This window comes from Nicotiana tomentosiformis, chromosome 4, assembly GCF_000390325.3.
Source record: "Nicotiana tomentosiformis chromosome 4, ASM39032v3, whole genome shotgun sequence".
Classification (NCBI taxonomy): Eukaryota; Viridiplantae; Streptophyta; class Magnoliopsida; order Solanales; family Solanaceae; genus Nicotiana; species Nicotiana tomentosiformis.
Window position 1 is genome coordinate 72,347,285 of NC_090815.1, and position 72,089 is coordinate 72,419,373.

A 72,089-nucleotide genomic window follows, 5' to 3' on the forward strand; every position below is an offset into this window, starting at 1 on the left:
CTACAAAAATGTATCATAATCTTAAGGAAGTCTATTGGTGGAATAATTTGAAGAGTAATGTGGCGGACTTTGTGGCAAGATATCCGAATTGTCAGCAAGTGAAGGCCGAACACCAAAAGCCCGGTGGGTTGGCTCAGAACATAGATATTCCAATGTGGAAATGTGAAATGATTAATATGGACTTTGTGGTAGGATTACCGCGCACTCCGCGCAAGTTTGAATCAATTTGCGTGATTGTGGATCGACTCACGAAGTCATCACACTTTTTGCCGGTTAAGTCAACCAACACAGCGGAGCAGTATGCTCAGTTGTATATCAAAGAAATAGTCAGGTTGCATGGTACCCAGTTTCCATCATTTCTGATCGGGGATCACAATTCACTGCTAACTTTTGGAAGAAATTTCAGCAAGGTTTGGGTCAGGTGAATCTTAGTACAGCCTTTCACCCCGCAGACTGACGGGTAGGCAGAGAGGACTATTCAGATGCTTGAGGATATGTTGCGTGCTTGTGTTCTAGACTTCAAAGGTAGCTGGGATGATCATTTACCACTTATAGAATTTGCATACAATAATAGTTATCATGCTAGCATTCAGATGGCACCGTTCGAGGCTTTATATGGTAGGAGATATAGATCTCATATTGGGTGGTTTGAAATTGGGGAAGCAGATTTGATAGGGCCAGACCTTGTGCATCAGGCTATTGAAAAATTTAAAATCATTAAGGAGCGGTTGAAGACTGCTTAGAGTTGTCAGAAATCCTATTCGGATGTTCGTCGTAGAGATTTGGAATTCAAAGAAGATGATTGGATATTTTTGAAAGTTTCCCCCATGATGGGTGTAATGCGATTTGGTAAGAAAGGAAAATTGAGTCCGAGGTATGTCGGACCGTACAAAATTATTCAGAGGATCGGTGAGGTGGCGTACAAGCTTGAGCTACCACCTGAGATATCATTAGTACACCCGGTGTTTCATGTGTCTATGTTGAAGAAAGTAGTTGGAGATCCGACACTTATTGTTCCGGTTGAGACTATTGAGGTAAATGAGAAATTGACTTACGAAGAGATTCCGGTTTCTATTATTGATCGGCAAGTCCGAAAATTGAGGAATAAAGAAATTGCCACCGTGAAAGTGTTGTGGCGAAACCAACAGGTTGAAGAGGCTACTTGGGAGGCTGAGGAAGAAATGAAGAAAAATTATCCTTATTTGTTTGAATGACCATGTATATATAAAGTTGTGATCTAGGAAAATTATAAGACTTACTTTTTATGAATTTTGTATCATGTGAACAATTGGCATTAAGGGTGTTCCTTTCTGGATATATATTGCTTATGAGACCACATTTGGTGTTATTTTGTATTATGTTACGTCGTTGGAATACGTATATGTTGTTAGGATGTATTTCTGGGGCTCTCTGACAGGTGGATAGGCCTAGTTATAAGGGAATCTCTGGCGAAATATTTGGAAATTTTGGAAGTTAGTCAAATTTGAGGCTGCTTGAATGTGGTATGAAATAAACTGAGTTGCATAAGATGCTAATGACGAATTTTTACCCTCATTCGAGGACGAATGATCCTAAGCGGGGGAGAATGTAACACCCCGAAAAATTTCAAAGTACTTAAGTGTAAGGCCTGATAAAATTTGCAAAGAAAATAATGTTTCATGGTGCTCGAACTTTTTGGGTTGAATAATGCACCGGAAAGTAAAGGAAACTTTTTGGCGGAAACGTGCATTTCTGCTGTCTATTATGCGATCGCAGAACCACTCTGTGAACCGCATAATGGCCTCAGAGTGAGGCAGTTAATTGGGTCGGTTGGAAGCAACTATGCGGTCGACTATGCGATCGCATAACTATTATACGGTGCATTGTACGATCGCATAACAGTTATGCGGACCGCATAGTGACCGCATACACAGACAGTTCTTTTGGCTATTTTGTAACTAATTATGCGACCGATATGCGGTCCGTATATCAGTTATGCGATCGCATACCTTATTCCGGAGCTCCATTTTTGGGATTTTTAAAACCCGATCCTATTTCGTTAAATACACTCTTTGTGCCATTTTTGAGACATAATCTGATATTTTAGAGTGAGAGAGAGTGCCCTAGAGTGAGAAGGTATTTTTCAAATTTTTCTTCAATTCTTGCTCAAGTTTTGGAAGATTAAGAAGGGAAGTTCACTAATTCTTCATCCTAGAGGTAAGATTCTACACCCTAAACCCTAATTTTAAAATTTTCTGAAAATGGGTAACTAGCAAGATAATTTTGGACATGAGAGTTGTTTATTTTACATGCATGTGTTATCAAAGGGTGTAGGAAGATTGTTGAGCTAAAAATGATAAAGATTGGATTGTGGGATGATAGAATCCTTCATAAAAAGGACATTGAAACCTTATGTACACCTAGTGTTTGATAAAATGCTCAAGTGAGCTAGAACCATGATCATCTTCCAAATTTTGATTCAATTTATTATATTTCTACAATAGATTGAAGTTGCTAAAAATTCCGGGATGTTTTAGAGTGTAAGGAAGCTCAAGTGAGGTATGTTGACTAAACTCTTCTCTTAGAATTGAATCCCACGATATTCATGTAAATTATGTAAGTCCCGAGTGATTCATTATAAAACTGGCTATTCCAAGTAAGATTGGGTTGAAAGATATATGTTCAACAAGCATCCCAAATGCTTTATTCATGTTATATTATCAATTGAGGATGTGTTAAAATATGGGTTATGCATTAATAATGTTTCGACTTTAAGTTAAGTTCAAATGAAGGTTATTATGCCAAATTTTGTGAAATATCTCTATGTGCCTTAGACTCTAAATTGCTCACATGTGTATTACACACCTTGATTTGAATTGTATTTGTTGTTGATGATGATAATAATATTTGAAATTGATAAGGTGAGCATGAAATACTGAATATGGCCAACGTGCCAAGAATGATTTTATAATTATGGCCATTAGTGCCAATGAAATGAAAAGATGTGAAAGTAATACGAAATGCGATGATTGATATAAAAAAGTTGATGTCTCAAATAAGACAGCCTAGCCAGTCGGGTCGTGATCGGATACCATGCCGCACACATGGTGGTTATTGTGCTGAAAATTGTAATTGAAATTGTGATTGTGGTCGATGTCCCTAATGGATAGCCTAGCCGATCGGGTCGTGATCGAACTCCGTGCGGAGAGTACGGTGGTACTGATTTTGTGAATAATGGTATTGTGAATAATAGTATTGTGGACAATGGTATATCGATACTAAAAATCTCCCAATGTGATATATGGAAATTTCTTTGAACAATGTCTTGATCCTAAATTGAGGTTTGATGTTGATTAAGGCTTTCATTGATATTATGATGATCTTGTTTGTATTATTTGTCATTCTATTGAGAGGGTGTTTACTTATACATACTAGTGCTATTCGACGGTACTAACATCCCTTTTGCCGGGGGCGCTGCATCTTTAAATGGATGCAGGTGGTTCCACAGCATGAGATATTGATTAGTGATAGCAGTACACCTTCTTCCCAGCTGACTTGGTGAGCCCCACTTCATTCCAGGGTCATGTATCTTTTGTACTTTGTGTATTCGGTTTGAGGTATAGCCGGGGCCTTGTTGCCGGCATTATCATTGTACTCTTCTTTATCTATAGAGGCTCCGTAGACATAGTGTGGGTTGTGTATTGGTGCTGGGGAAAGACAAACTATGTTATGTTGTGATTGTATTACTTGTCCATTTGAGACTTTAAAAATGATGAAACTATTAAAAATGAATTGGTATTGTAGACATGAACATATTTTTGTCTAATTAATGAAAATATGTATTATCTCTATTCGTGGATGAGTTTGGGTAGAATAAAATCTAACAGGCTTGTTCGATCGGGTTCACTCGGTTGAGCGCCGGTCACGCTCCTCGGTTTTGGGGCGTGACAGTAATACCCCGTATTTATGGACTAGTAATATACCACATGACTATGATAGCAAGATGTATAAAGTGTGTTAAAAGTAAGTAGTATGATAAGTAATTTGAGATAATTCTTAATTATGTAGATAATTGGGTAATTACTGATTTTAGTGGGAGATTAACTAATTAATTAATATGTTTGGATAAGACCTTCAACGTGGCAGTAACATGTGATCCACTAAGTGACTATTAAATCACTTTGCAAGGTGGAAAAGTTACCTTTATCTCATTTTGATTGAGAAATGTTATAAAAAAAACGGCAAAGGGTCAAATATACCTCTTTACTTTCGAAAATGGTCTAAGAATACCCCTCGTTATACTATTGGATTATCTATACCCCTGCAGTCATACTTTGGGTTCAAATATACCTCTCATTTAAACGGAGGGACACCTGTCATCGTCCTGTTGGTCAATTCTAAATATCTCCTATTTAATTAAAAAGACACATTACCCATACCCGAAAAATAATTTTTTTTTGTAAAAACTGGAAAAAACTAGTTTTTTTTAAAAAAAAACTGAAAAAAACGAAAATATTTTTTTTCTAGTTTTTACAAAACAAGTGCAGTTTTTAAAAGCAGTTTTGTTTTTTTGTAAAAACTGAAAAAAAAAATATTTTCGTTTTTTTCAGTTTTTTGTAAAAATAAACTTAATTTTTACAAAATATATATATATATATATATATATATATATATATATATATATATATATATATATATATATATATATATATATATTTCAGGTATGGGTAATGGGTCTTTTTAATTAATTAGGAGATATTTAGAATTGACCAACAGGACGATGACATGTGTCCCTCCGTTTAAATGAGGGGTATATTTGAACCCAAAGTATGACTGCAGGGGTATAGATAACCCAATAGTATAACGAGGGATATTTTTAGACCATTTTCGAAAATAGAAGGGGTATATTTGGCCCTTTGCCGTATAAAAAAGGCAAAAAGAGATGTACAGCCTATTGATCTCTTTTCTTGTAGTAAGAAACATCTATTTCGTTAATTCGTTCTTCCTCCTAGATACTTTCACATACTTTTTGTTTTCTGCTTTGTTATATTTAGCTGATCGATTATTCACAAAAAAAGTATGCTTCTGTATGTTCTTCATTCTTCAAAGTTTCTTTATTACTTGTTGACATTCCAAGAGAATGGAATGATAGAGGACTAGGAATATGTGACACATAAAACAATAATAAGTTGGTGAAATGGCGGGGTGTTACAGGATTGATATAAGACCAGCATTCTTAGATTGGAGTAAATGTTGAGATTCTAAGATCCACAAGATTAGACTAGATTAGAACTGATCGCATTCTATTAAGAACTAAGAACCAAAGTACATTTCATTGTAAAGATAGCATTGTTGCTGGAGGGAACTCAAAACTGACGAGATTGAGAGTTCAAATTCTATCTACTTGGCAAGTTAGACACTTCCTAACTAGTCAGGATCAGGACATTGGATTGGGATTCAAGCAACTACACTCGAAGACCTTACCAAGTGTATTTTCTTTGGATAATATCGCAATAATGACCTTCAGAGATATTTGAGGTTCGAATGTGGACTGCTCCTTAATCTGTTTGATTGCTTTAAATGTTACGGCAACATCACCTTCTATCTCACTGGTTCATGCGGCTCAGGTCTCAATTGCTTAAGGGGTCCGGGTATATTAAGGCTATCCCTTCTTTTCTTTTAGCATGATCCAAGTAACGATACGTAAACGTAATGTTATTCCATAAATGGCTCTACTCTTAGTAGTTAAGGATGTCTACGTTATTCATTCCTATGTAAAATGATATTCAAAGCATGTCTAAGTATGTTACTAAGTTTCTATTGAGGTATTTGATAAAGGTGTTAATGTTCATAATATAGAAATACATGCATCTTCATTTACCACCGTGCTATAGCCGGTCGGGCAGTTACCACCAGTTGGGCAGTTATGTATCATTACGTACCACCGGAGTGGGTAGTCATGCATATTCATTTACCACCGAGCTACATATTTACCACCGAGCTACGGCCGGTTGGGCAGTTACATATTTACTACCGAGCTACGGCCGGTCGGGCAGTCATGCATTTACCACCGCGCTACGACTGGTCGGGCAGTTACCACTGAGCAGTTGGGCAGTCATGCATCATATGATATGGATAATAGTCTCAAAGAGAAGCATTGTATATATGTAAGTATAATAAGTATGCATATACGGTGGCACTTCAGAGATTCAGGTTGATTCTTATATGTCTTTAATTAATGTTGACTTACTGTTATATTTCAGTTCTACCTTACATACTCAGTACATTATTCGTACTGACGTCCTTTTGTTGGGAACGTTGCATTCATACCTGCAGGTATAGATAATCAGTTTGACGAGCCCTCATAGTAGACGAGATTGGCATTCAGCAAAGGATCGGTAAGACTCCACCTCATTCGGAGTGCAGCCGAGTCTATGAGTCATCGTATCAGAGTTTTTCTACAGACTTATGGGTAGGTTGGTACCCTATCCCATTTGATGTCAAATAATCTTAGAGACTTTGTAGACAGAGGTTCATTTTGTACAGTATGTCAGAGGCCTTGACGGCCTATATGTATTCATATTTTATGAAAGATGGTTCATTGATACAACGTTTGCCCACTTATAGTTATACATTATGAGTTGTGGCCATGTTGGCCCTTGATAGTTACAGGAGAAAAAAACAAATGAGTTACAAAGTAGTTCTCTCGGGCTAGTATGGCACCGGGTGCCAGCACGCCTCCCCATGTTGGGGCGTGATAATCGACTTTTCCCCGAAAAAGCTCTATCCTCTCAACCTTTTGCTGCAGCTGAGATAATGAAGTATTAGCCTCCATAGTGGGGTCGAGTCCGTACTTTATCAAAAGGATGCTCACCTACTTATCTAGCACGGCCTCTTCCTCATGAGCCTTGTCCAAATCCGCTTGAAGGACCTTTATAGTTTCATCTTTTTGGCCGCAAAGAAGCTTCAAAGCGTTCCTCTCCTTCGAGACCCTTTGGAGCTCGGTTTCACACTGCTAAGGTCAGCTCGAAACTTGGCGAAGGCCTATACAAAAAAAGGAAAACACAAGTCAGATTTAGAGAAAAAGAAAAAGAAGATAAAGAAAAGAAGTGCAGTAAACTGGTTCTTACCCGAGATAAGAGATGTTGGGCCTCTTCTAAAAGAATAAAAGTATCACCGATATCAGAGGCATCATCGACTCAAGTAAATCAATCCCGAAAGGGATCCCCTACACTAGAGCTTCCACCTATATTAGGAGTCTTCAACTCTCGAGCTTCCCTTAGTGCCTCCTCAGAAAAGGTCGGGAGAGAAGGCAAGTGACATGCTGTCGTGGTCCCGAATAAGTCGCTCAGGACGCTCTGATCGATCTTTGGGGTCTCAGAACCGGCCCCATCCGGTGTAGTTGCAGATGGCCGAGAAACGGTCTCGACCTCTGGTAATTCGGGATCCTCACCCGATTTCATTTGGGAAGCCTCCTCGACACGAGGCTTGATTTTAGCAGCTGCCATCGGCTCAAAAGGTTTGGTGACCTCGGCAGCTTTCCTAGGTCAGACCGTCAGTGCCGAGGCATTTTCCTCTTTCTCTTCTTCTTCTTCTTCTTCTTCTTCTTCTTCTTCTTCTTCTTCTTTGTCTCTCAGCTTTTAGACCGAGTCCATCATGAGAGCGATTACTTTCCTCCTCACCCTTCGAGGTTTGGTCTTGGGGTCCTCAGATTGCGAGACAGTTTTCCTCTTCTTGTCTTCCCCCGGCTTCGGAACCGGGGACTTGGTTTCTTCCTCGCCACTTGAAGGCCTCAAAATGGCATCCTTAGTCAGGCTTGCATGAAAGAAAATTAGTGATGAATGGAGTATAAAAAGTGTTTCAGAATATGAAAAAGGAACGGCATCTTCTCTTCCGAGATAATGTCGCAGGTCCTCACCCGTATAAAACGGCTCATCCAACCCCTATCCTTGTCCTCATCGATGCTCGATATCAAGGCCTTCGTTGCCCGTCGTTGGAGCCTGATTAGTCCTCGGTAGATTCGAGGCCGGTACAACCGCATGAGGTGATTTAGAGTGAACTCTAGCCCCTCGGCCTTGCTAGAGAAGAAGTGCAGCATGATTACTAAGCGCCATAGAGAGGGGTGGATTTGGCCAAGGGTGACCTGATATCTTTTACATATATCAATAATTACTGGGTCGAGGGGACCCAATGTGAAGGGGTAAGTATAAACACTTAAGAACCTCTCCACATAAGCGGTGATGCTCTCTTCGAGAGCAGGAATTTGCACCACGAACTCGGGACCCCAGTTACAGTCCCTCTTCATGGCCTCGAGGTGGCTCTTCGATATTGAGCATATGTACATCAACACATGCTCACATCTGGTCGGGATCGATGAAGGGTTTTCGACCTTGAAGTCAGATTTTAGAGTACACGGGTCGGGAACATATTCATGGGGAAGCGGCTCCTTCGGCGCCTTGCCGCCGGACGGCCGGGAAGAGGAGTAAGAAGCTTTCTCCTTCTGCGGTACAGTCTTTGAGGTTTTCTCCATTTGTATAATTAAAGAAGAGTGAAGAAAGATGAAAACTGGTGGTTTCAGTGCTAACGACGGTGACTCTACAGACGGCGAAAGGGAGGAGACGAAAAAAGTGAGAATACTTAGAGGATTGATTAGAGCAAAGTAAAGTTTGATTCAATGAAGGAGCGGGTATTTATAGGTTCACGGCGACGGTTCGGTGGCTTTAGTGGCCGGCCGCTAACTGACAAGCATTAATCAATTGGGGAACTGAACTGACGGGACGTTTCGATCACATCCATCACTTACGTCATAAGGACGACATCATGATCGAGGTTTCGGTAAATCAAGGCTCAAACCGTTTCTTATCATTTTATTCCAAGAAACGCAGGGACTATCTGTATACGGTCGAAATCAGGCATGTCAGATTTCATAGGCATGGGGAGATGCCTCGAGAGTAAGCTCATGATAGACCAGGATCGAGCTCAATGGCAGAATATGGAGTATGTAGATCGAAGTGCTCGCTGAAGATCAAGACCGAGCATGACCGGCTTCGAGTAAGGCATAATAACGAAATGGCAAAATATTAGCAACCGACAAAAGATCTCGGCGGAAATCCCGGAACAGATCGAATCAAGCGGTTATTGACGCCAATCATGGGATTTGTTTTCATTATAAAAATTGTATCTTATTTAGGATTCCTCTACTATATAAAGAGGGACCCCATTCATTTGTAGGGATTGGACTGAGAAACATATATAAAAAAATGCTGCTTTCTATTTCATTTACTATCTACTACTGTTCATCATTGTTTATTTTTCTGTTCTTTACTGTTCTCCTGATCCAACCTCGAGACCATCTCGAATCGAGGTCGAAAGCTCTGCTAGAACACTGGTTTGATTTATTTTATTATTCAGATTATCTGTTCAATTTCTTATTTTTCAATTGATATTGGATTAAATCACGTATTCTTAAAACCACAAAATAAGTTTAATTATTACTCGAATTTTAGGGTAAACACATGGCTCCCTTAAATGGCTGCTTAATTGTATTATCACTGATATTGTTATTCTGGGTTATCCATAAAACATGCATATCCTTGAGACCTTTGTTGGATGGGATTCCGAATCAGTGATTGCCTCACTGTTTGTGTTCTTATCGCTGCTTTAATTATAAAACTTCGATACAGAGATGTTTTTGACATTGTTCTACTCGATGCCTTTTGTTCATTTGGATTTCGCCAGTACTGACTTGGAACAAAATACTACACTGTTGGGTACAGGTCGATGAAAAAATAACCATCGTGTTATTGACGCCACGACCATCCGATTTGACCCTCTAGACCGGGCTCGAAATAAAGAGACGATGATTATAAACATCAAAAAAAAAGACGTGAACGCGACGAACCAACAACCTTTGGAAGGCGACACGGTTGGCCACCGTACTCACAACCAAAGCGGTTCCTGTTCTCATTTCTAGACGGAAATCAAAATACAATCTGAGCCTCCTATAATATTTTAAAAAGATTTTTCCAAAAAAATAATTTTCCAAAAATAATTTCAAATAAAAATCATTTTAAAATACGTCAATTTATTTCACTAATGATTTTACTTTCCTTATCTTACGAGGTTCCATCCTACGGAGTTGCTTTCGGAAGACGACACTCGAAGGAAAATCAAAGACGAATCCCCATCAAACTCCCCGCTTCGTACTTCCCGTTCTCGGATGTACCCAAAACCTAAAGTATAGTAAAATCATAGATAGATGTTGTGTTTGCTTGCTTACTTCGATGTTTACTTATTTGCCGAACATTTAGGGTGAATTGCATTTAGTTAATTATTTGGTTAACTTATAATGTTGTGCGTTAGATAATTCGTAAAATTAGTATGTACACTTAGGATGTCAAATATATTTTTTAACTTGGTTGATTAACTAGGATTGGCATGCACATAATCAATTAGGTTGGTTGTATGCCTAAAATAAAAACTGGTCATTTTCTTTTATAAACATAAAAATAAATTATTTTATCATATTTTCTTAAAGTTATACTAGCATGCTTTCAGAACCTCTCTATGTGTAAATTATTCTTTAATTAACGCACTTTGGATAGATATAATTTATAAAAATATTATAATTAAATTAGTGTGCTTTTCTTTGAGAGACTTATGTCTTGTAGTCATTTGGGCTTAGCTCACGTAATTTGTGTTTCAAGATCATGACTCTAAAGATGGTCTTTAGTTACTCGTTGAATGATAACTCATTTTTAGCGCAAATATTTCTTTGTATTGATACAATAATTTTCTATGTCATAAACGTTTTGACACATTTTTCTTATACCATACTCATTCTTTGTTCATCAAATTAATTCTTTTACTTTATTCGTTATATACGAAGGTCATTCAAAGATCATTCTTTTTCCACATTTTGCCAATCATTTAGAGTAAATTTCTATTTTTGACATTTAGGTTTTCACTTAAATAGTTAATCTTTGTACATAAATTAAATTCTTTCAAAGTGTATTCTTTAATTAATATTCTGTAACGACTCGACCGGTCATTTTGATTATTGTAGCCACATTCCCCCATTTATTACTTATTTTATGCTCGTTTGTTGTTATGTGGCTTGCCGGTGTGGTTGATTTGGTTCCAGAGATGTTTCGAAATCAATTGGGATACTTAGTCCCAAGGTTGGAAACCTAAGTTGAACGAGTTGACCGGATATTGACTTATGAGTAGACGACTCCAAAATGGAGTTTGGTTAGTTCCGATAGCTCTGTATGGTGATATTGGACTTAGGAGTGTGTCCGAATATTGATTTGGAGGTCTGTAGGTCGTTTTGGCTTGAATTGACAAAAGATGGAAAAATGAAGGTTTGGAGAGTTGAAAAGTTTGACCGAGAGTTGACTTTATTGATACCGGGCTCGGATATTGGTTCCGAAAGTTGGAATAGGTCTGTTGTATCATTTATGACTTGTGAGCAAAATTTTAGGTCAATCGGAGTTGGTTTGATATGTTTTAGCATCGATTGTAGAAGTTGAAAATCCATTAGTTTCAATAGGCTTGAATTGAGGTGCGATTCGTATTTTTGATGTTATTTGATGTGGTTTGAAGCCTTGACTAAGTTTGTATGACGTTTTAGGATGGGTTGGTATGTTTGGATGGGGTCCCGGTGGGCCTCGGGGGTGATTCGGATTGAATCGGATCTATGTTTGGGCTTGAGGAAATGCTGAAGAATTTGCAGGTATGGTGCGATCGCACCTACAAAGAATTGGTCGCAGGTGCGAGACCGCAGAAGCAGTCATGTCATCCCAGGTGCGGAATGTGCTGGGGGCTAGGGGATGCGCAGGTGCGAAGAGGTGTCCGCATCTGCGAGCTCGCAGATGCGGCAAGCGGAGTGCATAATGGATTGGTTTTCCGCAGAAGCAGGTGTTGTCGCACAAGTGTGTGTCTGCAGAAGCGCTTGTTTGACCACAGAAGCAAAAGTTGGATAGAAGGTCTCAGGCCGCAGATGCAGCCACCTTTTCGCAGAAGTGGGACCGCAGTAGCAATTAAGTGACTGCAGGTGCAGAATCACTAGCAGAAAGTTTAAATAGAAGGGTTTCGTGGAACAATGGGGGTACTACCAACCCAGTCGGTTGCAGCTGCTCAAGCCCAGGCGGGTCCACCTATAAGTGATGAGGAGCAAAAAAGGCTAGAGCAGTTTGAGAGGCTTAGGCCTCCAGCTTGCAGTAGGGCTGAGTCAGAGGATGCTCAAGATTTCTTAGACAGGTGCCAACGGATCCTTCGCACGACGGGTATTCTGGAGACTAGTGGAGTCTCATTTATTACTTTTCAGTTGTCGGGGGCAGCCTTCAGATGGTGGGAGGCCTATGAGTTGAGCAGGTCAGCCGGCACTGCACCACTTACGTGACATGAGTTCTCAATTATCTTCTTAAAGAAGTTTGTTCCACCTACCCGCAGGGAGAAGTTGCGTAGGCAGTTTGAGAAGCTACGCCGGGAGGGTATGTCAGTGATCCAGTATGAGATGAGTTTTCAAAGTTGGCTCGTCACACGATCTGGGTGGTTCCCATTGAGAGAAAGAGGATTAGGAGGTTCATTGATGGCCTCAACTATGGGCTACGTTTCATCATGACTCGGGAGATTATGCCAGGTGTTAGGTTCGACGAGGTGGTTGATACTGCTAGGCGTCTAGAGCAGGTTCGCAGCCAGGAGCGCGAGGAGAGGGAGGCCAAGAGGCCTCGTGGTTCAAGTGGTTCCAGCAGTGTTTCTTCTGGAGGACAGTCCCATCACATTAGGGGTTGTCCTTATAGGCCCGCTCAGATGGCTCGTCCGGTTTATCGTGGTGCATCAGTTAGCCCATGGTTCCTAGAGTGCTCGTTCGGGCCAGTCATAATTCACTGCGTTACTAACACAAAGTTCTTACCATGCTTCATCTCCCTAGGTTTCTATAGGCAGTTCCTTGGGTTATCAGGGTTAACAGCCCGTTAGTAGGGGTTGCTACAAGTGCGGGGATTTGAGTCTTCTCAAGAGAGATTGCCCCATATTATTGAGTAGGGCTCCACAGCAGAGATCCCAGGCTATGACTTCTAAACCAATTACTTCACCACCCGCTCAGCCATCTCGGAGTGGGGCTCAGGCAGCTAGAGGTCTCCCTAGAAGGGGAGGATGATTAGGTGGCGGTCAGGCTCGATGCTATGCTTTTCCCGCCATGCCAAAGGTCGTTGCTTCAGATGCAATGGTCACAAGTATTGTGTCAGTGTGCCACATGGATGTTTTCATATTTTTTGACCCTAGTTCCACTTATTCATATGTATCATCGTATTTTTCTTGTTATTTTGATATGCCCCGTGAGTCCTTAGTTTCGTTTGTTCATGTATCGATGTTGGTGGGCGATTCTATTATAATGGACCGTGTGTATCGGTCGTGTGTGGTGACCATTGGGGTATTGGAGATGAGAGTTGATCTCTTATTGCTTAGTATGGTTGATTTTGACGTGATTTTGGGCATAGATTGGTTGTCTCCATGTCATGCTATTTTGGATTGTCCCGCTAAGAACGTGACGTTGGTGATGCCGGGGTTACCTAGGATCGAGTAGAGAGGTTTTCTAGACTATGTTCCCAGTAGGGTGATTTTATATCTGAAGACCCAACGGATGGTTAGGAAGGGGTGTTTGTTATATTTGGCCTTTGTGAGGGATATTGTTGCTGATACTCCTACCCTTGATTTTGTTTTGGTAGTGCGAGACTTTCCTGATGTGTTTCCTGCAGACCTGTCTTGCATGCTACCCGATAGGGATATTGATTTTGGTATTGACTTAGTGCCGGGCACTCAGCCCATTTCTATTCCTCCGTATCGAATGGCACCAACAGAGTTGAAGGAATTGAAAGAGCAGCCTCAGGAGATTCTTGATAAGGGGCTCATTAGGCCTAGTGTGTTGCCTTGGGTGCACCGGTTCTGTTTGTGAAGAAGAAGAATGGTACTATGCGGATGTGCATTGACTATAGGCAGTTGAATAAAGTTACAATTAAGAACAAGTGTCCTTTGTCGCACATTAATGACTTATTTGACCAGCTTTAGGGAGTTAGGGTATTCTCTAAGATTGATTTGAGGTTTCAGTATCACCAGTTGAAGATTCGGGACTCTGATATTCTGAAGACGCCATTCAGGACCCGCTATGGTCACTACGAGTTCCTCATGATGTCTTTTGGGCTGACCAATTTCCCAGTAGCATTCATGCATCTAATGAACAACGTATTCCAGCCACATCTTGATTCGTTTGTTATAGTATTTATTGATAATATCCTAGTGTACTCACGTAGCCAGGAGGAACATGCACATCATCTGAGGATTGTACTACAGACATTGAGGGAGGAGAAGCTTTATGCTAAATTCTCCAAGTGTGAGTTTTGGCTCAGTTCGGTGGCATTCTTGGGGCATGTGGTGTCTAGCGAAGGGATCAAGGTGGATCCGAAGAAGATTAAGGTGGTTCAAAGTTGGCCCAAGTCGTCTTCAGCTACTGAGATTTGGAGTTTTCTTGGCTTGGCCGGATATTATCGCCGCTTAGTAGAGGGTTTCTCGTCCATTGCAGTGCCTTTGACCAGGTTGACCGAGAAGGGTTCCCCATTCAGGTGGCCTGATGAGTGTAAGGAGAGCTTTCAGAGGCTCAATACTGCTTTGACCACAACTCCAGTTCTAATTTTGCCTTCAACATCGAGTTCTTATACAGTGTATTGTGATGTTTCTCGGATTGGTATTGGGTGTGTCTTGATGCATGAGGGTAGAGTGATTGCTTATGCTTCACGCCAGTTGAAGCCACATGAGAAGAACTATCATGTTCATGATTTAGAGTTGGCAGCTATCGTCTATGCATTGAAGATTTGGAGGCATTATCTCTACGGGGTGTCTTGCGAGGTATTTACGAATCATCAGAGTCTGCAGCACTTGTGCAAAAAAAATGATCTAAATTTGAGGTTGCGGAGATGGTTGGAGCTGTTGAAAGACTATGATATTACCATTTTGTATCATCCCAGGAAGGCAAATGTGGTGACCGATGTCTTGAATAGAAAGGCGGTGAGTAGGGGTTGCCTTGCATGTATCTTTGTAGGTGAGAGACCGCTTGCATCAGATGTTCAGGCCTTGGCCAATCAGTTCGTGAGATAAGATATTTCAAAGCCTGGCCGGGTTCTAGGTTGTGTGGTTTCTCGGTCTTCTTTATATGATCGCATCAGATAGCGTCAATATGATGACCCCCATTTGCTTGTCCTTAAGGACACGGTTCAGCATGGTGATGCTAAGGAGGTTTCTATTGGAGATGATGGGGTGTTGCGGATGCAGGGTCGGATTTGTGTGCCCAATGTGGATGGGTTACGTGAGTTGATTCTTGAGGAGGCCCACAGTTCGTAGTATTCCATTCATCCGGGTGCCGCAAAGATGTATCAGGACTTGAGGCAGCACTATTTGTGGAGGATAATGAAGAAAGATATAGTGGAGTTTGTAGCTCGGTGCTTGAATTGTCAGCAAGTGAAGTACGAGCATCAGAGGCCGGGCGGTTTGCTTCAGAGGCTTGAGATTCCTGAGTGGAAATGGGAGCGTATCACCATGGACTTCGTAGTTGGGCTTCCACGGACTTTAAAGAAATTTGATGCTATTTGGGTGATTATGGACCAGCTGACTAAGTCTGTGCACTTCATTCCAGTTGGGACTACCTATTCTTCAGAACGTTTGGATGAGATCTATATCCGCGAGATTGTTCGCCTTCACGGGGTGCCAGTGTCCATTATTTCAGATTGGGGCACGCAGTTCACATCGCAATTTTGGAGAGCAGTGCCGCGAGAGTTAGGCACACGGGTTGAGTTGAGTACAGCATTTAGATATTGGAGGATATACTATGCGCTTGTGTCATGGATTTCAGGGGTTCTTGGGATCAGTTTCTACCGCTTGCAGAGTTTGCCTACAATAACAACTACCAATCGAGTATTCAAATCGCTCTGTATGAGGCCTTGTATGGGAGGCGGTGTCGGTCTCCGGATGGTTGGTTTGAGCAGGGTGAGGCTAGGCTATTGGGTACTGACTTGGTACAGGATGCTTTGGAAAAGGTCAAGCAAGTATATGAACTATTGTGCATGCGTCCACTGCTGGTATGTCAGATTTCGGGGGGGCGGATCCTGCCCAAGCGCTAATCATAATCATATAGCCCAATAGTGAGGCATGGTGCACGCGTCGCTCCAAACCAATAACACTTAGCCAAAAATGAGCCTGGCGTACGCGTCACCTCAATCAATACCAAATCGGCTCTATGGCCCAAACTCAGTCATTTACCGTTCAAGTCTCAAATGAACATATCTCACAATACTCAGTTTAACAATTTTACATATAGGAGTCATCAACAACATGTGAGGAATCAAATAAGAGGTACTGAGATGGGTATATTATACATGTATATAGCATCATGACTGAGAACATGTGTACAAATAAGGCAAATAGCTCAAAGACAGCAAGAATAGCCCTATCGAGTCTCAAACACATAGCACATATCCTAGACATGATTTGTAACATAAATCAGAACTCAAATAAACATACAGGTTTAGAAACACGGATATAACGAAGCATGATAGCTAACCAAACCCAAAATAGTCTAAAAGTCATCTCAAATCATGAACACACCGATGCACGTACACACGTCCATCACCTAGTGTGTACGTCACCCTAATACCTTTCATTTAACGTAGTTCCTAGGGTTATATACCCTCAAAACCTAGTTTAGATATGTTACTTACCTCAAAGCACGCGAATTAATACTCCAAACAGCCCTTGCCACACGAATCATCCTCCGAGCGACTCGAATCTAGCCAAAGTAACTCAATACCATCAATAATAGCTATAGAAAACAATTCCAAATAATAAAGCTAAAGTCTTGAATCAAACATACAAAGTCAATCTGGGCCCGCACCCCGGAACCCGACAAATCTACAAAAATCCAAACACCCATTCAATTACGAGTCCAACTAAACCAACTTCATCCAATTCTAACCACAAATCAACCTTCAAATCCTTAAATCTCACTCCCCAATAACATAGTCTATAATCCCCAAATTTCACCTCAAATTCATAAACTAGGTGAAATAATCAATGGGTAATCAATATCTATCATTAAAAGTGATCAAACTTTACTTATCTCCTTAATTGTAGCAAAAAGCCTCCCAAAATTTGACTCCAACCGAGCTCCAAAAATCCAAAATGAGAACAAAATGACCAAACTGTCGTTTATAAGCTCTGCCCAGCGATTCTCGCACCTGCGGCTAAGTTAGTCGCACCTGCGACTCCGCTCCTGCGATCTAAATTCTGCATCTGCGGAAACTCCGGCCTCCATCCATTCTTCGCTTCTGTGCTCCATTGCCCGCATCTGCGGGTTCGCAGATGCAGAATATGCCTTGCACCTGCACTTCTCCCAGCTCTAGCCAAACCCCGCTCCTGTGGACCCTCACTCGTAGAAGCGCATCCACTTCTGCGGAAACCCTTTCGTATCTGCGACCATCCCCCATCCAAGCCAAACTTGCATCTGCACACAAGGGGACGCACCTGCGGCCAAAGCCTCGCAGGTGCAATTGCACCAGCATCAGCAACATTAAGAAATTCTACTGAGTCCAAACATGATCCGCAACTCATTCGAATCACAACTGAGGCCCCCGGGACCCCATTAGAATATACCAACAAGTCCTAAAACACAATACAAACTTACACGAAGCCTCAAATCACATCAAACAACAGCAAAACCACGAATCACACATCAATTCAAGCCTAATAAACTAATGAGCTTCCAACTTCTAAAATTAATGTCGAACCATATCAAATCAACTCCGAATGACTTTAAATTTTGCACACTAGTCCCAAAATGACACAAAGAACCTATTCTAACTTACGAAACCAAAATCTGAATCTGATATCGACAGAGTCAACTCTCGGTCAAACCTCTCAACTTTCAAACCTCCAAGTTTTCAATTTTTGCCAAAAAGCACCAAACTAACCTACGGATCTCCAAATCCAAATCCGGACATACGCCTAAGTCCAAAATCACCATACGAAGCTATCAGAATCATCAACATTTTATTCCAAAATCGTTTACATAAAATTTAAACTCTGATCAACTTTTCCAACTTAAGCTTCCAACCTTGGGACTAAGTGTCCTAATTCGCTCCGAAAGCATCCCGAAGCCAAATCCAACCACCCCGACAAGTCATAAAACTACAAATGAACATATAAGAGGCAATAAATAGAGGAACTGGACTAAAATACATAAAATGACCGGCCGGGACGTTACACACTTCATGCTGAACAAATCTCCAAAAGTACGATGTAAATTGAGTGGCCCACTATGAGATGATAGAAATAGGCAAATCGCGCAAGCTGACAATCTCTTTGATGTAGATTTGAGCCAATTTCTCTGAAGTGTAAGAAGCCATAACCAGAATGATATACGCAGACTTGGTCAATCTGTCCATAATGACCCAAACAACGTCAAATCTCCTTAAAGTCCATGGCAGTCTTGCCACAAAGTCCATGTAGTGTGCTCCCACTTCTAATCCGGTATATATAATCTCTGAAGCAAACCACCTGGTCTTTAATGCTCATACTTGATGTGCTGATAATTCAAACACCGCAAAATATGCTCAACAATGTCTTTCTTCATCCTCCACCACTAATAGTGCTACTTCAAGTTACGATACATCTTTGTAGCACCTGGGTGAATAGATTACCGCGAACTATGAGCCTGCTCAAGAATCAACTTGCTCAAACCATCCACATTAGAAACACAAATCTGACCTAAAAGTCGCAATACCCCATCATCACCAATAGCCACCTACTTAGCACCAACTGACAACACCATGTCCTTAAGGACAAGCAAATGGGGATCATCATACTGACGAGCCTTGATGCGGTCAAACAAGGACGATTGTGCAACAACAAAAGCAAGGACTCTACTAGACTCGAAAATATCCAATCTTACAAATCTATTGGCCGAAACCTGAACATCCATAGCCAAGGTCTCTCCACAGCTGGAATAAATACCAAACTCCTCGTACTCTCTACCTCTCTACCCAAGGCATCCGCTACCATATTAGCCTTTTCCGGTGATACAAGATAGTGATATCATAATCCTTTAACAACTCTAACTATGTCCGTTGTCTCAAATTCAAATCCTTTTTCTTGAACAAATGCTGAAGTTTTCGATGATTACTGTAGACCTCAATACTCTATACAAGTAGTGCCTCAAAATCTTGAGCGCATGCACAATAGCTACCAAATCAAAATCATGTACCAAAGTTCTTCTCATGGGTTTTCAACTAGCGCGAAGGCAATCACCCTACAGTCTCGCATCAACACACAATAAAAGCCAACACGCGAAGTGTCACAATATACAATATACATCACCGATCTTGAGGTTATTACCAAAATCGAAATTGTAGTGAAAGCAGTCTTGAGTTTCTGAAAGCTCTCCTTATACTCGTCAAACCATCTGAACGGAGCGCCCTTCTGAGTCAACTTGGTCAATGGAGCTGCAATAGATGAGAACCCCTCCAAAAAGCGACAATAGTAACTAACCAAAACCAAGAAGCTCCTGATCTCTGTAGGAGTAGAAGGTCTGGACCAACTCTGAACTGCCTCAATCTTCTTCGAATGAAAATAGCTTATTAAAAATTATCATAGAAAAATAGATAAGTTTGAGATTAGTAAAAGATAAAATATGAATGAGCTAGTAATGGATCTTGTATTAGCATCCATCCCATTGGCTTCCATCAATTATCTGACTTCCATTTTTATTTTGTTTGATAGCCACAGAATTGTGGTATAAAGATAGCAAACACACAAAGCACAATATATGCCTATATGGAGGTGTACGAAAATGAGAGCACAGTCGTGCTGATAACATGTTAAGAAATTAAGCCCAAAGTAATAATATGAAACTAGAAAATAGACAAGAGAGGAAGAGAGACAACATTCTTATTTCTCCAGTGTTGTTCAAGTGTGTCAACATGATTCTCAATACCTCTAGTTATAGGGTTACAGAGGAACACCAAAAGGTGTAATGAACATGGTATTAATCATTGAGATCATGGACGAAGATAATGGGGTAGGTTATGGAGATGTGAGAGTTACAATCATAATTGTGAGTAGTGGGAGGTTAATTATATGGTGAAGAAGAGTAGTGAAAGTAACTTCTTTATAAGTTATAGACTCCACTACCATATTAGAATAAATTTATAACAATTTAATAATATTTTAACATATATACAAGGAGTGAGACGAAGCACTGATTTTGAATGAACCTATACCTTACATTTTACATCTGCCCCGGCCTTTCGAATGAACCTACACCTTACATTCTAACTTCAAGCTTACTCAAGAAAGTGCCGTGCCTAAAAACACTTATAAAATCTTTTCTGTACATTGGACTCAGACAAGGATCGAACTAAGACTAACATTAGCTAATTAGGCACCGAAATTTGAGTCCTAAAATTGGACAACACATCTTGTACCTGAATGTTAAAACTTGCCCTAGCCTATAAAACTGTTGAAGACATCTGTTATCGAATATTTTGACTTTTTACATTCAAAGTCAACTTACAATAACCTTCACGTCCTAACTGGAAAGTCTCCCCCTAAAAGATGCATTCCTATTGGACACCGTGGAAGAAATTGCGTGGCGCCAATCTAGTGCAACTACCCTTCAATACCCACGCGCGCTTTATCACACACCGCCGTCGTTCAAAGTAGCGCGTACATTACACGCTCACCAACGTATAGATTCTGAGCTACACCAAAACTCACATATAGCATTTCAAAAGTCTTCTCTCCCTCTGAAAATAAGAACAAATCTGAAATCTGAAAATCTCATCTCAGATTCCATTAGCAGAAACAAAATATGGACTTGACTGAATTTGTGGTGTTACTGTTGTTGACGACTGCGGCGGTGCTGGCGGTGGCGCCGACTGCCGAGGCGATATGGATGGAAGTGCCGAGCTCGGGGACTAAGTGTGTATCTGAGGAAATCCATTCAAACGTCGTCGTTTTGGCTGATTACAATGTAATCGGCGACGAAGAGCACGCGCAAGCTAATGTTGTCCCCACAATCTCCGTCAAGGTAAAGCACCGCAAAATTAATCATCAGTGCTCTAATTTTAACTGATTTATGCTAAGAAGATTTTGACGTAGAGATATTTCTGATACTATGATGTATATAGTAGCTGTAGGATGTAATTTGGATCCAATTGAGCAACTTTAAGTGTGCTAGTTGGATTTATAATCTCTTAATTTGAGTTTCCTGCAGCTACTTATTAAACTAGGATAGAAAATGCTAGTATCACATATTGAGCTTTGATTGCAAAAGACTAAGCACATGTTGGACTTTCAAATCTCGTAATTTTGATCTTCCATGTCAACTTGATACAGTTAATCTAAGATTATAGAAGAAATAAATGTTGTTAAATTTCACATTGGGAGCTATTTTTCTGTTCAAGCTATAGAAACATCAATGATGTCTTCATTTCTAAAACACTAGCTATTTCCGAACATATCCAATATTTTGTTTTTTTTGGTGAAATTTTTTTTTCATTAAATTTCGATTGAATTAACTCAAGTTAGAGAATGAGACTTGAATTATTGAAACCGGTCTCATGAATTATGTCTAATAGGGTAAATGTATCTTTAAAAGTTTAAATTTTTGCTGTTACATAATAAAATTCCATACTAAGAAGTCAAGAAGAGTTTGATCGCAAAAATGTCAATATGTATCACATAAATTGGAATAGAAGAATAGATATTAAACCACATCAATAAAGTAATGAAATTAGCGAGGTCTCAACTTCTAAGATAGACACTAACAAAGTAAGTTTATCCTTCGATTCTCCAATGCTTTGTTTAGTATTTATTATTGGCGAGAGCTTGTTGTGTTGTTAAACTATAGAGCATTGTATTGTGTCATTTTAGAGCATGGTCTTACGCATTCTATAGATCCTTATGGGTGGAAGGCACTTGGTTCTCTCATGGTCTATGTTGTTCAGATCCTTCAAAAATGCCGCCCTGGTGTGTGTTGGATCCTCCTGCATTTTTTGAGGATCCGACCAAAATAGCTCATGGTTGGGTGAAATCGTATACTAAGTTGTACTATTTCCTCAACTACGTATTATAGTGAAGACGGAGTCAAGTTTATTCTAGAAAAAAAGATCATCAGTATTTTCGCTTAGTATGTTCGCTTACTCCGATTACCCTCTCTAAAGACAAGGTTGCAAGTTGGTTTCCTTGGGGAAGATCATGCTTGTATGTTTTGAAATTCTGAAAATTTTCGATTACTTTTCTTGCATGATAGCTCTACTTTTAGCAGCCTCACCTATCCAACACCCTTCAGTCAAATAGTTTTGTACCTAGTGGCTAGTGCCTCTTTAAGCATAAATGCTTTCTCGTCAATCCTAAATCAAATTATCCGAGACATTTCATGGATTCAATAATAGAACTAAAGAAAGATTTTCCTTCAAAAGAAGATGTTATGAATTTGAGGAGCTAGTCAGAAAGAGAGGGATGGATTGCTTTGTGATTAACACTAGAGATCTATTACAAAATGAAAAATCACAGCTACTGTTTCATTGCTGAGCTACCTATGAGGTTTTGAAGCTATAAAGATGCGAAATAAAATAATCAAGTGGTCCAGTGCCTTAATTGATATTCTTTTGATGAACTTCATACTGTGACAAAAGATATTCACATGGTAATGGGCTTGTCAACCGATGGTGTGATAGATGGTTAGATATATTTAGTAGTGTTTAATGATGTCTGTATGACTTATATTCTTGTATCATAAAATGATCCTTGTATTAAAACTTTTTTTTATTTATCCATTTCTTATATGTCCAATTTATGTAAACTCTTTTTATTTTAATATTCCATAATTTCACACATTGCTCCAGTAGTAATAATTCTCTGTACAGTTTTCACATATTTCTGGAACTTAAAGTCATTTAGCTAGTCAAATGTAAATCTTAATGTGAACTTTTAACAGTCTATTCAAGCTACCAAACAGTCTTTTTAATAGCAGTTTCTTACACCACTACTCTATACAATAACCAGTGCCGACCCAAGGGTAAGGCTGGTAAAGCAGCTGCTTTGGGTCTCATAATTTTTGGGGGCCCAAATTTTTTTAATAGGTTATATATTAATTTATTTTTAGAAGAATATTTAGTGCTTTAAATGAGAAAGTACAAATTTTCATAGTAAAAAAGTAGGATTAAATTGTTAATCATAAATTGAGAAAAAATGTCTTTTGGGGAATCACTCTCTAGACCATAAATTGAGAAAGGATTCGATTATTAATTCATAACTCAAAAAAGGTTAAAACTTTAATACAGTCCCACAACGTGTATATCTCAAGAGAAATTAAATGGATTAGATAAAATTATTAATAACTTTGCATATGAAAAACTAGAAATACAGAATTTAAATGAAATTATATATGAATTTTTTCTTTTATATAAAAAAAGGGCCTCTCATTGAATTTTTGCTTTAGGCCTCCATATTTATTGAGCCGCCCCAACGTGAAATTATTTTCTTTATTTCCATGTAGCCAAGAGTGTCACATACAATAGGATGGAGGGATTTTTCAAAAAAAAAAATTGGTGTCTGGATGGTGATTAATAGCTGATATGTAAATTTTTATGCATATAAATGAACTTCAATGCATTCTATTGACATACAAACATATATAATTGTAGTATAAATACCAAAAAGTTACATGTCCAACATGTTAAAAATTGACCAGCATGCATGTGTATAACTTTAAAATTGTGTATGCATGTGTCTAAGATATAATCCAATTAAATGCATAAAGAAACATGTCCATGCCATGCACATCATACCTAGCTGGTGTATGTGTTGTGTGAAGTTAGTGCTTAATACTCCTTCTATCCCATAATGATTATCTTGGTCTAATACTCTCTCCGTTTCAATTTAGATGATATAGTTTGACTTGGTACAAAGTTTAAGAAAAAAGAAGAAGACTTATAAAACATGTAGTCCTAAATCTTAAGAGGCAAAAGCTTTGTGGGGCCATAATATTTGTGTGGCTATAAAAGCTTCTCATTAAGGGTAAATTGGGTAAAATGAAAAATTTGAAGTTAAATTATTTTTAATTGTGTGTGTCATTCTTTTTGGAACGGACTAATAAGGAAAGTGTGCCATTTAAATTGAAACGGATGGAGTAGTTTTTCATTTGTCTACTATTTTATTGACATACAACAACAACAATAACAAACCCAGTATAATCCCACATAGTGGGGTTTGGGGAGGGTAGTGTGTACGCAGCCTTACCCCTACCTTGTGGAGATAGAGAGGTTATTTTCAATAGACCCTCGGCTTAGAGAAGCATAAGCACCACTACTATTTTATAGACATATTTCAATATTTTTAATTATTAACTATTGTGTCTTATAGTACCTTTTAAACAGTTTTAAATCTATATATTTTATTTCAAAAAACTTGAAAAGGTTTTGTCCAAATTTACACCTAAAATTAGGGGCTTTGACCATTGTACTTTGAACCTCATACATTAAATGGGATGGAGGTAGTATTATTTGTTATATGTTAATTAGAATTACTGCAGATTTTAGAACTCTACCTAAAAGGAAAATTTCCGCCTTCTCTTGGGATATTGACTAAGCGGAGCATGATATCAGACAAAATCGGACGTCTGGAGTCATATATGCAATGTTATCCTCTGATAAAAAGCCTCAAGATGCATCCACTGGTGAAAAGGTTTTGTTATTTCGAGAAGAAAATGATATAAGCTATAGCCTCTTGACAAATGTTTATCAAATGCATGCTTGAGGAATTGTGACATTGCACACAATGTGCCGAAGAGTGTCAAATGTGTATCAAGCAAGAAAAAGATTTTTGGACTTGGTCAGATTGTGTCAAACATGAATCTCGCAGTGACTATCATTTTATAGTATTCCTTCGTTGATAAAGGAAAATTAACCCGAAGACAACGGCCATGACGTTTGTCCTTGTTGGATCCTTGTCCTCATAAGCAGGATGAAAGCAGAATGGACTCTTTTGGCAACACCTAACTTCTCAGATTTTTATGTTCTCAGAGACACAGCATACAAAAGAATGAAGTTTTGAGATTTAATTAATCAGTGAAAAGGCGAGCGTCTGAAATCTGAGTAGCATACCAACTTTTGGACGAGTTGTTCTCTTTAGGTTCTTAGTCATCTGCTAGTACTTCGATTACAGTTGTAGAAACTTATTGACCATGCATCATATAAGCTTTTAGTCAAGAAAAATAGACTGGAGAGGATCAATCTGGAGTCCAATGACAAATAGAATTCAACACATTAGTTTTTTTTCTTTTCCTGTTTGATAGGTGATGAACACTGATTTTTAACCACTTAATTCATTGTAATTGGAATTCTGTAATTGGCTTCTCGTGTTTCATCGAGTTATTGGATTCTAGAGCTGTGAAAAGGAGGATCAAAGAGCCCCTAGCCTGAGCTAGTAATGAACATGATTTCCTTATTGTGCTAAGGTGATAGCTTTAAGACACACTTTGTCTTCTCAAAGATTATAAATTTACATTATATGGAATAATTTGTGTTGCATCTCTCATTAAGTGATACATTTTTTCTATGTACAGTATGTGTAGACAAATTATCTCATCTTCGTTGAGGTCAATCTAGGGATGAAATGTTTCATGCTAACATTATAGCTCAACACTGATATATTTGAATTTTTTTTAGAGCTATACTACTGATTAAATCATACATAAACAAGGGTCAGATCTCTTATCCAAAATCAAGGGAGGGAGAGGGAGGAGAGTGTGTGTGTGTTGGGGGGGGGGGGGGGGGGGGTCTTTGATGAGGGTTAGGTGTTATGGCACTTCAAAATGTATTTTTCATGTAAAAGTGCTCCATATTGCACGAATCATTATCTCGAGTGACGGAGTCAGATGAGCTACATAACTTCTTGAAATGGTTAATCCAAAATTCAGATTAGCCTTGAGATAAGTAATTTTGTTTTGCACTTATTTGCACTTATGGTGCAGTTTTCATGAGCTAGATCATTGCAACATTCTTTTTAGGTCACATCACCATTTGGAAACAATCTTTACCATAAAGAGAATGTCACTCATGGTCAATTTGCCTTCACAACCACTGAGGCTGGTAACTACTTGGCATGCTTCTGGATGGACAACCATGCCCCTGGGGCTAAAGGAGTGACTATTGGTGTTGACTGGAAGACAGGAATCAGTGCAAAGGATTGGGAGTCAGTTGCAAGGAAGGAAAAGATAGAAGTAAGTTAAGTATATAATTGCCATCCACACTAACTCCCTCCATCGTCAAACTGGAAGGGACTAGTTATTGTGTTGCTCCTCTTTTTTAACTACTCATGTTTTATTCTTTCATCATATGTTTTGCCCTTGTAGGGTATCGAACTTGAGTTGGTGAAACTTGAAGGGATAGTGCACGCCATTCAGGAAAATTTAGAGTACCTGAAGCATAGGTAACCAGCTTTCTCAAATGTGCTCCAGACCCCAGATTATATATGTTTGCGGTTTTCTTTCATTGCTGTTGGAAGTCCTTTAACTTTTTTCGTTGTATACCTTTCCCTCTTGCTTTATAATCCATTCATACGTGTATGTACGTACCAATGCTGGTTTCTGAAGCCTCAAGTCTTTCATTTCATAAACTTATGACTAATATTTCCAGCAGGAGTCTGCATATTAATAGTGATGAGAAGCAGGTTTCTCGTGCAGTATCCAAAAGAAAACAAAGGAAATCTATCGTGGAGAGACTTTAGGATAGTGGATAACTTATAATTATATACTCAACTTTGCAATTCTCTGATACTTTACTTAATTCAGAGAGCAACAAGTAATGGCTGACCGTTTCAAAAATGTCGAGGGTAACTGATGTAGTGAACATAGTTGCTGCTGACTTTGTAGGGAGCATAGTTGCTGCTGTCATAGTTTTGATTTATGAAGACTTAATAGGGAAGTGTATTATAAATCATCAGTTCTGAGACAAAATAAATTATGGTAAAGCTAATTTATTTATTTTTTATACTTTTTCAATAACCCTTGGTGCAACCTATGCTTCTATCCTTCTTTTGGCTACTACCTCATAAGTAACATGGTTTTTCCTTGTATATCGCGCAGGGAAGCAGAAATGAGGGAAGATAATGAGGAAACTAATGCTAGAGTGGCATGGTTAAGCATAATGTCCCTTGGTATATGCTTAGCAGTTGCAGCTCTGCAACTATGCTATCTGAAGTCCTACTTTCGCAAGAAAAAGCTCATTTAGATTTGACAAATTTTTCCATCACACGATAATGTAGCTTATAGAATAGATCAACCACAACTTTTCATCTTATCTGCCATAAGATCTAAAATTCTTTCTTCTCTTTATGTTCAGGGAACAAGTGCAATCCAAATGTACGTCATTCTTCTACTTTTAGTTGAGCTAATAAATATTATTAATTGAGACCGCACCAGGGAGTCCAGTTACAAATGAGTCTCTATTACAAAATTTAGGAAGTTAACCATATCTATTAAGGCATCTTAAATTGTTTTAAGTTACACCAATAAACAAGGTTCTCCCTATCCTTTATCCCCACAATGTTTGCCGGGATTCTAAACCAAATCTTGCGCAAAGTCATTTGTGTCTTCTTACCCACCCCCTAAGGTAAGCTTTTGGGAAATTTACCTAGCTTAGATCCAAGGATATCTGCCAAAGATTGTACATTTGCCACCTCATTTACAGGGTATAACATCCTTTTACTCATATTTAGGTGCTAACGTGCGGGTGAATTTTAAGTAAAGGAATCCATAGTTATTGGAACTTTTGGAAATATCTTCCCTTTATAACTCATGCTTCAGAGTTTTCAGTACGATTTAGATATACCAAATCAGCTCATCTATTTCCCCGAAATTGTCAGACAAACTATGGATCCTATCTAGTGCAATATTTGTTCTGCCAAATTGACTTTTACAGGGAAAAAGAGGAAGAAGAAGACAGTTCTGCATAGTATCACCCTTGCGGTATGAGCATAGACTCGCTTCAAAATTCTTGTTGAGAGCTCATTCAGTAAATGCGGCTGCAATCTTCTTGTGGACAGCCTCAACGCCAAGACGAGGAGATAATCTAGGAAGTACCTCCTGCGGAATATATGCAACAATGAGAATTAACATCACATCTTGTAACTTTCCATAAACATCGTTATATGAATGAAAGAATAACTGCATGAAACAAACCAAAGGTTCACAGGCAGCTTCAATTCTCTATGGAGACTTACAGTTCGTACAAGGCTTTTTACAACTGTCTTATTCAAGGTTTTCCATAGTCTTGTTTTCTTTTCCGTATTCCCTAGCCTTACTAGACACAACAAGCCTTGACCACTGGAACCAAATACGCAAAAGACAAATCACCGGTTTAATGAAATTCTAACATGCCTTAACAATCAGAGGGGAAATATATGGCAAATAATGCATGATGCATCATCCAACAAATGTCTCAGGTTTTACAGCTTCATTATAACTACAATAATTATAACATAAGAAACAATCCCTTACCGTTATGATTCTATTAGTCTAACACAAGAAACCGTCATAGATTAGCCATGGCCCATGATAAGTAGAACCACAGTTATGAATATGGGGATAAAGCAAGATGGTTCCAGCAAGTAGATATAAGTTATTCCAATACTCAATGCTCATTTATATATGAAAATTAATCCATCAATTATGCCTCAATCCGAAACTATTTGGGGTTGGGTGCATGAATCCTCTATATCCATTCTACTCCCATTCATTCAATACTAAATAATTTGTCTTTTAATGCGAGTAAAGGTTTTTAATAAACGAGAAATTCTCTTTATCTTAGACTTATCTCTACGCCAACTTACAAGTCTCTAATCAGACTCCTAAAAGGCACTGGATTTCATGCAAGTGTAACAACAAAACTATGCATCAACCTCCACTAGTTGGGATTATCATATATTTGCCTTGATTCCAATAGAAATAGATCTCTTGAGACAACTATCATCCATATGATTTAAATTAATCTTGTCCTCTGTTAGATCCTTTTGATCATCACAATGCTGCATCTATTGACAGGTGCATTTGGAAAAAACGTAACAATACTAAATAATCTCTAGCAACCTTATCATGTTTTTTTACGGGTAAAGAAAAACCACTAGTAGCCCCCCCCCCCCCCAAAAACCCAAAACCCCCAAATTGGCATCTTCATTCACTTTTTCATTGTTATCCTTTAGACCTGTAACATCCACGCCATGATTTTTTTTTTAATTACATCGGAAAAGGGAAAGGGGATGCTACGGTATTGATGGGATTTGAACCCTCCATCTCAACTGTGGAAGGCGGGGAGCTCAACAAGTAAGCTAGCCCTCAAGATTACCTTACTTTTACTGTCATGAAAGCTCCGCAATCCCTACATTGGTGGCAAAATCATCCATCGAGCAATTAAAAATAATTGCATTAAAATCACACACACACACACACACACACACACATATATATATATATATATATATATATAAGGAACTCTATTGTTCAACACCTCATGGAAAGTGATGCACCAGATTTTGTTGGAATTGGATTCCAACATGTACTAAGCAATTGAACTTCCTTTCTAAGCTAATGAAATTTTAAAAAACAAAAGGGCAGCTCGGTGCACAAAGCATCTTACGTTCACGGAAAGTCCGGAAAAAGGTAACACCTCAAGGATGTGATGAAATAAATAACAAAATTAAAAGAATGGTTGTTGATATACTTCTTTAAATGTTAGAATAGTTAAGTGCTTGCACCTTTGGAACTCTTTCTTTACATCCCATCATGCGTCGGATGGGCATTTGATCTTATCTCTCCGGTCCATATTTTGGTTTTTTTTTTGGAGGGGGGGGGGGGGGGGGGGGGGGGAGTTATTTACTATATTTCACAGGAAGAGCAGTAAAGTCGTCATCACTTAATTTAAATGCACCATCAACTCATTTGCAGTCGTCTATCGGAAACAGCCTCTCTGCCTTTATAGGGTAGAGGTAAGGCTGCGTACACACTACCTTCCCCAAACCCCACGTATGGGATTAAGCTGGGTTTGTTGTTGTTATCAACTCATTTGCAGTATTCTTGTCCATCTCGTCCTCGCAAAAATCAATCACATCCAACTTTGGTTTTTCAAATGGAGTTGGGAAAATATTCCTCATCTACATTAATATAAAACAGATAATATATTTTTTTATTGAACTGATGAGTAATATAATTAGAGAACATAACAGATTTAATAAAATTATGATGCGTATATAAGGTTTAATAAGACTGTGATTAGATAAAATTTTGTGAAGATATATAAGAATTGTATCTGAGAAGTATTATAAAAAATATACAAACTTTGAGAACATAGTTGCGATACACACAAAATATTACCTTTTGGAAGAAAAGTATCTTTGACAACTCATTTGAATTGGGATAATTTATAACCTTCTAACTAAGAATCCGAGAAACTCTTTCCTCAACCAGCAAAGCAAACTCATAATTTGTTTGCGCACATCATAAAACCTGTTCAAAATGTTAGTGGGAATTCATATAGCCTGATATATTTCTTCCCACGCAAAGCTTTTTTAGAAAAGTGAACGTGTCATCAAATGTCAATTTCTCTAATGGATAAGTTTCATATTCCCCTATTTAAACCAGCTCAAAATGACCAATTGATACAGGCTTTACAGTAAGACATGTAAATAAGAATGTGCTAAAGAAGTAAAGGATAGCAATCTTTATCACGTCCTGATCAACTATCGTTTGACCATATCTGACCTTCAAAACACTTAATTATGGCTATAATATTAAGCTTGTCAATTCCAAAAAAAGCATCGATCAACCAAACTACTTCTACCCTTTGCATCGTAAAGTTTATGCGCCTTCCACGTACATTTTAATCTTGTAATGAGCGAAAACTTTTTGGTTCCAAACTGATCCTAAAACTGTTATATGGTAGCCACAGCTCATCATTCTAACGGTTTTAGGATCCGTCTTGGAATTGAAGAGTTTGCGCTCATTACAGGATTAAAATTTAAGGGAAAAGCACGTAAACGCTATGATGCCAAGGATAGACTAAGGTGGTTGATCGATGCTTTTCTAGAATGACAAGCTTAATCTTCGAGCCATAGTTGAGTGTTTTAGAGATCAAAGATGGACGTTTGACCAGGAAATGGTCAAGATTGTTGTTTTATACTTCATTAACACATTCTTGCTTTTCAGCCTTCCTGAACAGCCTATATCGATTGGTCATTGTTAAGCTGGTTGAATTCAGGGAGTATAAAACTTATCCATGGGGAAAATTGGCATTTGATAACACGTTCAGTTCTATGAAAAGTATTTTTGGGGGGGGGGGGAGAGAGAAAATACATCAGGCTATTTGGATTCCCACTAGCACCATGCAACTAGTCTTATGAACTATGTTCGATGAGTTTGCTTTGCTAGTTGAGGGAAGAGTGCAATTCTTAGTTGGGGGTTATAAATAATCCCAATTCAATGAGTTGTCAAAGACACTTACTCCACAACTCCAGCTCCACCACTTACAGCTCAAGTTCCAGCTCCACCACATATAGCTCCAGTTCCATCATCTAGTCCAATTCAACCTTCTACAGCTCCACCACTCTTGACTTATCATCATCGTCCGCGCCCAACATTAGGCCCAGCTGATTCACGTCCTGCACCCGACCTTGCTCCTACTGCGGACTTGTCTCCTACTAGTCCATTGATTGCACTTCAAAAGGTATACGGTCCACACTTAATCCTAATCTCCATTATGTCGACTTAGGTTATCATCGTCTGTCATCACCCCATTATGCGTTTGTATCATCTTTGTCCCTTGTTTCCATCCCTAAGTCTACAGGTTAAGCACTATCTTATCTAGGATGGCGACAAGCTATGATTGACAAGATTCTGCTTTACATACAAGTGGTACTTAGGAGCTTATTCCTCTTCCTTCAGGTAAATCTATTATTGGTTGTCATTGGATGTATGCGGTCAAAGTTGGTCCAGATGGCCAGGTTGATCGACTTAAGACTCATCTTGTTGCCAAAGGGTATACTCAGATATTTGGGCTTGATTACGGTGATACTTTATCTCCCGTATTTCTATCCATGGTTGTTGTTTGCCATTGGCCTCTCTATCAGTTCGACATTAAGAATGTTTTTCTTTATAATGACCTTGAGGATGAGGTTTATATGGAGCAACCACCTAGTTCTGGTTTTGTTGCTCAAGGGGAGTCTAGTGGCCTTGTATGTCGGTTGCTCCGGTCCCTCTATGGTCTAAAGCAGTCTCCTCCAGCCTAGTTTATTAGTTCAGCACAGTTATTCAGGAGTTTGGCATGACTCGTAGTGAAGCTGATCACTCTGTGTTTTATATCTCTGTATTTATCTGGTGGTTTATGTTGACGATATTGTTATTACCGACAATGATCAGGATGGTATTACTAAGTTGAAGAATCATCTCTTCCAGCACTTTCAGATTAAGGATCTGGGCAGATTAAAGTATTTTCTGGGTATTAGGTCGCTCAGTCTAGCTTAGGTATTGTAATCTCACAACGGAAGTATACCTTGGACATTCTTAAAGAGAAAAGAATGACAGGTTGTAGACCTGTTGACACTCCTATGAATCCGAATTCTAAACTCCCGCTAGTATAAGGAAAGCCGCTTAGCGATCCTACAAGATATAGATGGCTGGTTAGTAAATTAAATTATCTCACAGTGACTAGACCTGATATTTCCTTTCCTGTGAGTGTTGTGAGTCAATTTATGGATTCTCCATGTGATAGTCATTGGGATGCAGTTGTCCGCATTCTTCTGTATATAAAATCAGCTCCAAGCAAAGGATTATTGTTTGAGGATCGAGGCCATGAACAGATCGTTGGATAATGCTCATTGGGCAGGATCATCTTCTGATAGACGTTCTATGTCTGGATATTGTGTTTTAGTAGGAGGTAATTTGGTATCTTGGAATAGCAAGAAACAGAATGTGGTTCTTCGGTCTAGTGCAGAAGCAGAATATCGAGCAATAGCTCTGCAACATGGGAGCTAGTTTGGATTAGGGTTGTGCATGGATCGGATCGGATCGGATTTAACACATTTCGGATTGAAATTTCGGATTTCGGATTCTACAAAATGCAATCTGAATCCGATCCGAATTATTATCGGATCGGATTGGATTTTAAAGTTTGGATCGGATAAATATTTCGGATTTTCAGATCGGATTATACGTATTATTAAGGCTATTGCTAATCTAATCGGCTAATGCATCTGCCTTATCTGCTTTTTCTGTGTTCTATACTAATACAAACATCTCTTTGCTTTTCATCCCTTTTATCAGAATTGCATCTCTAAAAAAATATTTCTCTGGAGGTTCGAGTTGTTATGTCTCTAAGTTGCAAAACTCATACTTATATTTTCTTTGTAGAAGAGACAATACAACAAGAAAACTATATGTTTCTGCAATTATGAGGGTACTATGGTGCCAATGTAGCTAAATCTTGGAGGAAGATGTAAAGGAAGTACTGGCTATCCGAAATTAAAGTTTAGTATTTATACATGCCCTAATAATTTCGGATTTCGGATCGGATCGGATCGGATTAAAATTATGACAATCCGAATCCGATCCAGATATCCGAAATTTTAATAAACATAATCCGAAATCCGATCCAAATATCCGAAATCCGAAATTGAGCGGATCGATTCAGATTTCGGATATCCGATCCAAATGCATGGCCCTAGTTTGGATCAAGCAGTTGCTCAAGGAGTTGAAACTTGGTGAGATCAGCAAGATGGAACTTGTGTGTGATAATCAAGTTGCCCTTCATATTGCATCAAATCCGGTGTTCTATGAGAGAACTAAACATATTGAGATTGATTGTCACTTCGTCAGAGAAAAGACACTCTTAGGAGATATTATTACAAAGTTTGTGAAGTCGAATGATCATCTTGCAGACATTTTCACCAAGTCTCTCACTGGTTCTCGTATTAGTTACATATGTAACAAGCTCAGTATATGTGATTTGTATGTACCAGCTTAAGGGAGGGTGTTAAATAGTTATGTAAATAACATGAATTAGTCCTAGTACCACATAAAATATGAGTAGGATATGTATTGTATAAATAGGGCTCATTGTATTATAATTGAATAAAATTCAATAATATATTTTTCTCCCGTACTTTCTCACAATATCTTCACAAATTTCTAAGTTTATTTTATGTACTTACCGTTATATGTGCAGTATAATTGTGCTTTGTTATATTATCCAATTAATTACTAATCAGTTATGAGTTAACTAAAGAACACATTATTTTTGTTTTATATCAATGTACATTTTCTTAATGTAGTTAAAGTTGAGGAATATTTTTCCAACACTATTTAAAAATAAAGGTTAGATGTTAGTGATTTAGAGGGCGGGATGGACAAGAATGCAACATATGGAGTTGATGTTGTAATTCAATTAAGTGATGACAATTTTACTTCCCCTCCTCCTATCCCAAGTAAAAAGTATAGCATATCAAAATCTGACCCACCTGAGAAAAGTACGGACTAAAGAGATAAGATCAAATACCTATCCGACACACAACTAGTTAAAGTAAGAGTTTCAAACGGTATGGTCACTTAATTGATTTAATATTTAGAGTAGTATATCAACAATTTTTTTAATTTTATTGTTTATGCCAATAGCTTAAAAAGGAAGTTCAATTGCTCAAGGAGTACATGATGGAATCAATTCCATTATAATTAAATCTATTGAAGCACTTTCCAAGAATCAAGGAGGAACTAATGCTTCAGAGGTATTGAGTACAATAAGGTTCCTTTTAATTCTTAATGTTTTTACCTGTATAGTATGTTTTTGCATTTGTTTATATATTTGATTTTAATGCTAATCTCTTTAAAAACTTTGTGAATAGCCTGATGGAGGATTCAGCCACCAAGGCAAGGATGGTGATGGTGATGATGCCTCTGATGGCTTTCATGGCAATGAAGGACATGGTTATCTTGGTGACAATCATGGTGTGGATGTTACAAGTTTTAAGGACAACATTAGAAAAGTGAATGAAGATGCCAATGAGGCTTCCGCTACTAATTTATATCTAAGATTGTGCCGTTTGGGAATAAGGGCAATTTTAGCCTCTTTTTTTAAGAGCGATGGCATATTTGACCTCCACATTAATGAAGGGCAAATCCATACGATTTTGCATAATTCACGGGCAAATATGACATTTTTCCTATTTTCTATTGGCATAAAAATCTCATATAAGCTAAAATAATTCCTAGAAAGCACAAGACCTAAAGTAAATGTACTAACATGACTTAAATATATTCTCAACTAACTGATGTCACCTATATAGATCTTTTTCTTCCACTGTGCTCTATCTTTCGCTAAGTTTGCATGAATTCTATGAAATTATATGCCTTTCGTGATAACTTCTTCCATGTGATTTTAGGTCTACCTCGTCTTCTTTTTAATACCTTCACTCACCATAGTTTCATACCTATGAACAAATGCATCCGAAGGCCGATGCAGAACATGACTAAACCGTCTCAAGCAACCTTTACTTGCACCTTCTGACAAATGTAATCATTTTTAATCTTGTATAACTACACAGCCATCTTAGCATCCGCATCTCTGCGATACTCATCTTGTGGATATGTTGGACTTTAACGGCCCAACATTACTCCCATGTAACATTGTTGGTCTTATAACTGTTATAACGAACTAACTTTCCATTTTGGTAGGCATCCTTCTATCACATAACACCGTGATAGCACTTTTCCATTTCAACCATCCGATTTTGATTCTACGTGTAACATCTCCAACTATCATTTCGTTCTCCTGGAACAACGAGCCTGGATATTTGAATTGTTTCCATTTAGGTATTACAATTCCTTCTAATCTCACCTCAACTTTACTCTTCTTATGCTGAGCAAACTTGTAGTGCATATATTTAGTGTTACTTGTCCTAAAACCCTTACTCTCCATATTGCTTGTCCATAGTTCAAGCTTTTGGTTGACACCCTCACCGGTTTCGCATAAGCAAAAACATACACCACGGAACCTCATCTTGTTCTGTATTGGTTAGCTCATCCATAACTAGGTTAAACAAGTATAGGCTCAATGCCGACCAGTGTAAACCAACGATTATGGGAAACTCCTTTGTATCTCCTACTACTATACCTGCTCTAGTGATGACTCATTCATACATGTTATTTTATGGCCTTTATATATATTTACTAGTATCATAACTTCTCTTTATTTCTAATTTGGAAGGAGCTTAGGTCCATGAGTTACAAAAATACTCAGTCAAAACATTCATAACACTAAATTAAGTACGTGTGCACACACATACTTAATGCAGAAACATATTATATTGTAACTTACAAAAAGATAACGAAGTGGAATATAGAGATACTTGGGGAGTCACTCCAACAAATGATACAAACCATTGCTTAAATGCAAATGTACTTGTCTTTGTTCTATAAAGACGGAAATTTTAGATACCAAACAAAATACAAGCCACAAGAATTACAAGAGATGCTTTACACAAAATTGATTTCAATCTTCTACCCAGTTCAATGAATGTAAAGCTAAATTTACTTCACCTATTTCAGATCTCTATTGATGCTAGTAAGATCCGATTTTCATGGTATCTCCTATTTTTCCATCAAAACGCATTCCTTTTTCCCTCCGATAAATGGTTGAACTACACAACTCCATGCAAGTTGCAACAAGAGCACCAAAGATAGCATTGATGTGATATTAATGGATTAATACCAGACACGCAGAGGATTGAATACAAATGCTATGGATGCTATACAATAGAAAGTAACTTAACAATGTGAAAGGCAAGTTTAGAGAATGCTTTAGGACTAACAACATTACATGGGAGTAAACATTAGACCTCAAAGGCCTAACATATTCACATGAGTATCATAGAATAATGTCGTTTGAGATGGTTAACCATAACTTATGTGGATCTCCAAATGCTCTGAAGTCTAATCTATAGTTGTGACCCTATGAGAATGGAAGGAGATAAAAGAAGACAAGGTAGACATGACATCATATGGGGCAGTTATTTCAAAAGACATACAATCTCTTGGAATCAATGCGGACTTGATTAAGAAATAGAACACATTAGAGCGAAATCCTTATTGGTGATACCACTTAGTTGGGTTAAAATGTTATGTTTTTTGTTGTTACACTTACATTGCATTCAGTGTTTGCCAGGAGTCATTTGGTCTGACTAGAGACTTTTAAGTTAGTGTTTACAGATAAGTGTGAGATAAAGGAAACCTCTAGTTCTAGAAAAAGACCCCTACTTTGTTTCAAGGAAAAATCATTTAATATTGGAGTGAGATGGGCTTGAATAGAGCACAATGGATACAGAGGAATCATATTATTGATCCCAATTACTCAACATTTGTGTTAAATCCACATGTGTAGATCTTGTCACAGGGCAATTCACTGTGAAGTCTGTGTTAAACAAGTCCTTTCCCATGTTTTTTATCCCGTGAGCAACCTATTCTGATAAAATAGTAAGGATCGTCAAAAGGGACCTGTAACCTTAGGACTACATAGAGAGTCCCAGACCTCTTGTTTTTGGCATAAATCCTTCCTCCTCTTCCTACTGATTCAGTCTCTTTAAATACGAGACTCTTATTACAAGGCTATTAAGGAAAACTAGGAATCTACAAACGCAGGAAATCTAGTAAAATTGAACTACTGCCTATTTTAATGCCCACAAAAACCAGTTACATTAGATCTGCTTATCCTCTCTGACATTGATATCTTCCTCAACTTGAGGCACCGCCTTGCATAAACCTTATCCATGAATGAGTCTGTCACAATCTGCTACAAAGTTAAACATTTTTCTACCTATAATAATGTCAAAGGAAGCAAACATTTTGGTAGGATTTTGGAACTGGGGTTCTCTAAAACCAACTTTTGCTTGCACTGTGCTTGAGTCAGGTATATCTTTGGAAGATCGACTGATACGTGATCTAACTTTCTAGGACTTCCAATGCCATCTTTTACAGATTTTTCCAGCTGGCTTTAAGTATCAGATTTATTCCGAGAGGAACAGTGTAACGTTTCAGCCAAATTACCAACCAGGCTTCAGTGATTTATATAATGATTACGGGTTATCCATAGTTAACCAGATGGCAAGTTAGGATTTAGGAAGTGAATAGTAATGGTCAGAACCTGTCTGAAGAGTGAAAATTAAGGAGGGCAAGGACAGTTTGGGTCAAATTTGCTATTTTGGGGGTTATGATGATATTTACTTTAAGGATCTTGAAATACAGGGTTGAGTGGTCATTGTACTTCCAAACCCCATGAACCTTGTTGCTCTTTTGCGCTTTTCACTTTTAAAAATTACTGCTCCTTCAGTACCATTAGCAGCCAGCATCAAGTGTTCACGTTAAAATCTAAAATTGATACCAGCCAATACCATCAAGTGCTTCAATCATCTCATCTACTAATAACAGTATTTCATAAAGATTTTGGCCTCGCACAGTTTCCTTTATAGATAGCAGAAAAATCAACTTAAGGATCAAAACATTGCATTTGAACTAAGCTTCTCGGCAGTGCCACAGCAGTATGCGGTAAGTAGAGCAGAACTTATTTCCTTAACTTTTTAATATCTAAATTTAAAGGAAGCCTACTACAGAAACCATGTAACTTCTAAATTATTTGATTTTACCAGCAGTATATGTACTTAGGGATTTAGAAATAAACAGAAACGTGTACGCTTATTTGAGTGGTAGTTCACCAGTATAAGATGGTGTCTATCTCTATAATTTGATGAATTTTATCATGTATTACATGCAAGATAACTAATCTTGAACAGTAATATTTTTTGTGTGAGGTTGATTGGTTCTAAGGAATAGTAGAAAGAAAAAGAAGAAAAAAGGTGGTTGCAATCCGCTTTCCTTCACCATTTTCCTTTTTTTTGGTCCTAACTAATAAACTCTCAAGTTTGCTAGGGAAATAACATGAAAATTAGTACAATATATTGTGGAATCAGCCACTGACGCTTGTGTCACAGTAAGCTGCTTATATCACACCGCCTTGGGTTGTGGTCCTTCCTTGAACCCTGCGTGAATGTGGGATGTTTCGTAAACCGGGCTGCCTTTTTTTTTTTTGTGATAACCGTGGTGTCCGGGCTGCCCTTTTTAATAGTTGCGCTCAAAGGTTATCAATATTGTCACACTCAAAACAGTATCACAAGTTGTGGCTGAGCCACATAGCTCCAAAGTTGATACCCCTTCACCGGAAAATTACACTGTTTAGATAGGTAAAAATTATTTTCTATGTATATATATATATTATGTATCGACTCCCCTTGACTTATTCTTGTATTTAAATATTTAAATTTTAACACCCCTTAATAAAAATCCTGGCTCTCCACTACTGATGCGACAGAGACAAGCAAGAACTACGACAGTTATTTAACAATAGAAGGTCCATATAAAGATGCAGAAAAGCACTAGTAGTAAGAGCATATCAAACCTCAGTGCCATCAGGACGCACTCTAGCCAACACAGGTATTTCATATTGGTAAGCCTTCTCCCACTTAGGATTGCTAGTTATATCTCTAACCTGCCCAAAACCCATTAAATTAAACTTCAAAAGACAATGCTTAAAAAGTCAAAGGGCTAAGTAGAACCTGTAATTGAACGTCATGGAGAGAATGTGGAGTTGAAAGAGAGAAAGCTGCATTGAGTTTTTCTTTGAGGCCATCACACAAACAACAACCGGGCTTCGAATACAGTATTAGCTTTCTTGAATTTAAAGAACAAGATGAAGATGAAAAGGCCAAGGGGCTAAAGACCCATTTGGTTTTTTGGCAATTGAGGATTTTCGTACCTAGTGCTTGCGGTCTTACAGCAGTCAATCCAATTGCAAGTCCAGCTGCCATTGCGGCTTTTTGCTTCTCCTTTGTCTTCCTACCCCTAAGCAAAAATGTTGTGAATTTTGCGTCCTCTTTGCCTTTTACACCCTAAACTTTGCTGTTCTTTGCAATCAACACCCTATCGTTTCCATTATTTGGCAATTTGGCACATAGTTTATGACGTAACTCAAGAGACCAAGTTTTGCGTGCGTAGCCTATGTTGGGGTTCGCTTATGCTAGATAACGTTAGATTGTTAGGGAATTTTTAAATTCGAGATTAATACTCTTGGGGTTGATTTATCCCGCGTTGAGGGTGAGATAATAATAGAGTATTACGTAATTATAAAATAAAATACTATAATGAGAAATATATTCTTTTTCATGGATCTTTCTTTCAAAGTCCTTTAAAAAATTCAAGGATAAAATTAAAAATAAAAATTTATCTCAATTCATCTAGTATACACTAAATACATATTTTATATTATATTTTATTTTTGGTATAATGAACCAAATATTTTTCAATAAAAATATATCTACTAAATAATCTCGTTAATATTTAATCCCCGCATTATAATCTCATCTCATTATTATAATTTTGGGATAACTTGTCTCCAATCAAACGAATGTTACTATGGTAATGTAATAATGTTACTTAACTGATAACTCTTTACTTTCTCTTTTGAATCATTCTGTGTTGACAAAAGATTTATTGGCTTAAGTAATATGAATTTGTGCCATAAAAAGTCACAATAGTGAACCCCAGCTAGCTCTATGGGTGATGAGTTATCTTTTGTTGCTTGGACGTTTATTCAGACTCTAGCTCATGCTCTATGTACTTTGTAAAAGATGATGTTTCAGCTTTGATTTTGCCATTGAGACTTCCCATTTACTTGTTAAGCGCATCAAGTACAAATATGACGTATTCAATTGCCCTTACCTTAGTGTACAAATAATTCAGACATTACATAAGATCGTTATAATTTTGATAAGCTAGTAGATTAAGTATGCCACCAAAGAGAATCAACATTGTATTAGTGAAAAATAAACTTACCATATGGATCAATTAAATTGATGAACATATGCAGGCTTATTGGGCTTATGAAAGTACCAATGGATTTGGAGAATTGGGCCATGACGAAAACCTTCCACTAACTCAACCCCGTAGAACAAAATCACAACACGTAACAAATTTCCCATGCATGCGGACCACATCAACCGCGGATCGTGGTCAAACCATTGCAAACTCTTTGTAATCCATTTGCATATAATCAAATCACTAGAACTATATCCCTCTAAATTAACTAAGTCACGTAGACTGCTATAACCAAGAGTACCTCATTGTGAAAGTGCCTGCACTGAAGAACCCTTTAAGGAATCTGAAGATGTTTCCTTCACTTTTCTAATATCGAAATGTAGAATCACTATTGATATAGAGTACCGTAAGTCTCAGCACCATCTAAAGTAAGACCCAAGTCCTAACCATATTCAAATCCGAAAATCCTTAAATACCACATATGAGTCCTGAACTCGTTGGAACCTTCTCGAAAGTCATTGACCTTGCTCTAAATCCTCCTTGATAAAACCTTCCTCAAATCATAGCCAATCTGCAAGCACGTTCTAGTCCAAGAACTAATTAATGCATGACCATGCAATCCGATCATCAATGACAGACTCTCCCACTTGGCTCGGAGCCATAGAACACATCGTCTGTAACCCATAACACCTTTCCTTCGTAGCTACCCTAGTCTCGCACTGTTAATTAGCTGAATACTTTATAAACTCATGTGACCCTAGTCATAAAACACTCCAGAGACTCTGCCAAGTGCATACTCACCTTGGTGACAGTCAAGCTAACTTCCTCAAGCCCTCCAAAATGATAGTATATGCATTCCATTGAATAGAAGCCTCGTATAAAACATACAACCTCAAATCCCATCAGCTAGCCTCAAATCAACATCCCTCATGACCCTACCATGATCATAACAACTAGGAAACTAATTAACCCTTCTGAGTCCATACTCACCAACCAGATACAAGAATCCACTACATCTCACAAAGGAACAACTGAAAGACCTATCACCACATCCATTTTCATACAACACATCGTAACGATAATCAAACATCCATAGCCCTTCATAGCCCATCCATAGCATCACAAGTCATCGGTGCATAGCTGATACCGAGTGTGCAACATCACATACGAGTGAATAGGAAGAAATCGAGGATATATCCTTCAAGCTGAAATAAAGTCACACGACAAGGAAGAAAAATGGGAAGTTTCCTAGATGCCTTGTAGCCTCTCGTAGATAGGAATGGACGTCATCACACTGATCCGTAAGACTTTACTAGACACTTGCTCATGACTCGTAGAACCTATGAACCTAGAGCTCTGATACCAACTTGTCACGATCCAAAAACTACCTAGTCGTGATGGCACCTAACTCAACCCGCTAGGTAAGCCACACAACCATCAACACAACTCTAAAGAAATAATAAGAAATCAATAAGTGAAATAATTGAATTTTCTATATAATAACCCAAGGATTGATAGTACAAGTCATGAGCCTCTAAAATTTAGATTTACAAAGTTGGTACGAAAATAAATACAACATCTGTTTGAAAGTTACATAAACAAAAATGAAATAGTAAGCTACCATGAACAAAAGGTAGCAAGAATCCAGCACGCGAGTACGTCTTCATTGCAAATCTTCCTCTTTACAGCTACTGTCACAACCCAAAATTCACTAAAGGCCGTGATGGTGCCCAACGTCGTCATTAGACAAGCCAATAGTGAACTAACTAAATAATTATTTATTTTATTACTTTTGAAACCATAAGTTTCATTAAATAAAGAAACTAATGCATTTAAAATCATGGATACATACAATATTAGTAAGATATAATATAAAAAGGTGACAATATTAATGCAAAACAATTTAACATCTACTAGAATATCCCAAAATCCGGTATCAAAAGTGCATGATCATCTACTAAGGAGTAAAATAATAATACAACATCTGTCTGGAATGAAAAATAGACAGGATAAAGTAAATAAATATGATGGAGACTCTGTCTGCTGCGGCACGTAATATGGGATGCAGCTCACCGTAAAGTCCCCGCAATAGCTGCGCCTTTGTGCCCAAATAATCACCAAAAGTGTATACCTGCACAATAAGTGCAGAAGTGCAGCATGAGTACGTAAATCAATGTGTATCCAATGTGTATCCAATAAAGACCAAAACTTTAATCAAATAGTCAAATTCGACCAAAAGGTCAACCCAGGCCCGCACGCCGGAACCCGTCAAAACTCATAAATTCTGACAAACCATTCGAATACGAGTCCAATCATATAAGTTTCATCCAAATCCGATTGCGAATCGATGTTCAAAATCCAATTATTCACTTTACAAGAGTTTTGACAAAACCCCAATTTCTCTTTAAGATTCATCAATCAAATGCCATAGGAAGTCAGTTGTTCACCAACCCAGTCACACCCAGAGATGAGGATGATGAGATGCAGTTAGATGAGACTGAGGTCGGTGACATTGCTGGGGACACAGAGATGTCCAAGGATCCATAAAGTGTTTTTTTCACTCTTTCCTCTCTTTTACTCTTATTTTGTTAAGTATTGGGGACAATGCTTATCTTTATTCGGAGGGGTGGAGTTTATTGATCATATTTGATATATTCTGAAATATTTGGCATGTAATAATTTGATATTATTTTCTTTTTCTTTCTTATTCTGTATATATTCTCTCTTTGTCTCTCATTATGTATATTCAATAATTTTTATTTATTAGCTTCTTTATTTTTGTTCCTTTGTTAGTTCTTAGTTTGAGTTAGTAGCTTCTTTGTTTGATTTTGTAAATTTTTTTTATATTCTAGTAGATAATAATCCTTTGGTTTTCTTAATGCCACGGTTCTTTCCAAAGGTAGTTGTTATGTGAACCGAGTGACCCGTCCCAACGATGGATGTCGTGACAACCTTCTTAAGGGAATGAGTCCCTTTTTGGTGTTTAGGTAATAATAGTAGTAGTAATGAATAAAAAGACCTAATTAAGTCATGCTCGAAGAGTCAAACATGCTTCAACTGCTACCAATACACTTAACAAAGTGCTTATGGTTAGAAACAAGGTTTTTGAAAGAAATAGCTCTAGTTAGTGACTTTGTGACTCTTGCATTGACTTTGGCAACCATCGAATAGTTTAATTAAACCATAGTGATTTTCAATCTTGAATGTGGTCGTTGCGGGCCCTCGACTCTATCCTCTTTAATAATCTAGTTCCGTGAGGGGTCAGATGCTTTGTTGCTAGTCCAAGTACCAGTGCGAAAGGTGTAGAACTTGCCCCGAATGTATTTTAAGGCGAAATCTAAAGTTTCGCTTGGCTTGAGATGTGATTGTAGGCTTTCCTTGGCCCGTTTGAGTTTTCTATTGCCTACCAATGATGTTATCCCTACTCAACCCCTTTGAACCTCGAGCCTTTCTCATTTGATAACCATGTTATAAGCATTTACCCGTTTTGTCGTAACCCTCTCTTGGCACCCGAGCTTTCCTTAACACTCTTGAGAAATAAATGGCTAAAAACATAAGTTTGGGGGAGAGACAAGGAACTTGAAAAAAGCATCAAGGCATAAAAAGAGAAAAGAAATGATGGGAAGGAAAGGCAAGAAAAGAAAAAAACAAAAACAAAAATGCAAAAAATGAATAAATGGAAGAGTTGAAGGGATTCAAAGAGAGGTAATGATCCCAAACATGGAGAAATCAAAGAGAGAGAAAATGAATGTAATGATAAAGAAAGGGTGATGTTAAGTCTCTCTAGTCCCCCCAAGGAAAAGAAAGTGCCTCAAAGAATTGGCAAAGTGTGAGCCGAGAAATGAAAAAAATGGAGTGCTTAAGGAAAGGTGTAACCACTCACCCATACTGTATCCAACCCTAATCCAAAAGCCTTCATTACATCCCGAAAGAAGTCCTACTTGATTTCAAGCCGAGTGAGCTTACATTAGTGGCGACCTACATGAGGGGCAAGCCTATGGTACTTGAAGACGTACTTGCGACATTCTCTTGAGAGAGATAAGTGAACCTTTCATAAATCTTTGGATTGAGTGCTAAATTTCTTAAGTGAGCCAGGAAAATGGAAATTAGAGGAGGAAGGGTTTGGAGTCCACCATAACCTACATGATAGAGTAAGAGTCCTTGATGAGTAAAGTCAATTCTTGAAGCTCAAATGTCACATTAGAACTATATGTGCATGAATGTTTAACTTGTCGCCTTGTTGATAATACATGAGTAGTATGGATAATTGTTGGTCCCAACTGATATGTGGATGGCTCACCTTTGACTCACTAAAATCTCCCTTAACTTGTGGGGGTGAAAACTAATTTATTTTCTTGAGGACAAGCAAAGACTTAAGTTTGGGAGAGTTGATAAGTGGGGTTTATGACGGCTTATTAGCCCCTTTTAGCTTTTGTTTTAGTATAAAAGCATTCAATTGTGTTCCCGAAACTAATAAAATTGTGCAAAATTGCAGGAATGCTGGAAGTTGGTCTCCCGAGATGAAATCTGACTCAAAAAGGAGTAATTCGAAGCACAAGGCAATCAAGGGCACAAAAGCACAAATGTGCGGCCCGCAAAAGGAATTTTGTGGCCGCAAAAGAAATTGTGGACCGCAGAATTCCATTTGCGGCCTCAAATGAAGTGGAAAAATCTAGCAGACATTTGCGCAAAGTGCGGACCGCACATGAATTGTGCAGCCGCAAAGCTGGCTAAGAGTCGAAGTTCAGAGAGTATGCAAAAATACCAAGTCCAGGAGCTTCTATGAATTGCAGACTGCACAAGATTTGTGCGGCCGCAGAAGAGTGCCTTGCAGCCGCAGTCCTAATTGTGCAGACCACCAAAGTATTACCTTGCGGCCGCAGTCCAGAAATGTGCGACCGCAGAAGAATGCCTCACGACCGCAGTTCAGAAATGTGCGGCTACAAAACTCCAGTTCCTGCCAGATGAAGAAATCTGCGGACCGCACATGGAATTGTGTGGCCGCAGAACCTCCCGAGGGGCATTTTTGTCCGAAATTTTTAGCCTGTATAAATAGACGAGTTTCACAAAATTAGGTTAAGTTTTGAAGATATAAAGCTATTGTAGCCGTTTTTCTTTGCTATTTTAGGAAGCTTTTAGCTTATTTGAGTATTTTAACATTAGATTTAATCATTTTAATCTTCCATTATGAGTTTAATTATCTTTTCATCTTTATTTTCTTCAAAATCCATAATGAGTAGCTAGATTTTTACTAGGGTTGTCACCCAACCCGTTTAGGATTGGGTGTTTATTATTTAGCTTAGTTCATACTTCAATTTTAGAATTAATGGTTGCAAATATTGATTCATGCCTATTTTACTTAGTCTCTACTTGAGAAAAGGGACCTAGTCTAGGATAACTAGGCTAACAAGGAATTGGGTCAATTGAAAGATTGATTAACCCAATTAAAGGGTTCAACCTAGAGATAGTAATAACCCGACTTGAGCTCTTATCAACTGTTTCGGGTGATACCCATTTGGTTTGGAGAAAGCCAAATTGGGCAAAACCACTCTCTGACCGAGAGGTAGTGAGTGGGTAATTTAGAGTTGAGAGCTATAATACACCCTAGTCGACAAAACAAGCATTAAATTCTTTATCCCATTAGGCAAATACCTAGGTCATGATCACAGCCCTAGGCTTTTTATCTATTTGGAAAAACTTTAAAAATAATTATCTCTAGTCTTCTTTCTTTATTTTGCAATCACTAGTGTACATTTGAAATACAAAACAAATCCTTGTTGTGGAAGTGCAATCCAGATAATCCAATTGCTCAAATTAAAATATATACCCCTAACTCCCATCTTAGCTCCTTGTGGATTCGACCCCGACTCTTTGTTGGGTTTCTATTATTGCATACGACCGTTTCATACCTCTTTTGAGGTGTGCTTTGGACGTGATCAATTACTAACACCTAAACTTGCATAATTCCAAGATGTCATGTTTCTCAAATCAATAAGTAAAATAAAATAAAATTAAGAAAAATAAAATAAAACAAAACAAAATAAAAGTTCAAACATGAAACCTTGCAATATGTACAGATACAACTACACCGTTAGTTCCCCGACAAAGACGCCAAAATTTGGTCACGCCCAACTCTATTCCTAAAACGGATAAGCGATCGCTGCAAATATAATCCGGTTTAAAAGTCCGGAGTCAAATCCTACAGAGAACTAAGGTTTCACTATAACTGTTCAATATCACTAAAAAGACAAACTCGGATAATTCCAAAGTTATAAATATTAATATTTTTATGTCTAACTAATTAACTAACAAATTAAAGCAGTAAATTAATAAATATGGATACTAAGGGTTATAGACAAAATTGGAAAAAACTAGAGTTATGATTTTTCTAATTGTCGGAATTCTTCCCGCTACGTCTCCTACAATTTCGCCTAAGTATTCTCTACTGATCATGAGCACTCGACTTATCGTAATTCTCTCTCGAGCAACTACAATAATTTACTAGTCATATTCTCTTGAATTACGCTAGCTCGCACTTTTTCACCGCTCGTTGTGATCACGTCAAAGCTTTGTTATCTCTAATCCCGCTTTTAAACCCGTCGTATTGATCTCTCATATACCTTGGGAGTGATGTCGTTCAACAAAAACCTAAATATGCACTCTTTCTCAAGCAATATATAATAAATAGGCACATTCAATTGATGGACATTCAATCAATGACAATAAACACGTAGTTGAACAAGTAGGGATATTCAAAGGCAAAAAACTAATAGCGTCCTCTCCCTAGAAAAACTAACTTTAAGAGGTATTTATAGGGTTGGGGCCGAAGTCTACGTGTCCAAAAATAGTGAGGAAATAAAATTGGCTCGGATAACAACGTCGGCACGAGGCACTGTCAGAGGCACCAATATTTCTGCGCGAGGCACTGTCTGGGACGCCAATGTTTCTGCGCGAGGCAGTGTCTAGGGCACCAATGACATTGCCCTAGAAAATGCCTTGCACTGTCTATGGCCATGACTTTTCATTGCCTTGCACGTCTTCTTTTATTACTCCATTTTGAGGCTCTGAGGTACCATTTCGTGTAACTTTTCTCCAATTCATATCCAAGCATTCCTACACGTGAAATAAGCTCTATTAAGCTCAATTGTCGTAGAAATTAGCATCCAAACAACAAGCAAGTAGGGTAAATAACGTCAAATATATGGAATTATAGCACGACATCAACACCCACACTTAAATGTTGCTCGCCCTCGAGTCAACCAACTAAACACTTCCTCTTCAAGGACCCAACAACCCACACATTCACAACACACTACACCTATGACCATGGTTGATAGCAACAATTAAGCTTTAGCATATGCAGTCAAAATATACTTCCCGTAGTTATGCCCAATTTCAAAATGTCAAACATAGGAACAACATGGGTACAACAATCCTAGCCTTGATAACTAACTCAATGTCACAATGAACCCGAGGCTTGAATACTTAATCTAATAGAGAAGTCTAATAATGTTACCTATCCTTTGTAGAACCATGTTCCCTTACACTAAAATAAAAGAGTAAGCAGTCCACACATCCAAATCACATGATCGAATATAATTTAAGGACTCACACATATGAAGAAAAAGCACTCACTCTCTCAAAGAAGTCACATGCACGCAAAAGGTACCATAGGCTTGCCCATTATGTAAACCTCTACTAATATAGACCCGCTCGGTCTGAAATCAACTAGGACTTTATTATGGTTGTAATGTGGGCTAAGGGACGAGTAGGATATATTTGGGATATAATGGCTAACCCTCCTAAGCACTTTAACCCATCACGTATTCAATTTTAAGCGCAATTCCTTCAAACCACTTCAATCATCACAAGATAACTCACCCCAGAATATTTTTCCTTCTTATTTACGTACTACTTCATATCACGTCCACTAGAAAAAATAAGAAACCTTTATTTATTCAATTATTCTTCTCTTTTTTTTTCCTTTTTTTTTTTTTTTTTGTATTTTTGCCTTGCAGCTAGTGGATTTTATTTAAAGCACAAGTACATATTTCTTCCTTATATTGGTTCCACTCAAAAGCTACCCCAAGTTTCCTCATTACTTCTTTCTAGCGCTCTCTTTGCAATTCAAGTGCTTTAAGAGGTCTAAGGATCAAAATGATTCAATAAGGAATAAAAGGGGATAAGCTTGTAATGCGGGTGCCAAAAGAAAGGCTTATAGGCTCAAAAGGGTAACTAAGGATGATTTTATTTGTGATAAGAAACAAAACTCAAAAAGATCAAAGAAAGTCTAACATCACTTTTCAAACCGAGTAACACCTAGGATTTCGCTTCAATTCACATTCCGGACAAGTTCTAGACTCAAATGCAATAACATGGACTATACAAAGAACTCACTTCATACATGGCACATGACTTACTAAGGAAGATCCTATTTGGACTCTCAATCAAACAAGTATTCACACAGCCAAGAGATATATTAAACATGAAGCACAAAGTGAACACAAGTCAAGCAACCGAGACATAGGAGTCATACCACGTGCTATTTATTTTTTTCAAGGCATTATCCTATATTTAAAATCAAGGAAAGGTGAAACACATGCCAGAACCTAAGTATGCAACCATCAAACAAGTCAAAAGGTGAGAATCACATAATTTCGTCTCTTTTATTTCCTACCTACTACTCTAAAAAAAATTACTACTACCCGGTTCAAGTTACATCCAATGGAAAAGAACCGAGGTACGAAGAAAAATCACGGGAGATTATTTTTCTATTTTCTATTTTTTTGTATTTTTTGTTTAGACTTAAATCCCTCAAGAAAACTGTCTAGGAGATGCATCGTTAGGAAAAGTCCAAATGTTTTTTCGAAAAAACAATTATCAATTAAACTAACACAACTAAAATAGCATAGAAAGTCACCCAGACAATCTCCTCACCCCACACTTAAAATTGTGCATTGTCCTCAATACACAACATAAATAATAAAGTAAGAGGGTAAAAAAAACTCCCTGGTAGGCCAAAGGTCGAAACACTAGCAACTCATGGGGTACTAAGACTTCTCCACACTTAGTTCTAACCATCTGGCTTGCTGTTGTATCCTTCCAATAGCTATGCTTCCCATGCTCCTAAAAAATAAAAAATGACACTACAAAAATAATACAATAAGAAAATAATTAAAAAAACTAAAAATAAAAGAAAGCTGTAAAGTTGGGTTGCCTCCCAACAAGCGCTTGATTTAACATCGCGGCACGATGTGAACCACTTTCTACCTCCACCTCGAGCTTATGAATTGAACCCCAAGTTTTGATTCAAGCTTATGATTATGCTCTTGAGGCGGTACAAATTCTTGTGAGCCAAAAAATTAAGTAAACTTTCATGCACCTTTTGGCTCTCGACCGAGGAGTGTCACCTTGCCTAGAAGGCTTTGAATATTTCACAATATAAGGCTCATCTACCTCTTCCCATGACTCTTTTTTATGCTCATAAGGATCAATTCTCATTTCACCACCCGAACATAATGTAGAGAAGTGTTTGGAATGAGGTCCGACACGCTCAAATACCTGAACTTCAAGATTTTCAGCCTCCTCGACACAAATTATACTATAGTCAACTAAATTTGTATCCTCAATGTCCTTGCCTGACTCTAGTATCATTTCTTCAACATTTACATCATCAAATTCTAGTTGGTTAGAGTGTGGTGTTCTACTCTGGACCCCTCCATTGGCACCTCAATTTCTGTCTCTAATGTACACTGCTCCTGGCTACTATCCATACTATTAACTTGTTGAGCATTAAACGCTTCAACTATTTGACTCACTTGAGCCTCCAAGTTGCGAATAGTTGCCTCTTGCCTTTGTATCTACAGTTGTGTCTAATTATTATTTCCCACAAGGTACCTTAGCATGTCCTTGATCTCCTTCAGGTCATCATCCTTAGGTCCTTTGTTTCTATTCACTTCACAAGAAAAAGTAGAACTATCATAGTAAGGGGTTGGGGGGGGGGGGGATAAGAAATATAAGCACAACCATGAAAGTGACCATTTTGACCATCACACACATCACACACATTCCACAAATAAGATTGAGTTGATGCACATAACTCACTCTCAGGAACATTTTGAAAATTTTGCCACGGGTGGTTTCCTTCGCTAAATGTATACAGATCAAAAGTAAAATTACTGATAACTAGGATTTTTGACGGCTTATTAGCGCCTTTTAGCTTTTGTTTTAGTATAAAAATATTGAATTGTGTTCCCGAAACTAATAAAATTGTGCAAAACTGCAGGAATGCTGGAAGTTGGTCTCTCGAGATGAAATCCGGCTCAGAAAGGAGTAATCCGAAGCATAAGGCAATCAAGGTCACAAGTGTGCGGCCCACAGAAGAAATTGCGGATCGCATAATTCCATCTGCAGCCGCAAATGAAGAGGAAAAACCTAGCAGATATTTGCACAGAGTGCGGACTGCACATGAATTGTGCAGCCGCAAAGCTGGGCTAAGAGTCGAAGTTCAGAGAGTATGCAAAAAGACCAAGTCCAGAAGCTTCTGTGAATTGCAGACTGCACAAGATTTGTGCGGCCGCAGTCCTAATTGTGCGGACCACAGAAGTGTTACCTTGCGGCCGTAGTCCAGAAATGTGCGACCGCAGAAGAATGCCTCGCGGCTACAGTTCAGAAACGTGCGGCCGCAGAACTCCACTTTTTGCCAGATGAAGAAATCTGCGGACCGCACATGGAATTGTGCGGCCGCTGAACTTCCCGAGGGGCATTTTTGTTCGAGATTTTCAGCCTTGTATAAATACACGAGTTTCACAAAATTAGGTTAAGTTTTGAACATAGAAATCTATTGTAGCCACTTTTCTTTACTATTTTAGGACGTTTTAGCTTATTTGAGTATTTTTAACATTAGATTTCATCATTTTAATCTTCTATTATGAGTTTAATTAGCTTTTCATCTTTATTTTCTTCAAATTCCATAATGAGTAGCTAGATTTTTACTAGGGTTGTGACCCAACCCTAGTGTATAAACCTTATGGGTGATTAATTGTATGCTTGTTTAGGATTGAGTATTGATTATTTAGCTTAGTTCATACTTCAATTTTAGAATTAATGATTGCAAATATTGATTCATGCCTATTTGACTTAGTCTCTACTTGAGAAAGAGGGACCCAATCTAGGATAACTAGGCTAATAAGGAATTGGGTCAATTGAGAGTTTGATTAACCTAATTAAAGGGTTCAACCTAGAGATAGTAATAACTCGACTTGAGCTCTTATCAACTGTTTCGGGTGATACCCATTTGGTCTTGAGAAAGACAAATTGGGCAAAATCACTCGCTGACTGAGAGGTAGTGAGTGGGTTACTTAGAGTTGAGAGCTATAATATACCCAGTCGACAAAACAAGCATTAAAGTCTTTATCCCATTAGGCAAACAACTAGGTCATGGTCACAACCCTAGGATTTTTATCTATATGGAAAAACCTTAAAAAACAATTATCTCTAGTATTTTTTTTATTTATTTCGCAATCATTAGTGTACAATTGAAATACAAAACAAATCCTTGTTGTGGAAGTGCAATCTAGATAATCCAATTGCTCAAATTGAAATATATACCCCTAACTTCCATCTTAGCTCCCTGTGGATTCGACCCCGACTCTTAGTTGGGTTTCTATTATTGCATACGACTGTTTCATACTTCTTTTGAGGTGTGCTTTGTATATGATCAATTTTTGGCGCCATTGCCGGGGAGTTAAAAATATTGTAAGCTATATATTCAAGTATGTTTTTAGAATATCTTCTATTCCTTTCATATTATTAACTTGTTTGAGAAATCGTAGGTACAACCATGGCAAACAATGAGCTCGAAAATATTTCTTTGGGGATGTGGACGTCGAGGATGAGCAAGTTGATGAAATTTTTCTTGAACCTCAAGCCAATAGAAGAGGCTGAGTGCCTCATGACAATGTCCCCGCTCTACCCCCACCTCCACCACGAGCGGCTCTACACCGGGTGTTACCCAATAAAGGATATGCCAGTGCAATAGTCCCTTCCCGTAATAGGACGGGCAACTTTCAAATCACCAATGTGATGCTCACTTTGCTAGAGCAACGAGGTTTCTTCACCGGTGCTCTAAGTCAAAATGCATACAAACACTTCAAGGGGTTTGTGGACACTTGTTGGGGGAGCAAACAAATAAATATCTCCGAGGATGCATTGAGGCTAAGACTTTTTCCTTTCTCTCTACGATGGAAATCTTTAGATTGGTTGGAACGTTTGCCGAACCATTCCATTCACACTTGGGATGAGTTGGCAGAAAAGTTTATCTCTAAGTTCTTCTCTCCGGGGCATATGGCTACACTTCGGGATGGGATTTTAGCTTTCAAGCAAGAGCTAAATGAACCACTACACGAGATATGAGAATGCTATAGAACAATGGTTAAGGAATGTCCCAACAACGATATGACGGAGAATATGATTCAACAAACTTTCTATCGTGGGATCAACACAACCAACCAATGTGTAGTGAATCAACTTGCCGGTGGGAATTTCATGACTACACCTTATGAGGAGGTGTGTGAGAGTTTAGATGAAATGGTAGAAACATCATCGGCATGGAAATTTTGGGCTAATATTCCACAAGGTGATCCCAACGTGATCCACCTTCACAAAGAGTTGCATGACCATGGGCAAGCCATTGCCGAATTGACTACCACCATGAATTAATTAGCAAAGGCTCAACTTCAACAAGCGCAAAATCCTAAGCAAGTCAATGCCATGGATGGAGTGGACATGATGGTGAACAAAAGAAGGACCAAGGGTCCACAAGTGCAACATCGAGTGGAGAATTATGTGCAAGAGGATAATGGTTTTGATCAAGAAGATTCTTACAATGAACAAGAAGATGAGGTACAATATGTGAACAACTTTCAAGGGCAACGAAACAACTTCCAAGGCCCAAACCAACAATAATGGCGACCTCAAAACAATCAAGGCAATTAGAATTCTAACAACCAAGGAAATTGGAGTGGTGGAAACAATCAAGGAAATTGGCATAATAACAATAATCAAGGAAATTGGAGTAGCAATAACTAAGGAAATTTAGGGGGGGGGGAGGGGTAATAATCAAGGCGGATGGAACAACAATCAAGAAAATCAGGGGTCGGGTTTTCAAAGGCCCTCAATGTATCAACAATCGAGCAACCCGCCTCCTTATCCTTCCCATGGTCCTAGTCCTTCAAACAATGAGATGGGGTATATTGAGAACATGTTCAAGCAAACGATGGAAAATATTACCGATTCGGATGCCCAACTTGCTTCACACAACACAGAGATCCGTAACCTAGAATTTCAAATGGGGAAAATCTCTCAAGTTCTAAATTCTCATCCTAAGGGGGCATTACCATGTGACACGGTGGTAAACCCAAAGGGTAGAAACAACACGGGGCATGCCATGACCGTTACTACAAGAAGTGGAAGAGGTGGGAATGCACCCACTTCAAGTCAAAAACAACTTGTGGATGGTGAGCAAGTGGTACAAGAAGAAGAGTTCCTGAACAATATGATGCAATCAAATAATGAAGTTCAGATTGATATTGATGATAGCGTGGAAGAGACTCAAGAGGAGGTGAACCTGTCTAGGAATCACATTATTGACATACCGGAGCCGGTAGTGCAAAAGGTTAAGGCACCATTGCCTAAGCCTCCACCTCCTTACCCTCAAAGGCTTGCCAAAAAAAATGGCGAGAATCAATTCAAAAAGTTCATTCAAATGATGAAGAGTCTCTCAATCAATATGCCATTAGTTGAAGCTTTGGAACAAATGCCCGGTTATGCAAAGTTTATGAAGGATCTCGTGACAAAGAAGCAGTCAATGAATTTTGAAACTATCAAGGTCACTCATCAAATGAGTGCAATTGTGCACTCAGTGGCTCTTAAGTTGGAGGATCCGGGTGCTTTCACGATTCCTTGTACAATTGGAAGTGCTGAGTTTGCTAAAGCTCTTTGTGATCTTGGGGCAAGTATAAATTTGATGCCCTATTCGATTTTCAAGACCTTGGGAATTAGGAAACCAAGACCCACCTCTATGAGATTATAAATGGCCGATCGTACTATGAAGAGACCTTTGAGAGTGATTGAGGATGTCTTGGTTCATGTTGATAAATTCATTCTTCCGGCGGATTTTGTCATTCTAGATTGTGAAGTTGATTATGAGGTACCGATTATTCTTGGAAGACCTTTCCTTGCTTCGGGGAAGGCTCTTTGTGATGTTGAAGACGGAGAACTCACCTTCTGTGTGGGTGATGAAAAAGTGGTATTCTATGTGTGTAAGTCCATGCGGTAACCAAATAGCAACGAGGTGTGCTCTTTTGTGGACTTGGTGACCGATGTTATTGTTGATGATACAAGTGCCACAATCAATGTTGGTGATATGTTGGAGGCCGTCTTGCTCAACTTTGATGATGACGAGATGGATGGCTTCATGGAATGTGTGAACTCTTTGCAAGGAATGGGGTCGTACAATTATGCACCCCGGAAACTATCTTTGGATCTTGAAAATAGGACAACTCCTCCTACAAAACCTTCCATTAAAGAGCCTCCTACCTTGGAGTTGAATCCATTGCCTCTACATCTTCGGTATGAATTTCTTGGCCCTTATTCTACTTTACCGGTTATTCTTTCCTCTTGTTTGACTAACGTGCAGGTAGATTCAACATTAGCGGTGCTCCAAAAGAGGAAGAAGGCTATTGGGTGGACATTGGCGGATATTCGGGGGAAAAGCCCCGCATTTTGCATGCATAAGATCAACTTGGATGAAGGCGCCAAACCATTTATTGAATATCAAAGGAGACTTAATGAGGCTATGCAAGAAGTTGTAAAAAAGGAGATTATCAAGTGGTTGGATGCTGGGGTTGTTTACCCCATTTCCGATAGTTCGTGGACTTCTCCGATTCAATGTATCCCGAAAAAGGGGGGCATGACAGTGGTCACTAATGACAAGAATGAGTTGATTCCTACAAGAACGGTGACCGGTTGGAGAGTGTGTATAGACTATCGCAAGCTCAACAAAGTCACAAGAAATGATCATTTCCTACTTCTTTTCTTAGAACAAATGCTTGATAGATTGGCCGGCCGTGCTTTCTATTGCTTTCTCGATGGGTATTCTGGCTACAACCAAATACTTATTGCTCCGGAGGATCAAGAAAAAACAACCTTTACATGTCCCTATGGTACTTTCGCCTTCAAGCGGATGCCATTTGGTTTGTGCAATGCACCGGTGACTTTTCAAAGGTGTATGATGGCTATCTTCACGGACATGGTGGAGGACTACCTTGAAGTTTTCATGTATGACTTCTCGGTGGTTAGGGATTCTTTTGATGATTGTCTTGAAAATTTAGATAAAGTGTTGGCAAGATGTGAAGAAATAAATTTGGTGTTCAATTGGGAGAAGTGTCATTTCATGGTCGAGGAAGGCATTGTCCTTAGACACAAAATATCAAATAATGGAATTGAAGTTGACAAGGCAAAGATTGATGTGATTTCTAAACTTCCACCTCCAACTTCGGTGAAGGGTGTGCGGAGTTTCTTAGGCCACGCGGGGTTTTACCGGCATTTCATCAAAAATTTCTCTAAGGTGGTGAAACCGTTATGCAAGCTTCTTGAGAAAGATGCTAAGTTTAACTTCAATGATGATTGCATGAGAGCCTTTGAATTGTTAAAGTTCAAGTTGACAACTACTCGCATCATCACCGCTCCAAATTGGAGTGCCCCTTTTGAACTCATGTGTGATGCAAGTGACATAGCGGTTGGGGCTGTTTTATGGCAACACATCACAAGATTTTTCATCCGGTCTACTATACTAGTACGACCATGAATGGTGCCCAAGTCAACTATAACGTTACAGAGAAAGAGCTCCTTGCCATTGTGTTTGCAATTGAGAAGTTCCTCCCATACTTGATGGGTGAAAAAGTTATTATCCACACGGATCATGCGGCGCTTCATTATCTTATGAGCAAGAAAGATTCTAAAGCTCGGCTGATGAGATGGGTGATGTTGTTGCAAGAGTTTGATATTGACATCCAAGATAGAAAAGGGAGTGAAAACCAAGTGGCGGGCCACTTGTCTCGTTTGGAGGAGGAGGGGAGGCCGCATGATGGCCTTGAAATCAATGACTCCTTCCTCGATGAGCAACTCTTGGCTATTTCAATGAAAGATGTACCATGGTTCGCGGATCTAGCAAATTTTCTTGTGTGTGGTATCATTCCGGATGAGTTCTCTTCAAACCAAAGGAAGAAGCTCAAACGGGATTTTCAAGATTATTATTGGAATGAACCATACCTTTTTCGGATTTTTACTGATGGGGTGATTAGAAGATGTGTACCGGAAGAAGAGCAAAGTAAAATTCTTGGGGCTTGTCATTCTTCGCCATATGGTGGTCATCATGGTGGAGCAAGAACGACAACCAAAGTACTTAGTTGCGGTTTCTATTGGCACACTATTTACAAGGATGCAAGTGATTTAGTGAAAAGATGTGATGAATGTCAAAGGGCCGGTGGAATCTCAAAGAAAAATGAAATTCCCCTCACCACCATTTTGGAGATTGATATTTTCGATGTATGGGGTATTAACTTCATGAGTCCTTTTGTGAGTTCTTGTGGAAACACCTACATCTTGGTCGCGGTGGATTATGTGTCCAAATGGGTGGAGTTCATTTCTCTACCCAACAATGAAGCGAGAAGTGTGGTGGCATTCTTGAAGAAGAATATTTTCACAAGGTTTGGTACTCCGCGGGCTATTATAAGCGATGGGGGGTCACATTTTTGTAACAAGTCTTTCGACACTTTACTTAGCAAGTATGGTGTTACTCATAAAGTCATGACTCCCTATCATCCACAAGCTGGTGGTCAAGTGGAAGTCTCCAACTGGGAGATAAAGAGTATTTTATCCAAAACAGTGAATGCTAATCGGACGGATTGGTCCAAGAAGCTTGATGATGCATTATGGGCTTATCGTACGGCTTACAAAACACCTATTGGAATGTCGACGTACCGGTTGGTGTTCGGAAAAGCTAGTCATCTTCCGGTGGAACTTGAGCACAAGGCTATGTGGGCTCTAAAGAAGTTGAATCTTGATTGGGATGTAGCCACTAACTTGAGGGTTGTATATTTGAATGAATTGGATAAATTCTGGTACCATGCCTACACAAGTTCGTCCTTGTATAAAGAAAAGATGAAATATCTTCATGAAAAATACATTTGGAACAAAGAGTTCAAGGTGGGCGATCTCGTATTGTTGTTCAACTCAAGGTTGAGAATGTTTCCCGGAAAGCTAACGTCTAAATAGAGTGGTCCCTTTGAAATTGTGGGTATGATACCTTTTGGTGCATTGGACTTGAAGAACAAAAACAATGAAGTATTCCGAGTCAATGGTCACCGAGTGAAGCACTATTTGGGAAAAGTTAGAGATAGCCACGTCATGGCGGTCATTCATTTCAATTGATGGTATTCTATGTCGTGCCGCGACGTTAAATCAGACGCTTCTTGGGAGGCAACCCATGTTTCTTTTCCTTTCGTCTGTTTTTCTTTTATAGTTAGGTGTTATTTTTGTGCTAACTTGTTTTGAGTGTGCTACAGGGCTGAGTGTGACTTACAGGAATGGTGGACAAAAATGAGGCTAAGTAGTGAAAGAAGTGCGGACTGCACAATTGGGAGTGCTGTAGCAAAGGAGCACTGCGGCCGCATAATTACCTTGCGGACCACACAAATGGAGGATTTAAAATGCCAACTCTCTTAAGTGGGTTTGTCAGAAAAATGGTCAATCTGTGGGCCCAACAGAAAATATGTGGCCGCAACAAGGAATCTGCGGCCGCACGCAAAATTCTGCGGACCGCAGACAAGATATCAACTTAAGCTCACCAGGTAAAAGAGTGCGGACCGCAACTAAAATTGTGCGGCCGCACTCGCTCCTCTGTCTCTTAGAAAATCACTAGTATAAATAAGGGGCCAGGGAAATTGTTGCACCTTTTCTTCTCTAAGCACAAAACTTGCACTATATTGACATTTCTTGGTGAATCATCGCCCACACGCCCAACAATTGTGATCACCCATCCCTTGCACTCATTCACATCTGGTATGCTTAAAATTCCTTATTAGAATTTTTTAATTTTTTAGTTTAATTTGTAGCTTTTTAATTATTTTTAGGCCATTTGTCAATAGAACACAATTGTGCATTCATGTGGGGGTAAATCAGTAGTGGGTTAACTAATACATGCTCATTGGGGACTGGGTCAACGTATTTTCATGCCTTTATGCTATTGCCATGCCAAAATTTGCACAAACAAAATTGCAAACCCTAGATTGAAATACTGGACTATTCGTAGTGTTTTGAATTCTGCGGCCGCACCTGAAATTGTGCGGTCCGCAGAAGTTGATTCTAGGGCAGCTTTAGTAAAGAATAGGTCTGCGGCCGCAAGAAAATTGTGCGGACTGCAGAGTTCCCATTGGGGCCGCAGAACAGCCTTTTCACTATCATCAGAGAGTCTACATTTTGTGACTCAAATGTGTGGCTGCAGGTCTAATTGTGCGGACCGCAGAAATCATATTGCGGCCGCACATCAGCCAATTCTCTGTCATCAGAGAGTTGGCATATTTTGGGTTTCTGAGATGCGGCCGTAAGTGAAATTTTTCGGATGACACTTCACTTTTGTGGCCGCAAAGCTAAATTGTACGGTCTGCAAGGCCTCGTCTACGACCGCAGTAAAATTGTGCGGACCACAAATTCTTACCATGCAAGCATATTATGTTTGTGAGCATCACTGTGTTTTCTGGTGTATTCTTGCATATCTCCTGTGTATGCCTGAACATTGAATTGCAAGTAACAACCACCTTTGCTTGATACAGACAATGGTTCGATCTAGAGGCAGAGGCGACACTTCTAAAGGGAGGGGTGAACCTTCTCGAGGACGAGGCAAGAGAGCTTTACCTATTGCCCAACAAGAGAAAATCAGTAAAACGACAATAGTCAGGAAAGTGAGAGGTGCAGATCTCTTTGAGACGAGTTCATACGCCCCGTCTAGGGACGTATCAGAGGGCACCTCAGCCTCTGTTCAGGAACAACTGGCAGTATAGTCCAGGCTGCCAGGGAGACTTCAACTTAGGGACGAGCCGTCCTCATCCCACAATACTTCCGAGGGATCGAAAAGTGCTAGTCAGCCTTCTGAGCCTTCAGCAGCACCAGTCCCTAGGACACAAGACACACCCATTCAGGACATACCTGATGATGGTAGAGGGGGAGATGCCACAACTGCTGGGATTGAAATAACAAAGAAGAAAGAGGTTTGGGAGGACCGATTCGTTAGCCTAGCAGCTTTCACTAGTTTCCGCACATGGTGGCCGGCGAGGTCGCTAACACTTGAGTGACAGTTCTTGCTGACAGATTTAGAGAGGTACAACACGACCGTGCTGAGGCAGTTTAGAGAACGCAAATGGTGGATGTAGTTTACCCAAAGTGTGGTGGATGCCAAGGAATACCTTGTTCGGGAATTCTACACCAATGTGGCGCATATCAGAAAAGGGGACAAAGGTGACAAAAGTGCGAAACCTCAAAGTGTGATTTGATCAGCACACACTGAACACATACTTGGGCATTGATGATATCGAGCCAAAAGAATACCTGGAAAAGTGTGCACTTGGGGATGCAGTTCGTCCTTGGTTATCGGAGATTCTAGTTGCACCAAGACCACCACCACCATGGATCGCCACTAGGGTTCCTATCCACTAAAGCACACTAAGCTTCGAAGCAAAAGGGTGGAAATCATTTGTCTGCAGTAGACTGGACCCGAGTCAAAAGGAGACTCACTTGCCGATTCCTCGGGTAGTCTTAGTTGCCTCTATTAAGTCCTAGGCCAGTAATAAGTAATGAGACAAGCTCCGGAGACAGGTGACCAAGCTTGCTGCAGCCAGAGATATCCCTTTTGACTTGTTAATTGACCCACACCCTTCAGGCCCAGACCCTGTAGCACCATCAGCACCGGTGGTACCAGCTGGCCAGTCTGAGGAGCCAGATTCTGCTGCCGACACTGCCGAGGTAGTGCGTCACATATTCACCAACCCAGTCACACCCAGATTTGAGGATGATGAGATTCAGTTGGATGAGACTGAGGGTGGTGACATTGCTGGGGACACAGAAATGTCCAAGGAGCCATATGGAGTTTTCTTCACTCTTTCCTCTCTTTTACTCTTATTTTGTTAAGTATTGGGGACAATGCTTATCTTTATTCGGAGGGGTAGAGTTTATTGATCATATTTGGTATATTCTGAAACATTTGGCCTGTAATAATTTGATATTATTTTCTTTTTCTTTCTTATTCTATATATATTCTCTTTTTTTCTCTCATTATGTATATTCAGTATTTTTTGTTTATTAGCTTCTTTATTTTTGTTCCTTTGTTAATTCTTAGTTTTAGTTAGTAGATTCTTTGTTTGATTAATAGCTTCTTTTTATATTCTAGTAGATAATAAGCCTTTAGTTTTCTTAATGCCACGGTTCTTTCCAAAGGTAGTTATTGTGTGAACCGGATGACTCTTCCCAACGATGGATGGCATGACAACCTTCTTAAGGGAATGAGTCCGTTTTTGGTGTTTAGGTAATAATAGTAGTAGTAATGAATAAAAAGACCTAATTAGGTCATGCTCGGAGAGTCAAACATGCTTCAACTGGTACCAAGGTTTTTGAAAGAAATAGCTCTAGTTAGTGACTTTGTGACTCTTGCATTGACTTTGACAACTATCGAATAGTTTAATTGAACCATAGTGATTTTCAATCTTGAATGTGATCGTTGTGGGCCCTCGACTCTATCCTCTTTAACAATCTAGTTGCGTGGGGGGTGAGATGCTTTGTTGCTAGTCCAAGTACCCGTGCGAAAGGTCTAGAACTTGCCCCGGATGTATTTTAAGGTGAAATCTTAAGTTTCGCTTGGCTTGAGAAGTGATTGTAGGCTTTCCGTGTCCCGTTTCAGTTTTCTATTGCCTACCAATGATGCTATCCCTAGTCAACCCCTTTGAGCCTCGATCCTTTTTCATTTGATAACCATGTTACAAGCCTTTACCCATTTTGTCGTGACCCTCTCTTGGCACCCGAGCTTTTCTTAACACTTTTGAGAAACAAATGGCTAAAAACATAAGTTTGGGGGAGAGACGAGGAACTTGAAAAAGGTATCAAGGCACAAAAAGAGAAAAGAAATGATGAGAAGGAAAGGCAAGAAAAGAAAAGAACAAAAAGAAAAATGCAAAAAATGAATAAGTGGAAGAGCTGAAGGGATTCAAAGAGAGGTAATGATCCCAAACATGGAGAAATCAAAGAGAGAGAAAATGAATGTAATGATAAAGAAATGGTGATGTTAAGTCTCTCTAGTCCCCCCAAGGAAAAGAAAGTGCCTCAAAGAATTGGCAAAGTGTGAGCCGAGAAATGAAAAAAATGGAGTGCTTAAGGAAAGGTGTAACCACTCACCCATACTGTATCCAACCCTAATCCAAAAGCCTTCATTCGAAAGAATTCCTACTTGATTTCAAGCCGAGTGAGCTTACATTGGTGGCAACCTACATGAGGGGCAAGCCTATGGTACTTGAAGCCGTACTTGCGACATTCTCTTGAGAGAGATAAGTGAACCTTTCATAAATCTTTGGATTGAGTGCTAAATTTCTTAAGTGAGCCAGGAAAATGGAAAGTAGAGGAGGAAGAGTTTGGAGTCCACCATGAGCTACATGATAGAGCAAGAGTCCTTGATGAGTAAAGTCAATTCTTGAAGCTCAAATGTCACATTAGAACTATATGCGCATGAATGTTTAGCTTGTCGCCTTGTTGATAATACATGAATAGTGTGGATAATTATTAGTCCCAACTGATATGTGGATGGCTTACCTCTGACTCGCTGAAATCATCCTTAACTTTTGGAGGTGGGAACTAATTTATTTGCTTGAGGACAAGCAAAGACTTAAGTTTGGGAGAGTTGATAAGCGGGGTTTTTGACGGTTTATTAGCGCCTTTTAACTTTTATTTTAGTATAAAAGCATTGAATTGTGTTTCGAAACTAATGAAATTGTTCAAAATTGCAGGAATGCTGGAAGTTGGTCTCCCGAGATGAAATCCGACTCAAAAAGGAGTAATCCGAAGCACAAGGCAATCAAGGTCACAAAAGCACAAATGTGCGGCCCACAGAAGAAATTACGGATCGCATAATTCCATCTGCGGCCGCAAATGAAGAGGAAAAACCTAGCAGACATTTGCACAAAGTGCAGTCCGCACATGAATTGTGCAGCCGCAAAGCTGGGCTAAGAGTCAAAGTTCAGAGAGTATGCAAAAAGACCAAGTCCAGGAGCTTCTATGAATTGCGGACCGCACAAGATTTGTGCGGCCGCAGAAGAGTGATTTGCAGCCGCAGTCCTAAGTGTGCAGACCACTGATGTGTTACCTTGCGTCCGTAGTCCAGAAATGTACGGCCGCAAAAGAATGCCTCGTGGCCGCAGTTCAGAAATGTGTGGCCGCAAAACTCCAGTTCCTGCCAGATGAAGAAATCTGCAGACCGCACATGGAATTGTGTGGCCGCAGAACCTTCCGAGGGGCATTTTTGTCTAAGATTTTTAGCCTTGTATAAATAGACGAGTTTCACAAAATTAGGTTAAGTTTTGAACATAGAAAGCTATTGTAGCCATTTTTCTTTGCTATTTTAGAAAGTTTTAGCTCATTTGAGTATTATAATATTAGATTTCATCATTTTAATCTTCCATTATGAGTTTAATTATCTTTTCATCTTTATTTTCTTCAAAATCTATAATGAGTAGCTAGAGTTTTACTAGGGTTATGACCCAACCCTAGTGTGTATACCTTATGGGTGATTAATTTTATGCTTGTTTAGGATTGGATGTTGATTATTTAGCTTAGTTCATACTTCAATTTTAGAATTAATGGTTGCAAATATTGATTCATGCCTATTTTACTTAGTCTCTACTTGAGAAAAGGGACCTAGTCTAGGATAACTAGGCTAACAAGGAATTGGGTCAATTGAGAGATTGATTAACCCAATTAAATAGTTCAACCTAGAGATAGTAATAACCCGATTTGAGCTTTTATCAACTGTTTCAGGTGATACCTATTTGGTCTGGAGAAAGCCAAATTGGGCCAAACCACTATCTGACCGAGAGGTAGTGAGTGGATAATTTAGAGTTGAGAGCTATAATACACCCTAGTCGACAAAACAAGCATTAAAATCTTTATCCCATTAGGTAAATACCTAGGTCATGGTCACAGCCCTAGGCTTTTTATCTATTTAGAAAAATCTTAAAAATAATTATCTCAAGTCTTCTTTATTTATTTTGCAATCATTAGTGTACATTTGAAATACAAAAAAAATCCTTGTTGTGGAAGTGTAATCCAGATAAACCAATTGCTCAAATTGAAATATATATCCCTAACTCCCATCTTAGCTCCTTGTGGATTCGACCTCGACTCTTATTTGGGTTTCTATTATTGCATACGACCGTTTTATACCTCTTTTGAGGTGTGCTTTGGACGTGATCAATTACTAACACCTAAACTTCCATAATTCTAAGATGTCATGTTTCTCAAATCAATAAGTAAAATAAAATAAAATTAAGAAAAAATAAAATAAAACAAAACAAAATAAAAGTTCAAACATGAAACTTAACAATATGTACAGCTAAAACTACACCGTTAGTTCCCCGGCAACGACGCCAAAATTTAGTCACGCCCAACTCTATTCCTAAAAAGGATAAGCGGTCGCTGCCAATATAATCTGGTTTAAAAGTCCGGAGTCGAATCCCACAGAGAACTAAGGTTTTACTATAACTGTTCAATATCACTAAAAAGACAAACTCGGATAATTTTAAAGTTATAAATATTAATATTCTTTTGTCTAACTAATTAGCTAACAAATTAAAGTAGTAAATTAATAAATATGGATACTAAGGGTTGGAGACAAAATTGAAAAAATCTAGAGTTATGATTTTTTCAATTGTCGGAATCGTTCCCGCTACGTCTCCTACAATGTCGCCTAAGTATTCTCTACTGATCAAGAGCACTCGACTTATCGTAATTCTCTCTCGAGCAACTACAATAATTTACTAGTCATATTCTCTTGAATTACGCTAGCTCGCACTTTTTTACCGCTCGCTGTGATCACGTCAAAGCATTGTTATCTCTAATCTCGCTTTTAAACCCGTCGTATTGATCTCTCATATACCTTGGGAGTGATGTGGTTCGACAAAAACCTAAATATGCACTCTTTCTCAAGCAATACATAATAAATAGGCACATTCAATTGATGGCCATTCAATCAACGACAATAAACACGTAGTTGAACAAGTAGGGATATTCAAAGGCAAAATTATATTAAAACGTAATAAGAATTCATCATTCAATAGGTTCCATCAAACCCTAGATGAGAAAGTTTAGCTACTCATAACCATACTAACAATCATGATAATAATTGAAAGCATTAAAATACAGATTAAGGAAGAACATAAGAGAAAACTCTTGTGATTCGGTTCTTCCAAGTGTTCCGTAGCCTTTTGCCTCTCCAATAGTGTCCTCTCCCTAGAAAAACTAACTTTAAGAGGTATTTATAGGGTTGGGGCCGAAGTCTACGTGTCCAAAAATAGTGAGGAAATAAAATTGGCTCGGATAGCAGCGTCAGCGCGAGGCACTATCAGAGGCACCAATGTTTCTGCGCGAGGCACTGTTTGGGGCACCAATGTTTCTGCGTGAGGCACTGTCTGGGACGCCAATGACACTGCCCTAGACAATGCCTTGCACTGTCTATGGCCATGACTTTTCATTGCCTTGCATGTCTTCTTTTATTGCTCCATTTTGAGGCTCTGAGGTACCATTGCGTGCAACTTTTCTCTAATTCACTTCCAAGCATTCCTACACGTGAAATAAACTCTAATAAGCTCAATTGTCGCACAAATTAGCATCCAAACAACAAGCAAGTAGGGTAAATAACGTCAAAATATATGAAATTATAGCACGACATCAACTTTTAAAACCTTCAAAAAATCTATGAACTTTCTAAACCTTTAAATTGCCATTTTTCGACAATTAGAGCCAAAACCTTCTAGAAACATCCAAATGTAAATTCAGGCATACGCCCAAGTCCAAAATTACCATCCGAACCTAACGAATCTATCAAAACTATTATCCAAGGTCAAATACATAAAATTCAAACTTGGTCAATCCCGAACCATTCGAAAACCAAAACTGACCATACACGCAAGTCATTATACATTATATGAAACTACTCAAGGTCTCAAACTACAGAACGGAATGCTAAAGCTCAAAACGACTGGTCGGGTCGTTACCGAATCAATCATGTAACATACAATAAATGCACTAATGATTGTAACGGGCATATATGATATGAACTAGACAGTTACGAGTAGGATTACTCTTTAAATCACAATTCCCTACATTGTATCCCATCTGAAATTTTTTCACTTATTCTTGCAATTACAGTGTTCAATCTCGTTGTTCTATTTCTGCCAATTTAGTATTTTGCTTACATGGAGGAAGAGCTACTCATATCAATAAGATTTCTCTTTCTTTTTATCTCTTTATTATTTTGTTCAGTTATTATTTATTTTCATATTATTTATATTTGAAAATAAGTCAAATCGGTTCTTGGAACCCTAAAATATAAAAAAAATTATTTTGACCATAAAAACTATTTTTAGGGTTAAACAAACACGAACGTTCGATCTTTATACACATACTCAAATTATGGCAATATGGCATATTGTCAGATTTATATTTGAGAGGCTACCTGAAAGGATTGTCTGTTCTTCCGGTTAAATTCACTCAAAAGAATGTGTCTAGAGTTTTATACTATAAGATATTGATGAAAGCAAGCGTGTCAAAGAAAAAAATTAAACCAGAAACAAGTGACAAAAATCAAGAATAAAATGCTGAACGCGAAGCTTTTACTACCCATTTAATTTTAAGGGCAAATTAGAACATTTTCGTTTTTCATTCCCAAATGGAGAGACCACTCCTTGACTTTTACACAAAAAAAAGTAGATTACACATTTTTTTGATCAAGAACGATTGACAACATTAGTGCATTGTTTCAAAGCAACACTTAGAAATTTAAACATTGCAACAAGTCAAAAATTAAAATTGCAAAGACAGCTTCATTTTTGGATGCTAGAGCTCTTGCAAGATTGAAGCCTTCTTCTCGGCTGGAACCTTTGATTTCACAGTCGTAACATCATCACTAATATCGTCAACTATGGTTGACCTTTCTTTGATGTCCACAACTGGTAATTCTTGGTCTTTTCCTGTCTCATTTCCTTTCCCCTCCTTACTCTTTCCCCACACCACAGAGTAAAGTCCCATGACTATAATAATTGCTCCAATGCAACTGAAATTTTTGTCAAAAAGAATCAGGAAATTATTAGATTAATTAAATTGACAAAGTAGCAACACTTCTTTTTTGTCCTTTAAATTTAAAAACTTCGTTGTTAATTACCTTCCAAGGTGGACTGACTCAGCCAAGATAATAGCAGCAAGAACAGAAGTAATGACCATACTCAACGGGCTAAAGGCTGTCACGAACACTGGGCCTTTAACTTTATTAACTATACTTTGCACGTAATATGCAATTCCCGAGCAAACAATTCCCTGACCAAACACAAATTATTTGCTCTAATCAGTGGCTAATAGTAGCAAAATAATGCTTCCTCCGTTTACTTTTACTTATCTACTATTCTAAAAATAGATTTTTTTTACTTGTCCACTTTCGCATATCAAGAGAAAAATAATTCATTTTTTCTATTTTGCCCTTACCATTAATTACTCATTTCAAATTCATTAAGATTATACACCAATTAATATGAGTATCATGGTAAATTATGCACTTTATTTATTATTTCTTAACGGGTGTGCAAAGTCAATAGTGGATAAGTAAAAGTGAATGGAGAGACTAAATACGAGAATTGTACGTTTCACATTAAGGAAAAACTTACAGAATAAGCAGCAGCAAGGAGCCTAGCGTCGAAGCCAATTTTCCATGCATTCCAATCACGTTCCATTATAAGAGCAACAATTCCACCTTCCACTATGCCCATCACACATACCCATGCTGCCAGAGATAGCTCTGCTGGGTACTCCTTCAATGTCATCGACTATGTATACATATGCAAAATTGCTCAATTATATCAATACATAATTGTAATAAAATATATCACTATTTAAATGAGTAAAATATTCATTTTTTTTTCTAATTTCGAAAATAGAAAATAGTACTAACTTACTTGAACAATAAAGAAACCGGACCAACCAACAATGCAAGAGATGAGCTCAATGGTCCCGGCGACCCAGTTCTCGGGGGTGGCCGCGGCGGCTGCAGGGTGGCTGCCGCCGCGAGAGTGTGGGACCAGGTTGAACATTGGACCTTTGTAAAGTGTCATCACCATTGCTCCCACCACTGTTATTGCTGTTCCTATCACCTTTGCCATACTTGATTTCTTCTTCAGGTTTACTTTCTCAATTCTAGTCATAAAGAACCAGAAAAGATTATGTTAAATAAAAAGAGGAAGAAATTATGTTCATGAGTTTTTATTTCTTTTCTATTATATGATTTTTCATTTTTTGACATTATTTTGTTCTATAGTAGCTATAGGTGGAGCTATGGGGATCCCCTTCTTCTAGAAAATTGCATTTATTAGATGATGAATTACTTTAGCTGTTTTGCTATTTGCTTTTTTATTTTTCAAATTCTTTTGGTGAAAATTATATCTCAACCACTAATAATAGCTAGCACAGTGACAAATACGAAGTAATAATATGGAGTTTAACTTATATGTCAATATTACAGGAGCAACCACTAACTTTTTTGAGATCACTGCTTTCCAAGTGGGAAGCAAGTCAGCAACTTTGTTTAGGTGAGATCATACTTTTGTAATTTATTACTTGTGTAATGAACTAGTAGTCTACTCTCTTTTAAAAAAAAGATTATCTTAAGGTAAGATTTTTGAGATATGTGGTTTCAAATAAGTCATAACATTTGTGTTACTGTAAAACTTTTGAAACTTGTGATCTGAAACCCGTCATAACATTTGTGTGGCTATAAATGCTTCTTATTAAGGAAATATTGAAAGGTGCCAATCTTTTTGAACAGACTAATAAGGAAATAATACCAATCTTTTTGAAGGAGTATATTTTATGGGATAAAGAAAGGTGTCAAAATCCACCATGTCATTTTATATACTCTTTTTTTGGTATTTTCTTGATTTTAATGGAGTAAAAAGTACTATTTTTACAAATTAAATTAGGAAAAAAGGAAAATGATGAGTACCTGAAAATAACCGCAAGAATAAAGGTGACGGCAGGGAGAAGATTGACAAAGGCTGATGCATAGGTTGCAGTTGTGCTCTTCAGTCCCACATAGTACAAGTTCTGATCAATAACTGGCCTGAAATTCCATATATTTAAAAGCTTTCGTTTAGAACAACAGTTATATATCATCAAACATATATAAGGATTAAAAGCCTTCCGATTTAATTGTAAAAAAAATGTCTAAACTTTTTAAAATATATTCCGTGAAATGATATCTCTTCGGAATCATTGTATGCTCTGATATTTTGATAGTAATAATATAGATGCCTTATTCTTGATCAATGTGTCGATTCCTCAAATAGAATCTACAACACTGCACTCACTTAATTATTTTTAAACATTTTTGTATCTCTAGTAGCTTAAACTTTTCAAATAAATTAAACAGATAGAACTAATGAATTTGCTTTCTAATTTGGAATGAGGACTTTTTGATGTTCTTCATTGGATTTATTTGTCAGGTTTAACGTCAAAGAATAATATGATTAGTGATATTTCTAATATAGGAAGTTGCTTATTGTTTTCCTACAACTAATTAAAGCTAACCTCAGAAGATGAATGAAAACTGTGGAAACACTATCATCCAAACATATTAAAATTTTAATAAGAAACGTACCTCTCTAAAAACCATAAAAACAACAGACTTTTAGAAAGGTACTTTGCAAGTGTGTATTTAATTTATTCAGTTGGATGTGATCATTAATTAATTGATTAAGTGCATCTTTTCTCTTGGCATAAAGCATGTAAGACAATATGGGCTCTAGCCAATGTAGGAGATGAAGGGGAGAGAGTGGTATGTGGGTGGTGTGGGTAAAGAATTAATTTAAAGTAGAAAACCCAGCAGGAATAGAGAAGAAGGAGCTTTTTAGTTTAGGAACATAGGTTAGGGTTTAGGTTAATGTGAGCTGGGGCGGATTTAGGGGCGGAAGGGGTTCACCCGAATTCTCTTTGTCAGAAAATTACACTGTATATATAAAATAAATGGGTTTGTACCTCTCTCTCATATATATATATATATATATATATATATATTATTTTGAATCTTCTTGACACAACCCAAGACATAGTTTAGTGGTAAGGGGGTTCAAAATCTTTGTTAGGTTATTGGTTCAATTCCGAAATGTGCCTCCACCACCGATAGAGCGGTAATTATTTAACTTTTTTCTTTTTGAACCCTTAGCGAAAATCCTGCCTCCGTCATATTTTTCTTTTTTGAACCCCTTAGCGAAAATCTTGTCAACGCTACTGAATGTGAGGCTATAAAAGTTTTGCTACTATCTGTAGTAGTATCCTTAACTAAACGTTCTTTACTATTACTCTTAAAGCGTTTCAAAGGAAATAAAAAAAGAAAGAAAGAAATTGAGAATCTTTCGGCACATGGAAAATATCTCATAGATTGTTAAATCTTGCGTTTGTTAGAAAGAATTCAGGTGAAAATATATATAGATAATTGAGTAGGAGCTCAATATAGAGATGCTAAATTAGTATATTTTAAAGTTAGGATTTTCACTAAACCTTTTAGTTGCCTTCCAAATGCTTTAATAGTTGACAAAAAGAAAAATAGTGAACATCTGACATTTAACTGTCGTATATAATCCCTTTCATGCAAGAGTAACCTTGTAGGAAAACGTCGGACAACTTATAATGTTTCTGCATTCAGTTTTGATACATGATGTATGAAGGCTAAAACAGAAAAAGAAAAAATATTAAATGAAGTAAAAGATAAATAAGAAAAAAGAAACATCAGAATCTCATGCGTTTGGATGACCGAATAGACAACTAAATTTTATGAGAGAACAAACATTTTGGAGTATATATTTATAGTAATTTGTTCACATGTAAATTGAGTAGAATATAAAAGTGTGTAAAAGAATTACATACTCTAGAAAACCAAGAGCCAATATTTTAATAAAGACCCTGAGTGTCATCTTTGGCCTTATTTTCCTGCAAAACAAAACAAAGCAAAAAGAAAAATATTCTGTAAGATACTTGTAGGCAACTTATATTCTATTGTGCGATTCAGATTATTCAGCAAGATGGAAAACGTCAAAATTTATGACTTAAGATTTTATATTAAATTATCAAAAATTTGAATATGATATCATGGCAAAAAACAGACAAAGATCCTGCATGCGTAGAACTTAAACTTTTAAAAGAGATGGTTCACACACTTCATTAATGAATATAAATGAGATTCAAACAAGGTCATATGAAGTGATCATATATGCACTTCCAGAGGAAATGAAAGGGGGGAAAATCGTCCGATTTCTTGGTGACCGAATAAGAGAGGTTTCTACCGAGTAAGGAACTACGAGGAAAAAAGAAATAGGATAGAAATTTTACCTTTCAAGAACAATGGCAAAGGGTGCAACAGCAACGGTGGCAAATGCATGGCGATAGACAACAAGAATCCAGTGACTCATTCCCCTTTTGAAGCACATCATTGTAACAATATACATCCCTGCGTAACCAAACTGCAAGGAAACCATAGCCAAGTAAGGCTTCACTTTGTTGAGGAATGAGCCAAATGCCCCACTAAACATTTGGTCTGCCATTTCTAGATCTCCTTCTCTTCTTTCTACACACAAAGAATGAAGGGGTTAGTTTTAGGATGGGGTATGCAAAATATAGGAAGTGTGCCCTTTTATACACAAAACAAAAGGTAAAAAGCTATACCAAGAATATTAATAATAAGAGTTTAATT

General features: G+C 38.2%; 3 protein-coding genes across 4 annotated transcripts; 1 reads left to right on the forward strand and 2 right to left on the reverse strand.

The window, feature by feature from the left end:
- The first annotated feature begins 20,645 nt into the window (after window positions 1-20,645).
- LOC104114406 (transmembrane emp24 domain-containing protein p24delta3-like) lies at window positions 20,646-27,504 on the forward strand. The gene is made up of 4 exons (XM_009624850.4): window positions 20,646-21,112; window positions 26,096-26,308; window positions 26,441-26,517; window positions 27,173-27,504. Exons 1-4 carry the CDS (start codon window positions 20,894-20,896, stop codon window positions 27,315-27,317), a joined length of 654 nt encoding a protein of 217 aa, XP_009623145.1. The 5' UTR covers window positions 20,646-20,893; the 3' UTR covers window positions 27,318-27,504.
- Window positions 27,505-27,845: 341 nt separating this feature from the next.
- On the reverse strand, window positions 27,846-40,060 carry LOC104114404 (uncharacterized). 2 transcript variants are annotated; one of them, XM_033660825.2, is made up of 4 exons: window positions 39,730-40,060; window positions 39,573-39,662; window positions 28,309-28,411; window positions 27,846-28,171 (listed from the first exon to the last, which is right to left on the reverse strand). In XM_033660825.2, the coding sequence occupies exons 1-3, from the start codon at window positions 39,979-39,981 to the stop codon at window positions 28,337-28,339; spliced, it is 417 nt and encodes a 138-aa protein (XP_033516716.1). In that variant the 5' UTR covers window positions 39,982-40,060; the 3' UTR covers window positions 27,846-28,171; window positions 28,309-28,336. The 2 variants fall into 2 exon arrangements, with proteins under 2 accessions (XP_033516716.1, XP_009623144.1); XM_009624849.4 differs by lacking the exon at window positions 28,309-28,411 and having other exon boundaries at window positions 39,730-40,043.
- Window positions 40,061-66,950: 26,890 nt separating this feature from the next.
- LOC104114407 (WAT1-related protein At4g08300) lies at window positions 66,951-72,014 on the reverse strand. The gene is made up of 7 exons (XM_033660826.2): window positions 71,729-72,014; window positions 71,267-71,329; window positions 69,348-69,464; window positions 68,305-68,542; window positions 68,017-68,175; window positions 67,521-67,672; window positions 66,951-67,412 (listed from the first exon to the last, which is right to left on the reverse strand). Exons 1-7 carry the CDS (start codon window positions 71,938-71,940, stop codon window positions 67,196-67,198), a joined length of 1,158 nt encoding a protein of 385 aa, XP_033516717.2. The 5' UTR covers window positions 71,941-72,014; the 3' UTR covers window positions 66,951-67,195.
- Window positions 72,015-72,089: the final 75 nt, after the last annotated feature.

Bases quoted from the DNA above. Each gene is read 5' to 3' on its own strand.
- LOC104114406 (XM_009624850.4), top strand. From the start codon at position 20,894: ATGGACTTGACTGAATTTGTGGTGTTACTGTTGTTGACGACTGCGGCG. The intron at 21,113-26,095 runs GTAAAGCACCGC...CATTCTTTTTAG, and splicing joins TCCCCACAATCTCCGTCAAG to GTCACATCACCATTTGGAAA. The intron at 26,309-26,440 runs GTAAGTTAAGTA...TTGCCCTTGTAG, and splicing joins CAAGGAAGGAAAAGATAGAA to GGTATCGAACTTGAGTTGGT.
- LOC104114404 (XM_009624849.4), bottom strand. From the start codon at position 39,981: ATGGCAGCTGGACTTGCAATTGGATTGACTGCTGTAAGACCGCAAGCA. The intron at 39,663-39,729 runs GTTCTACTTAGC...GGTTTTGGGCAG, and splicing joins TCCATGACGTTCAATTACAG to GTTAGAGATATAACTAGCAA. The intron at 28,172-39,572 runs GTTTGATATGCT...TATATTCCGCAG, and splicing joins TGCGTCCTGATGGCACTGAG to GAGGTACTTCCTAGATTATC.
- LOC104114407 (XM_033660826.2), bottom strand. From the start codon at position 71,940: ATGGCAGACCAAATGTTTAGTGGGGCATTTGGCTCATTCCTCAACAAA. The intron at 68,543-69,347 runs GTACTCATCATT...CTTTATGACTAG, and splicing joins ATTCTTGCGGTTATTTTCAG to AATTGAGAAAGTAAACCTGA. The intron at 68,176-68,304 runs GTAAGTTAGTAC...ATGTATACATAG, and splicing joins CCGGTTTCTTTATTGTTCAA to TCGATGACATTGAAGGAGTA.